The following is a 72,089-nucleotide window of genomic DNA, read 5'->3' as shown; positions in this document are numbered from 1 at the left end:
ACAATACTGACTGCTCTATACAATATTGGTCTCTCCAATCGAATTTCCTGACGTATTGACATGTAGTATTCTTGTAAGTTGTAAGATTTTGGTAGGATGAGGGGGGGGGTGACGGGACACCAGCATAATGACGATAAGTGCTAGATCTATAAATAGACCACTCACCTTCCTCTTCCCTTTCCCTTTTCTATTTTGCTCTACTTAAATTTAATGAAATTATACCAAAATTTACTTGATACGGGAATCTTATCAAGGTGTGGAAAGTCTCCCTATCTAATTTTAGCCGCTGACCTGGGCACATCATTCAAATTACCATGGGTAGCTATTTTTGGCATCATAAAAGTTCAAAACTGACCCTTTTTATAAAATTTGGTAGGCCTACTTTGCTTCACGTGAGGCAGTGTTTCCATAAGGACTGATCAGTGTATGCCCATTTTGTGGTAATTGCAGATTAAGTGGTAGTACAGAGATAAGATACGGGTTGACGTCAATAAGTATAGTTCCATCTAGAACCTTAATTAATGATAAGTTGACCGCGTGGTGTCGTTAAACAAGGAAATGTACTGACAATTGACGTTGATGGAACTACGTTTACGCACTACTTGTTATAATAAGTAAGCAAAGAGTGTTGTACTATGGGTAAACTAGCACTATCGTTAACTACATTATACACGTGGTGAGTTTACAATACATTGAAATATTTAGATTGTTAATTGACTCAATGCAGTTTGCTTACATACTGTTTGTTCAACATTAGCAAAGAGCATTGTAAGCTCTTATTACCGCTATCCTCAGTAGAAATGAAGTGAGTTTACAATACATCGAAAAAGATTGACGTTTCGAGGATACTTTGATTTTGCTTACAGATTACTTGCTCAAAGTTAGCAAAGAACATTGCATTGTGGGTAAATCATCACCACTGCTATCTGCAGTAGAAGTGCGATGAGTTCACAACAAATATTAAAATTGATTGATTGAAAATTGATTTGATGAAACTGTACTTTCAGACTACTTGGTCAAAGTTAGCACTATGGTTAAATTTCAAACCACTGATATGACTTTGTGGAGGAGTGGTGGGCGAGCTTACAATACAATGGTATGGAATTGGAGGCTGATATGGTGAAACTTTGCTTACAAACTGCCCGGTCAAAGTTAGAAGAGACCATTGCACTATTAGTAAACTATCGTTAGTTATAGTAGAAGTGCGATGAGCTGGCGGTGAGATAACAATGACGATGAACCTCCATGCAATGACCTTCATTGTGACAGGGATGTTTTATACAAGCAGCTGTAGATGGCTGCCCAGTGTGTATATGATGTCATGTTGATGTTCTTTTCCGTTTTAGAAATATTCGACAGAGTGAACATCACGTTTGCTAGCTCTCATCACCCCAGTAACAGTCAAAAACTGAGTTCATTATCCAGATAGTAATAAAGCAATAATGTTTCATCGTGTATTAATTCCCTTTATCGCTATTACACATGATAAAACAGACATCATCATTATTATCATCATTATCACCATCAATACTGGTTAAACTTCTTGTGCAGTTCAAAAGTGATAATTGAAATCACGTTAAAGAAGTAACGAGCTTGTCTTTTGTTTTTAATAAAAAATATCCCGATAGCACTTCAGGCATAAGTAATTTTCATCACATGGGTTGTATTAAGGGAACACCTATGTTAATCTAATTATGACCCAAACTGTCATTACATATTGTCATTTTATACCGAGCGCGGAAGTCGAAAAGGAATACGCAAGTAATGAAGTGAGATGCCCTCAGGAATTTCTGTACAAACTTAGAACATAGTTGCCCGGGGCTGCATGACAGGGTAATCTATGGATCCGTCTTACACCCCTACTAGCTAGGGTTCATTCATGCACCCACTCTAGAGTTCTTCTTTCTTAACTTCCAGGGTTCATTACTACACCCCTTTCATGGATCTCTTAAAACCCCTCTAGCGGTTCTACCTCTCACAAGACTGTGATGAATTTCGATCAGATTCGAAACACCCCAAGGCGGTTTACTCGAAACGAAACATACAGTTGCCCGTGGCCCGATGTGACAATGTAACAAGGGAACACATCTTACACCCCTTCTTGGATTCGCTCTTACGGAACTTCCAGGGATTATACCCTTTTTAGGGTCTATTCTTGTACCCATTCCAGGTCTATTTCTTATACCCTTTGTTGTGGTTTCATACCTCTACCAAGGAACGGATAGATTAGATAAGTGTTGAGAAACCCCTATAGCGAATCAGTATAGAGTTGCCCGAGGCCCGATGAAAAGATATCCAGGGGACTCGTCTTGCACCCTTCTAAGGTTCGCTCTTACACCCCTTCCAAGGTACGTTCTATCACCCTTTCTATTGTTTTCATATCCCTCACAAGACTGTGATGTATCATATCAGTCACCCTGGCGCAGTCCAGTCACGGTCATTATGCGAGACAAGGGATCCAGGGGGTAACACCTGTTCCTCCAAGGCTTTGACATCTTGGTAAGATCATTGTGATTCGTAAGATCAGCGGATGAGTCGCTGTGCGAAGGGGTGTGAGGAGTGCATCATGGGGGTGCAATCAAGGTATAGGGGTGCATCATCACAGTGTAAGGGGTGTAGCATTGCATAATAATGGCAGATTTAAAATTAAATCTCGATCAATACTATCAATACACATAGGACTGTCGTGGTCGAGTGGTTTAAGGCGCTTGACTTGGAGATGCGAAGGTCGAGGGTTCGAATCCCGACACGGCACTAATATCCTTTGACAAGATATTAACCTGCACTTGCTACTCTTCACCCAGGTGTTAAATGGGTACCCGGTAGGATGCGACCGTCATTGTTGGTCAAACAGTTTTTGAGCGTCATGTAACGCCTGGCTGGAATGCGCTATATACAAATTAAAATATTATTAATACCAAGTTCGAGAAAATTGGATCGCAAAATAGCTGCGAAAATTGAAATCTAGAAATGAAATTCATAAAGGTATAAGAAGAAAATTGTTGTTGACATGGGGAAAATAGTCGGTGGTAGCAATGGTCTTTGAACCAGAAGGTCCCAAGTTAATAAAAAAAAACACTCTAGAGCAAGTACGACATATCTTTCTCATGTGTACCGAGTTAAGTCAAAATATTCTCGTCCACCTAATCTTTGTATAACATTGATAGCTCTTGTAGAGCATGAGTAAACCAAAATATTAAAATAAGAATGCACTTTCGACATACATTTTGCCTTATTATCACTTAAACTTGTGTGGCTTAAAATCATCCTTGGACTTGCCTGCGAATGATGTTGTTGTTTTTTTGGATAAAAGCTGAAGTGAAATGATTTTTGACCTAGCAATCATGAATAGTACAAATTATTGTTATAATACAAGATAATGATTCTTTTTGCGGTATAATCTTAATTCAACAAAAAGGAATAAATCGACAGAAATGAACAATAAAGATCCGGACATGATAGCGAGGCCTACATGTGTTATTACATTGAAACATTGACCTTTCACCCAACCCTACGCATTTTTTACAAAAAGGGATGCGATTAATTTTGGCTTCTGTGGGGCACAGCTGTGAGGTTGATATCAAACTAGTTCCACGCTGTTCTTTCATCTCGAAGGGTATGTTGGGATAGGCACCGGAAGTCGCGTATATCATATTTGCGTATATGACTCTACTCGGGGGCACGTATCTAAATTTGGACTCGTGTATATAAGCTGTGGTGTAATACTGTCATTGTGTTAGAATATCGTTACAGACTTTCAAATTATACCAAAATCATTTGTTTATGCTGGCTGTAGTACTAGCCTATATGAATTACAAATTTAGTTCTATCATGAATTCAAATAGTATACGTGTATGCAAGTTTCATCACCAATTGCAATTGCGTATTTAATTGACAAATGACTGGTTATTGAATAACGAATTAAAACAAGCAATATCTTCACAACATGTATGATGAATGTTAGCAGTAGTTTACCACGTACCTTTCATACATTTTCGTTTGTATTGCCCTTCATTTTTAGTATTAAATCTATGTAAATTGACATGGCAGTGTAACATTTAAAAATACTCAATGTCTAATGCCTTTCATTCTAGTAATAACTCTCTAATACATTTCTTAAAATTGAAACTAAAAAGACGTAACTAAAGCTCAAGTGAAGCGCATGAATAAATCTGTCATGCTTCTATACCATATATAATATAAAAACACAATTAATATCACAATCACATTATGATACCTACCCTCAAGAATGAGTTTCCACTTTGTATCAGTCAAAGCATTTGTCATAGTTTTCTTAACAATTTTCAATTCTTTGGCACTTGTATTTATAAAGCATCACAATGCGAGAAGGCACTTTTTCGAGGCACTTTTTTCGAGAAGACACAGCCTGCGTGACATTGCATGTATCGGGTTCCCGCCGTGTCTTCACACATAATTATCCTCAGCATTGTTTTAATTTTTTCTTACAAAATTTATCATGCATCGGATGAATTATCACTTCGTGGATATCCAAAGGTCTTGAATTCCACAGTGCTGGCATCGCTTCCCTGTTCATCCTTAACCGATCCCGACACCGTAGAAACATCGCTTCTGTCGCTCCTCGAATCTTTCACGACGTCATTCGACTTCTGCTTCATTTCAAACGACAGAGTAATGTCGACAGTTGGAATCTCTTTGTTCGTAGGTTTGACTTCATCACCCGATAATGAAATCACCGAAGACGATTTCACTATGTCGTTCGTGGGTCTTGCTATCTTGGAGGATGTTATAGTCGATGGTGCGATTATGACTGGGAACGGCGTGGCTGATTTCTCAATGTCGGTGTCGTTCGTGTGCTCCATATCCTTGTTTCGTTTCGAGGCGAAACATACGGGACCGGTGACGAGGAGGAGCACGACGAGGAGAATGGTGAGGAGAACCTCGGCAATCATCACGAAGATGAAGATGAAGTCTGATGATGTGAGATCGCTTGGTGGAATGATTGTCCGATTGATGTTTTGACTGACAGGATCGGGATCGTAGGTGTAGTCCAGGTTAGGATGGTCTAGGAAAGGATCACCGCCATCCATTATCGTCGTGTCGCCTTCGTCAGCCAAACCAGACGATGATGAAGATGATGATGAGGACGATGATGATGATGATGATGATGACGTCATTTCAGCCATAATGTTTGCTGCGTCCGCCATGGATGATGGTGGTATCAGCTGAAATGCAATAGTCAGGTTTCCAACTGATAAACCATTTTGTGTCACCATCGTTTCATTTCCATTAGCATTGTTACCTTGTTCTAGACCCGTCCCATTTGTAGCGTCAGAATACCCTGTATCATATGCTCCATTTGAAAAGTTCTGGTTGTTACCCGAATCCATTGTAAGACTATTGTTAAACTCTGCAATGGGCGTCACCGTGGCAGGTGAGTCTGTTGTTGCGTTACCACTATCAAATTTTGTCACAGGTGAATTTGTTGAATTAATTGAATCGCTAGAATTCGTCATTGATTCCGGTCCAAACGGGATGACTATAGCTGGTTGACGTGGTTCCCAGAGAATAGAAGAATCGACGGATCTTACTTTGAGGTACAGTTCTCGTTTGGGAGTGGCCAGCGAGAGAGGTGGAATAAAACACGATACCTTGAGACCGTTGTCTTCGGAGATGACACGGTGGATGATTAGTTCATCTCCATGGTGTGAGAGACGGAATCGAGATGGGGCAATGGTGGGGACAATATTCCAAGTAAAAGCCTGAAGTCGTGGCTCTGCTGTCTTGGGCCCTTTGGCAGGACAATGGAACCGTACCTCCTGTCCTTCATCCACTGTAGACATTGATCGCTTGCGGAGGATGAGATTAGAGTACGGTTTGACGTGGAGCGGGTCAATGGTGCAGGAATCGCGAAAGGTTCCCCAGTCCGTACCGTTATGATGATCATACTCCACTGAGCATTCAAACACTGCCCCTTTATCATGGATGGACACCTGGAACAGGTGCATCAGCTCCGGGAAATACTTCCCAGTCCCGAATTGGATACCTTCGAATCTTGTCCTGGACACCACCATGTTTCCATTCTTTGTCCAGTTCATGCTGATCTTGGAATTGGAATGTCCTGCACCATCGAGCTTACATCCCAGCCGAAAGTGGACCCCGGCGTGTAGGTGTCCAGGATTCGGGTCTCCAATACACCTTAAAGCCGGCCGCGGCATCGGCGTGATGACAGTCACTGTAGCCACCTGAGATCGACGCCAGCGTCGATAGTTCAGCTCCCCGAATTCGACCACCGTGCAGATGTAATCGCCGGCATCAGCCTCCGTTATGTTTGTGACGAGGAGGTCGTACTGGAGATTGCCTTCGGTCTGTTCGCCGACGACCACCAGCTTGCCTTCCTCCGATGAGAACGACTGCGTCCCACTTGTCAGGAAAGACGACGTTGGATTTAGCTTCATCCATGCTACGGCTTGGTTGCCGCCGAGATGGGACACCGAACAGGTCAGAAGAGCCGACTCCCCGAGAAAAGCAGTAACATTTAAAGGTTCCTTTGTGAAAAGGGGTAGTTCCTGGTTATAACCATAATGCTGAGTCAAAACACCACTCACCAAAGTACAAAGGACTACAATCAAACCGCACTTTTGAGACATGTTTGCAAAATATTTATATTTCCCGTTCAGGAACACTTCAATAAGGCACAACAGATTGAAAGTGAAGTACAAAAGCACGAGTCCACGTTTCTGATCAGTGAAAACAGGTATGTGTCATGTTCTCTTGCCTCTAGCTTGCACACGTCTGCCCCGAGTGATGTCCTTGTGCTCGAATGACGAGCGCTACGGTGTGTGCCGGGTTACAAACGGGGTAGACGGCTTCACGCTGATGAAGAAAAAAATGAGTGTGCGTGCGAACACGCAAGGCATATCCTTGGGCTGTGCCAGAGAATATTGAGCGCTTCATGGCAAAATGTTAGTGGTACTTAATATAAATAATATAAGTTCTCGAGACGAAATTGGGACTAATCACTAATCTCTTTTCTCTTGTCTCACTACTGCTCTCTCTCTCTCTCTCTCTCTCTCTCATTCAATTGCTCTGTATCTTGCTATTTATTACTCAATCATAGTCATACATTAATATAGAATTATATCATTACACGAACTGAAAAGACATCCATAAGATATGAATCGGTTTGAAATATGATAGAGAGGCCAATCATTTCTTTAAAAATTGTTATAATTACGTGTCGCATGAACCTTAGGGTTAATAGCCTATAACTTTACAATATCTTTGATGAATATGTCTTTTAAAATTGTAGAAATGTGCTCATATGTTTAGCCTCATACATGGAATGACTTGTATTACCAAAGGGCAGTGTGTGCTAGATCATGAGCGGGAAAATTAAAATATGTAATAATAAGAATTATAATAATAATGCATTTGTTATAAGTGCCTTTTCGTAAGATACAAGCACATAAACAAATAAATCATTAAAAATCAATTAAAGAGAGAGAGAACATGATCATAAAAAGATTACATTAATTACAACACAAAGAGGAATATTAAAACAAATTCAAAAAGATGTGTTTTCTGACACTTTTTAAAAGCTTTTGGAGTATGGCAATTCTTTGGTTTTTTCAAGGTGAATCCTTTCCTTTCTTTTCTCCATCATTGAAAAAACGTACAACATTTGTTATTGTTTATCCCGATGGCTTTTTTGTTCCGTTTTCTATCAATTAAATATTTCATGGTCGAGGTGACTTACTGTTAAAAATGGGAAATGATGCACTATATAGAACGTGTTCCAATGTGTGTATTAATATGTTCTCCAGGATATGACTTGGTGTTGCTCTCTTCAGATTCAATATTTGGCCTAGGAAGAAATTAGGCACTATAAATCGAATTCATTCCCATATATACATATTGCAGATGCATAAACATCGATCATTTGATTTTACTCAAGTACCGGTATTTGACAAAACATATCTTCATTTCCGGCCTTTTATATTGACATATCTTTGAGTCATTTTTTAGACAAACTCAAGTTACTTTAAACCAGCATCCAGTTTATTTAAGTATCCTAGATTAATTATGGAAGAGTTTTTTTTTATTGCAAGTATTCACATCTTATTCTCACTAATAATGAACTAAATGATTATCACTCCCATAACATCACTAACCCATTGCATACTAGAACCTGGTGACCCCTGTATAAATCCTATGGTAATAAGATAATTCAGAAGTCAATGGATTAACACGATTGAAGATAAAGTTTTTAGAAACATTGTACATAACTTGTAACGGCCAGTTACTATAATTAGCACAAATGAAGCCGTTTCCTACGATGTCGATCGGGGTACGTCCAGGCGGTGTATCTGGTCACAACTGTTTTCTTGCGCCTCAGTAATTACAAACTTCCCTTTCACATCAGCTCTAATTGAAGACTGTGCCTAATGGGGGTTTAATAACCCGTAATCGAATACTTTCTACAAATCGTTTAGGGAAGGGCTAGAGAATGTCCTTAAAAAACTTGCATAGGGTTTCTTGAAATGTTAGAGTTTTGGGAACAGCCCTTCTTGTGTTATTATTTAGGATGTTATGTTTAACATGAATGGGTGAGAGTGCATGTGATTTTACGGATGTATCGAATGTTGCAATAGGATTTACCCAGTATGAGGGCTGAATAACTGTCAAAGTAAAAACAAATAGTATATTTAAAGAGTATAGTATAGATACAGAAGGTCATAATTATTACATAATTGTCCAACTGAGAGAGAGAGAAAGAAAATGGAAAAAATAAAGACATAAATCCTACAGATTGTAGATACAAGGGGTATACATGGATATTGGTTTAGATACACAGAAAGAGGGAGCGTGATATATATAGGAGTAAAGGAGAATTTTTGCTGAACACTTCACACAAATTTTTAAGTAAAACCAATGTTGTGAAATTCTGTATAACACGGTCAAAGAAAGTTTAAAAAAAAACATTATTACAAAGATATTGCCCTTATTCTCAATAAATAAAAAAAAGCATATGTTGGTCGAAGTTTATCAAAGCTTTCCCAATCCTCTCTCTCTCTCTCTCTCTCTCTCTCTCTCTCTCTCTGTGTCTCTCTCTCTGTCCCTTTCTGTCACTCTCTCTCTCTCTCTCTCTCTCTAGATGAATAGATGACAAATAACAAATATACAAATAAATAAATGAATTGACAAAGAGTAGTATATCGTTTTGCAGATTAAAATGTTACACAAATAATTGCAGCTCATGAGGGTGCAAAATAAGGTGTATCCCTGAAAGGTGCATATTAAATTGAACCTCTAGGGCTTCATTTGCTCCCTATTTCAGAGGATGCCCCTCTTGAACGATTTAAGGTGCAAATTCGAAACTTTATTTCTGTATTGTTTGTACTGTATACAATTCCCACTGGTTACAAATAAATTATCTCGTACAGTTTGGCAACGTCATGTTCCCGTTTTCTGTATATGTCTTTAGCCCTGATAAACAGATTTGAAGGGTTAAAATAGATGTGAAATTTCGTAAACATGGTGTCCTACCGTCGATAGACCGAAAAGAAAACGTCCGCGTCTATCAGGTTTCTGTTATGATGACATTATAGCGGGAAGGATATTGATAAGATGGTGCTTCTTTTAAGCAAACCTAGCTCTTGCAAACTCATCTATCAATTTGTAGTAAATTATATTGTGAAACTATGCGATATTTGTTATACTTTCCCTGATTGTCTTTCTGTATACACTATATTATAGGTCTGTCTTTCTGCGCTATCAACCCCCCTCCCTATCTCTTTCATCACTTCCCTTTTCTCCAAGTTTCCTTACCCCCCCCCCCCCTCCTCCCTCTTTCTCTCTCTCTCTCTCTCTCTCTCTCTCTCTCTTCTTCTTCTTCTTCTTCTTCTTCTTCTTCTTCTTCTTCCAACTCCTCCTCCTCCTTCTTTTTCTCCTTTTCCTTCTTCTTCATCGCCATCTCTTTTTTTCTCTGTCTGTTTGTCTGACATTCTATGTGAGTGTGTGGGCATAGAGACGGTACAGGATTGCTCAATTTTCAAGTTGGCGCCACTATTTCGCCTGGTTTTAATCCACTAGCTTACACCACGTAATGGATGGGACATGCATGACTATACTATACACCTGTTAGACTTAAGCGTCACTTTAGTGCATACATGACGTGTGTTAGACACATGGTATAACACCCCAACATTATTTTGTGACTCTGTTGGTGAAGCTCCACTTTCCGACGTAACACTTTTTTTTAATTACAACTGCTTGAAACAATGAATTGGAGGTGTTGAACGGGCCCCATTACATAAGACTTTAATTAAGATATCCTTTTTCGAGGTCAAATACACATTTGACTCTAGTGACCTAATTGTAGAAATGAATCTTTGTTTGTGATTTTATTTTCTTCTCTTGTTTTTTTTTATATGTATTGATATCCGCATGTTTGTATTACTTTGGTCTTCAGGTTATCATGAATGTATCATCATCTTCACATACTTATGATCGCTTATACGACCAACCTCCTTACCTACACGACTTGTGTTTTTGTTTCTAAATTAACGCACATGATATTGCTTAAATTCGTGCGAATTTCCATCATCATATAATTTTCTATTGGCGTCGTATATCGTTCGCTTTCACTAGCCCAGTCTTATAATTAAGGTTTTACTGGGCATCGTATTATTAACTATCTTGATAACAAAGCGAACCCTATCATAGACAAGATAAAAATAAAGGATAATCGCTTTTGTCCATGATGCCACATTAACGTCATTCGTTGTCTCATGTAAGGATTAATTAAGCACGCGAACAACGCACCTGCTTGCATCTGACACATAATGACTGAAGATTTGGCCTCTTAATGATGAAGGGTTATTAGGATATTGACATCAAAGGTCTTCCCAACACGTATATCAGCATGTTAAGTGCCCACACTTCTAGGGAAGATGATGTTTCTTGCCCAAATATTTACTTCCCAGTTTTAAAACTTAGCGAGCGACAAAAAAGATGAGCGTTTCTAAAAACTGAAGGAGTGACCACTTTTTTTAAAATGGTAAATTAACACTTTGAACATGCTGGATCCAACATTATAAAGGTTGAATCTAGCACGTCGAAAGTGTTAATCTGATATTTTGAAAAAGTGGTCACTCCTCGGCCTTTTAAATGGTGATTTAACATTTCAGTTTTTAAAGTTTTCTTATGGCAGTGTTATCCCTGGTAATGTTGAAAATCACTGGAGGTGAACCCACCAATTTCACCGCAGAAGACAACGGGCAAACTAGTTACAAAGCGATACCGTCACTGACGGGGTTTGATGAGGTGACTGTTTCCCGTCATTGTAGTTTCAAAGTTTTCGGAGGGGGGAGGCTGCAACTCATTTGCCCCCTACCAAGACATCGTTTAATATAGGTTCACGTCTATAAATTGGATGTTTTAGGCATTTACAAAAATGTGTTCGATAGTTTGCTGTAAACTGCTTATTGACACATTTAAAGGTGACGATTTGGGAGGAAGGCATTAATTGTTGTCCTTTGTTTGTTCCAGTAATCACATTACCCTCCATGTACACTTTAATTAGTTGTCCAAATGTACACTATATAAAATGTAGGCCTAAAAATAAAAAATAAAAAATAAGCGTATAATACACTTTAGAAACTAAACTGTAAATTCACCATTTAAAATGGCCGAGGAGTGACAAAGAAATATTTATTTCCCCATGAAGATGTTCGATCAAACACTATAATGGTGATAAGAAATGAATCCAACATGTCAGAAGTGTTAATCCTCCGCTTTGAACACGCTTTTAAATGTTGATTTAATATTTGAGATTTTAAGTATAACATCACCATTAAAAAAGGAGCATGCTCTCAAAGTGGAAATGTTCTTACATTTTTTTACAGAATAAATATGTCACATCATACAGAAGTTTGTATCTGTCACAGTCGTCATTATACCATTTGCAGAATGGTGACTCTATTCAGTGGGTAATAATACTAATTTAAAAATCGAGTTGTCTTTTCGTTTACTACTAATTCATGACGTCATCAGAATACTGAATCTCTTGAGATGCGCATAAAGAGACCTGTCCTTTGTCAACTATTTCCGATCTCTTGTCGGATATCCGGCGAGTGTCACACTTTAATGGATACAGCTTGGACCGATTCAATTGGGAGGATTGGTACCGAGGGGGGGGGGGGGGGGTAGGTAACTGTTGATACATAGAAAGAAGGAATGACAAGTGTTCAAGGCAAAGATTGTTCGCTTTTTGTATTACACGTCTTTCCCCCCCCCCCCCTCTCTCTCTCTCTCTCTCTCTCTATCTCTCCCTGTGTCCCCCTCTCACCCCTCCCCTAACCCCATCCCCATTCTCTCCCTCCCGAATCACTATCTCTATCAACATTTCTCTATCTAATAAGTGAATACATGTAGAAAGGTTTCCGAAGGGAAAAATATATTTTTTAAAGGATCCGTTTACGAGGAGTAACATGTATCAAAATGCTTGAATTGTGAAAACGGTCATAAGATAAGCCTTTTACAATTTTGCAATATAAAAATTCAAGAAATTATGATCGCAACGGAAAAATATGGTCAAGAGCTATCCCCACAATCTCTTAGAATTGTAACCGTAATCGCAATGTTTTTTTTAAATCTCTCATTTGTAATGTTAATAACACAATTGTGGTAATAAATAAGTTCCCTTTTCCAATTCATCTATATTAGGCTTATTCACTTTACAAGCACATTCATATCGAAGTAGGCCTAACGCTCGGTCATGATGCTATTTCAAGACAGCGATTATTTCATTTTGTCACATTATAATGGATTCAATTATGTTTCCTTAGAGCCTTGAACACGAGCCAAAGAGCTCTTCTTTCAAATCCTTCCAACCCATTGTCGACGTCATCAAAGTTGTCGTCCTCATCGCTTACACTTCTCTGCGAGACTATCGATTATTTTTTCCTCTTCGTTTACATTTTGTTAATTCATGTTGGGTTGTTGTTTTTTGGTATAAAATCTTGTTTTACTCAAAGACACACTGACGGTTTTTTTCACCCTATACTCACAGCAAGATTCACAAAACAAAGCTTTTTTTGGGGGGGGGGGGGTATTCTGATGAGTGCAGAAGCAAAGAAATTGTCAGTATGTCTCAGTCAAAGTTTTTCTTAGAATTCTGTGAGACTAATAATCTCTAAGAAAATTGTTGCTGAACGCATATATATGTACTATTAGATTTGTCTCGTTTTCCGTAAAATGTTATGGCATTATTTCCACGTCTGTCACTAGCATTGACTTTGACAATGATCCCGTACAGGAAGTAGATATCGCAATGACGTGACTCGTCGATGATCGTTAAGTTGCTCAATCATTTAAGGATTTGTTTTGGTGGTGGTGCAATTTAAGACAAAAGGAGTTACGAACCTAGCATGATTTAGATGATCGAATATATCAATCAAGATTACATAGCGTTGTATGGTCACGTGATCAATGTAAAGAGATCGTTCATACTTTTTTTAACATAATCGCAAAGACTTTCGATAAATCAACTCAAGGGCAATTCAATACCTATTATATATTCCTATGAAAATTGTATTTCCATTAAGTAATACTTCGTTGTAATGTACGCACATTTCAGGAGGTAATAAACGGTGCTGTTGGAAATGCTTTAGCATGATTTTTCGAAAGGTTTGGGACTTTTGCGATCGTGTATACGTACAGATGTAGCTTTCGGGTTTTTTTCTCCATCTATTCCGAGGTCAGAAATTGTACTACAGCATCAAAATGTATATCTGATATTCTTTTCAAATTAATGTATTTATTGTGATATCCCTAGAGAACAAAAAAAGCGATCATGGTGTCAAGACAGATGAAATTTATCCAAAATAATAGTTTTTCTTCCAATAAGTCCCACTCCCATTCAATCGTGTTAGCGATGTATCACCATTTTCTTCACGGTGCGTCAGAAATGTTTGTATTAGAGGGTTGGGTTTGTGCTGATTGAATGTGCAAGACCCAGACAGGTATTCTCTCTTCGAATCCTGCTCAGACAAAGAATCAAGACGTATGACTGTAATCTCTGAGATGTACTTGAGAAAGATTGAAACTGCGTCATAATCCATGCCAGATCTGTGTGATCTCAGATTAGGATTGAAGAAATGCGATGATATTACGTGAGCGATGATTAAGTAGATTTCATTTAAACAAAACGGATTTACATGATCTTTGTCTGAGCTGTAATCCTGCAAATACGAGCATTTCATTGATTCGTAATGTGGAATTAGTCAATTTTATGCGCAACTATGCAGCTCAAATGAAAATTCAGATTGATTTATCTTTATTCTCATACATTATGCGATGGGTACGATCCACTAAATATTTGATAATCGAAAATTTGCAAAAGTTCGTTAATGAATTCTGATCTGCTAGTTAGTGTTCAGAGGGCGATTTGAAAGGTGCAATGTACCTTATCATGTCTTTCATATTTACGTCTTACTGTTTAACGCTTCCCAGTTGCCCAAGTTTCATCATTTCTCATTACATGTATATACAACAACAACAAAATTCTTAGAGATCATGATCATCAGCCTCAAAATCGATCATCATCAATTATGTTATTATCATCATCACTACCATCACCAGATCATCATCAAGGTCAATTTCAAAATTAATATCTACTAAAATACTTTTGCAAGCTGGATTGCTACATGATTATGAAGATAGTAAGATTAAAAGTGTATTACATACATCAAGAGATTGTAAGAAAGATAAGAAAAGCTGCTAAATCAATTTTTTGCTTTACCATGTGATTATGATGACGTGGATAACGTAATATTATTGGTATTATTATTCTCTGAAACTTTATTATTAAATGGAAGTTAGAGGATACAAAGTTGTGGTTCGAAAATTATTTGTTCCTGGATCAATTTAATCACTACGTCCTACCACAAGCAACTCTCCCAGATTAGCTTCCTTACCAAATAGACCATGTAGACACCGTTGCCATAGAAACCAAGTTATTATTCTCAGAAGGACGTAATAATATAATGGAAAATAGAACACGTCGGAGAAGCGGTATACAGACTTGGAACTATTAATCTGATATGACATGCCCCTCTTTTGCCCGCCGCCCCTCCTCTTTTAAGATAAGTTTTGAAAATTTATTATAGTGTTAAAATGTAGGCCTATTGCAAATCTGTACTACAGCCATTACAGGGATAGTTGAGTTCTCTTTTCAGACGGCAAATGCCTTCAAAGTGCATGGTTATTGCTCTTATTCTTATCTATGACATTTCTAGTGCCCTTTTAGAACCTAAAAATTGTTATATTTCAGCCGTCTCTGAACCAATTTTGATCAAACAAAGATGATTTTGTCATTTAAATATTATGTTCTTTCAAATTTAAAACTCAGTTTTTCATTATATCACAAAAAAAATTATTTTGTGTAGCGCCCTCTGCAACAGAACTCAACTATCCCTTTAAACTGAATCTACAATGTCTCTTCTTCTTTTCTTCTGTTCCCGCTTTCTGCCCAGACCCCTTCCCTATTTCTCTCTATTCCTCTTTCTCTCCTTCCTTTTATTGCACCCTCTGTCTCTTTATCTTTTTCTCTGTCTTTCTCTATAATGCTCCTGACTCATTCATGTCTTAGCTTACAATATGACCCTATAAGCACCATATATATACAGGGTATATAGATATTAATAGGTACGTTTTTTTGTGTTTCAGTGTACATTCTTTGAGCTGACACTCAGGTCATAGCTGCCAAAGGTAGAACCTTCAGATCACAAACCGCGGTAAGCTGAAAGGGATTAGCACATTAACGGCTGGTTTAGGGCAGGCGACACTCGCTTCCTCCGCGGAAACTTTCCCGTAACACTGCTTTCCAAGTCTTGTCTTCACGTTGGGCCAGAGCGCTTCTGTTTCAGGCTTGACTTCCTGCGTGTCCCGGTAGTACATGATCATCATCACCCATGACAATGCATTCTCAAAAGTTATCTCGTTATTAGGAACTGTTTTAAAGTGATGAAACTATCTCCAACAGCTGACCAAATATAAGCGGTTTTGAAGAAAGAATCACGAAATGAAGCAAACATTTTACGTGCAATCGTATATTGTGCAAGGGGCGATCCGACATTGCTCCTGGTTTTATTTTGTCTAAGGTATGGGTTTAGGGTTGGGTTTGGAATCGGATTTAAGATTAGGATTATTTCCATAGGTTTATTATCAGTGTCGGGTTTAGCGTTAGGTCCAGGTGTGAAATAAGGTGTTCTGAAACTGACCGCTGAGCTATTGTCACGGGAGGATGTGTTGAACATAGAAGGTTAGAATAAGGCCTGTCGAAGGTGAGAAAGGCTTCACCGTAACAAAATGTGTCCCTCCACTGTAACCATGGCTGTTGCGGTTGTCTTACTGTGACAATATTCGCTGCATCACTTGCATTAATCACGGTCATCCTCATGCCGATTTAGAATCAGGACAAAAGTTCATGGTTAAAGGTATATTCTAGCTCAAGGGCGAGATCACTATACTTCCACGTATCAGGTCATGTTTGTCCGTGCAGTATTATAATCATCGGGTCCCTCTAATTAAATCCCCACTGTACTACGTATAGCTATTTACGCCCTCTATATATCAAACAATGCCTAATCGGTGACCATTAGTCCCCCATGATCCTCTTTATCTTATGTTAATTGAGAGCTGATTTGAAGAGATAACTACCTGTCAGTGACCTTGCAGGGAGGTCTAATCCCCCTGGCCAAACTAGTACAGATGAGCTTTAAGAGTGTAAGAACTCGAGGAACAGAGAGCACCAATATGACATTCCTTGATTGTTGTTAATGATCATAATTGATTTGTAATGTTTTGCTGGAAAACAGAAATATTATACAACAAATGAAAAAATGAAATTGAAAGGGTCACAATGAGGTCTTAGCCTGCAGCTTTTTCATTTTTCACTTAGAGAATGTTGCAATATATAAACTTGATTGTACTAAGGGGTAAATATACATAAAATCTTTCCATGGACACCAGGATCGAGGAAATGTAAGCCGTGGTGATAAGGGTGCTGTAGCAATTCCCCTAGAAAGAGTCAAAGCTATAGGGCTACTGGGTGCTGGGTGATAGGGAGAGGCTGTCACCCAAAAGACGTTAGGACCATATCTCTCTCCTTTTAGTTTCCTTTTCTTTTTCTTTTTCTTTCGCCGGAGTAATTTGGTCAGCTAATTTTGTTTTGGAAAATACTCAAAAGGGAGTGGGTGTGTGTATGTGTGAGGGTATCTCAAATAGTACTTAATCATTGACACACATCGTCCGACAAAGAGTCGAGAGAATTCCAAGCCATCGTCATAAAGGTAAACCTGCTATAGTGACCACCTGTTTACAAAGACCACCTGTTTTCAAAGACCACTTTTTGTGTTTCCTTTGGGCGGTCGCTATAGACAGGTTTGACTGTACTTGATAGGTTCCACCCTTTAAAAGCCCAGCAACCATGCGTCTACTCCCTCGACCTCCCATTCATCCTCCCCAACGGTCCCTCGGATCCGAGAGGAGGCTGAGCAGACGGTTATTCTTGAATTCCCAAGTGAATAACATTTTGAAACATATAAGAGGGATCCAGCCTCACGTTTCCAGACATTGTGACGTCACATGGCTTGGTGACACGAGGTAAATGTTTAGTTTTATTCAGCTATTTTGGGCTGGAGAGGCGTCCTGTATAAAATGGAAGGCACCGGGGACATGTTGTGTTTCGTTTCTTGACCTAGGACAGTCTCGTCGCTACGGTGACTTCTCACTTTTGTGATGATAATCATCGAGAATGGTACAATGACTTTTATTTGAACTCTGTCTGGCAAAAATAAAAATGTTAAAGTATACAATAGTTTTTCAATACTAATGCTGTCACTAGTATTCATGGTAATTATGACGTGACTGTGTTTGGTGAATATTGTTGATGGTTTGTGCTATGTCTTGATTACGTCCTATGTATGATTTGAATATGAATATGAATATGAATTCATTATAACTGAATAATCCTATGGTGACAGGGCATTTGCATGTGGTGGACCAAAACTTTGGAACGCTCTCCCAGTGTCGCTACGCTCCATGACTGATGTTGAAGTTTTCAAAAGAGCGCTGAAAACTCACCTTTTTGATGAATGCTTTGAGTAATTATCTAAACGTACATTGTACATTGTAAAGCGTTTTGGTAGGGCATTCGGTCCTGAAATGCGCTATAAAAGAACGAAATATTATTATTATTATTATTATTATTATTATTATTATTATTATTATTATTATTATTATTATTATTATTATTAATCAAAAATCAAACCATACTTCAAATATGTAAATCTGAAATTCAAGATAATTGTATTTAATACCTCACTTCATCCAAGAAACAGACACACTATACCAAATAGTAATGTACCCAAAACCTCGTCATATGCACGTTATTGTAACTATAACATACATCTTGGGAAGTTTTGCGGATAAAAGTACATTAATAGCAACTCTATGACGATCAAAAACTATGATATTATTATGTTTTATTGTGATCACTCGAAGCTTGTAACGATATTTGACCCAAATGACAACAGCAGATAATACAATCCATGAATATGGAGTTCTGGACATACTGTAACACAAAGATGCTACAAGAATTGTCCACTTTGCAATTTTAGTTATTATTATAATCATGTTAAAATGACAGACACCATACTTTTGTCTAGTCATTCGGATAACTTTAAGACTATCAAAATGGATGAATCATCCTTTATAACCCTAATTTCATTTCGATTCCTGAACAGTAACTTTGACAATCCATCCTAGGAAAACTGTGTCTCTGAAGTGTCTTTGAAGAAGTCAACTTTTATTCGTAAAAACTGTCACCATCATCAAACCGGAAATTTGTTTAATCCTGATGATGCATCTCGCTGCGGTGAAACAGAATATGAGATGAGATGAGAGTGAAGGGTTTGACAGTGATCTGCAAGACATTTGTTCATGGTATGTATACAGAAGAGGGTGAATGAACAACCTTGAAACGAGTGAATTCTTTATTAGCCCGGGAAGTTCGGCTAATTGGGCGGGAAAGCGAGCACGCAATTCCGGGATACAGTGTGTACAGCGGCGTAGCTACGGGGAAAGGGTACACATACCTCTCACCCCCCCCCCCCCCCCCCACACCCCCCCAAAAGATTTTTATTTTAAATAATAATAAAAGAAGAAATCATTTCGAAAACAGAGAGAGGGAAGGGAACGTAAGGGAAAAAACTCAACTCTCTCCACCCCTGTTAATTTTCGGCGTTTTTCTTGCATTTACTCACATAAGACCAGTCCCCCTCCCCACCCTTTATGATAGTGTGCCCTCAATACCTGGACCTGGCACGCTACGCCACTGAGTGAGTATATTACATGTTTCAGGAGGCTGTGTTTCCAATGAAAGATTGTCTTAGACAGTGGTGGATTGAGGTGTCAACGGGATAAAACTAATTGAAACAAAATTGGGTCGGCCCTATCGGGAATATAGCAAGTTTTAGTGTATGAGTGTCTTCAGAATATTCGAATAATTTGAAATATTGAACAGGGGTTTAAAATATTCGTACCACTGAATAGGTTGTATGGTATAATGCTACCGTGTATATTATGCCGCGCGGAATAACGTCCAGCACTTACTGAGATCATAACATTAATCCGGGAGGCCTAGACCCAAAGCTTCACTTAACCTGAACTTTAGGGAGATGTAAGTTGGAATAACAAAATGGTTGATTTTCTCTTCATCACTTTTATCAAGACACTAGATGGTAAAATAGTACAAATGACAGGCATGTTGATAACAGTGATTTAAATAATAGACAAAATTGGATTATTGTAATTTCTTCAATCACATTAAAAAAATTCTATATACCAATACGTGAGGTAGTCATAGTAGTCCCTCCTCCACTAAGATATCTCAGTCAAAGCTTGCTTTAAATGTTCGTCCATTCTATTCAAACGCAATGGGAACGATCTGTAGACTTATTCTCGCCTTCTGTCGATACCAGGGTTACCAATCTTCTAGAGGAGGATCCGTCAAGTAAGAAAATATCATTACGGATTAGAAAGGATATTCACAAACTATACCACGTGGTTACGAGTCATACTGCCAAGGGAAGGAAGGACAGAACATGACTCGGGGAAAATGAGGTACAATGCGATGACAAATGAAGCTTAGCTGGTTAGAGATAATCTCTCCTAAGAACTTATCAGTATTTTCTCTGAGTCTTACTACCGGTTTAGGATATGAAATGTAATTTACTATCATGCAGGTGTATAACCTTATGAGCTACTTTGATTTGATTGAACCATTAACATTCAGTTCACAGTCATTTCTTCAGAGATTCGTTTCCAGGCTTAAAGTAAGCATAAGTCGATCTTGGGAGGAAACAATAAAAGCGACTGTTCCGTTTATTAATATTGCTGAAAACTTGTCCATCTTGAACAAACTAATAGATGCCAAATACATAGTCATTCAACTGATTCAAACCAATTACACATTTTCTTAAACTGCATAATAAATTCATGAAATTTGTAAACGATTTGTATCAACGATTTCGTCATCAATATTATCAATAGTATGGTATAGTAGGACCAGCGGTAGCAGTACTGGTAGTGGTTATAAGTAGGTCAGTACTAGCTAGTTGCTCATTATCGGCAATAGGTTGCGAAAGAAGTCTAGTCGCGGGTGTAGAAATAATGGAAGTAGTATATAGCTGTAATCATAATAGAAACATGTAGAATAGACCGTATATAATGTGATGGCGATATAGTCAAAGTGCGTCATATGCATCGACATTTTAATGACATTTTTTTCATTTCTGCTGTCCTACACTAAAAAGACGATTGGACAACCACGATAATATATCAACTGTGTATATAAACAGAATGATGAACTTTGGTTGCATGCAGTTTGCTCAATTCAACATTTAAGTTATTTTTTATCATTTATTATTTTTGATCACTAGGTTTGGGGGATTTGTATTTCCATTATGCGTGACCAATAGTTCGAAACATAATCACAAATATTGGGATCGGAATATTTAACAACCTTTTAGAGGTGATATTGAAATCAAGACACTAAAAAACAGTTTCTTATAATGAAATATAACGTAAACATTTCTGCCTGCCAAGTGGCACTCACTCCCGCCAAAGTAATAAACCCAAATCCCCGACCGGGTCTTGTTCCAAACCACTCCCTAAAGATATAGGATTGAAGTACATCATACAGGAAAGACGGTTTAAACGTTATTAATCGAACATTTAATAAGGTCTAATTACTGCCTAATGAAGTGATACGTTCACTCAACATAAACAGGAAATATCATATAAATATTAAGTTCCTTTAGAAGGGAACATTCATTAACAGAGTGGCAATTAATACGTCGTTAATTATACTGGAAATGGAGGATATAAATGAATCTGTGTATGCAGTATAAGGTCTAAAAATAAAAAATACATCATTAAAACGGCAATATCGTTAATGTGGGTGTCTTAATTAACTTCAGAGCGACTTGAAGGCAATTGATATTTCCTTCCAGCTTCTTTTCCTTCACTTGTTGAAGAAAGTACCCATTCTAAATCTAAACAGATCGTTGAATAACATGACGGTTACACCACAATTAATTAAATTAAAAGACAATCAATGCAACAAGCGGTTTTATTGTGCGTTGCCATTCGTACCATAAATTATTACAAGCTTCTTTACCAAAATATTTTGTACATTTTATAGAATAAAGATGTAATAACGTAATAACATTTAACGTTTCTAAGCTGATTTAATAAATATAACCTGCATGTATTAAATCAATATAACACGATTTATGAATAAAATAATTCTCTCTCTCCCTCTCTCTCTCTCTCTCCCTCTCTCTCTCTCTCTCTCTCTCTCTCTTTCTCTCTCTCTATCTCTCTCTCTCTCTCTCTCTCTTCTCCCTCTTTCCCTCCCCCACCAATCCCACTATTATCTTTCTCTCTTTTTTCATGACCTTTGATTTTGATATTCCTTTCATGAAAATCCATGACATTAGGATGCCCAAAGCGTTTGGAAAAGTTTCAAATAGTCATACTTCTCCTGGAGGTGATTTAGGTTGTAATATAATATTTGCATATTGTATTCCAGAGGTACAACCATATTGCTGGAGGTGGAAAAATAGGAACAAGCTATATATGAAATAAAGACGTGGGTTTATATGTTGTCAGACAAAACCACCCGAAGAAGGAGGAATGAGCGTTATTGGAATATTCCCCAGCAGATTATCTTGTCGGGTTTCAGTGATGAAAACCGTAATCCTCACCACGAATAGATATCCGGAGAAGATGTTTGGGGATTTGAAGGAACCGAATTTCTATGATATTTGATGTAATCAATTAGCTACATCTACGTCAATGTTACATTACCCGGATATTGACCTTTCTTTTGGCCACTGTTGGCTGTCTAATGTTTTTTTGTTTTGTCTTGTTTGCCAAAGAATGATTCTGTGACGCAATAATGCTCTCGAATCGGATCCGGAAGTCAACTCGGTTATCTTAGCTGCTATCAAATGACAAATGATTAGAAACATGCGACTGATTTATATATCGCGTGTGAACTAAAGGCAGTTTTTTTAAAGAAAATTAAGAATTAGTTTTTCTAAATGGCTACATTTTAATGAGAGTAAAGATATACAATGATTTTAACGGCCACATTAAAGGGACGGACAGGCATACTTTGGAAGAGGGTGGGGGGGGGGCAGAGACAGAGGAAGTTGAAACATACCTAGACGTATAGAGAAAGAAAGGGAGGGGTACAATACATGGAATATACATGCATAGACAAGATACATAAATCATATACGAAGATAGATAGATGGAAAAATATATGGATAGATCGATAGGTAGACAACATAAGATAAGATAAGATCAGATCAGATCAGATAAGATAAGATCAGATCAGATAAGATAAGATCAGATCAGATAAGATAAAAATGAAATAAAGTAGATCGAAAGAGGGAGAGAGATAGATAGAGAGAGAGGGGGAAGGAGCGGGTGAGATAGAAAGAGAAGACACATACTTCTTCTCTCATTCTTCCTGATCTTACAAGACCATGAAGACAATTTATGCAGACACTCTTTAAGGTAATACAAAGTTTTGGTATGGGGTTATGAATTTGGTTCAAATGAACATATTGGACGCATATGCGGTCATACAATATTCAGTGATCGTTGTCGCGGTTGAAAACGAGTCTAAAGTTATGAAATTGTAAATAATAAACTCTTTATGATGTATAGCTCCCTCTCAAGGTCAAGACATAAATTAAGCTATAAAACAATGTTTCTTGACTAAAATCTACCGATTAGTTGTTTCCGTTCGGAAATTATCTATCACAACTACATATTCTGAGATTTTCATGGTCGCAGCTACCATTGTACGGCCGTAGGCGCTATTTGAAATTTATCAAAATTTACCGGGAGCACCGGTAAATTGTTATATTCAATTTTTCTCGAAAGCAGAAGTAGTTTAGGGGCTAAGTTTTCAAGTGCTTATAATACATCCACAGGGGAATCCAAATATATCCAAATTGTGAAGAATCACTATCCACCCAATTTTCAAAATTTCCCAAAACTGTGTATTACCTTTAACTCCTCAACTTGGTATTGTTACATTTGCAGCAAGCTGCAGTCCCTTGCCCCCTCCCCGAGGCCCCCGAAATCGAGAGATACCTGCGGTGGCCTCATGGTCACCCTAAGGCGTATCCCTATCTTTACAGGCCGTACGGGTCGCCGTGGGATTATAGCGACGAGTTATAACTTTTTTCATTCCTAGGTTCGCCGTAGCAATTACACAACTAGACACACCATAGCCCTGCCGTAGAGCGGTTCCACGACGACCATACGTTGACCGTACGGTGGCCTTGCGGCTACCTTGCGTCTGCCTTAGTATATGTCGAAAACCTACGGCCGCCGCAGGGACGCCCTAAGGCGCCGTGCGTCATCACTTCAAAGGCCGTACGGCAGCCGCAGGTTTTCTGTCTCAACAAATTAAAAATAAGCATTTCGGCAACTCTTAATCGTTGGTCACAACCCACCGTGCGTGTTTTTAGTCTGTACGGTTTTTGGGGAGGCCACGGCCGTCATGTTGTTCTGAAAACGAAGGGAGGAAGTGGCAAAGGCAGGGAGGGATTACCGGCAACGCACGTCACACGCACGCCACGCCTGGCCGTGAGCGATTGCGTGCATCGTACGTTGCGCGTTGTACGTGCTTACAATGTGCTTACAACGTAAGGTCACCGTGCAGTTGCCACGTTATCGTACGAAGGCCGTACTTACACATGCTGCTCACGTACGGTGCCCTTACACACTCGCACGTTGTAAGTGTGTGCACGTGCGATGAACTCGGTGAGTTCTTCCGCCCGATGTCGGGGTATATATAGGATGACATTCTGATGTCCTCCAGAAGTGAGCTGCTGCTGCCTTAAGATGTCGCCAATTCCACCGCAGAGACTATTATACTGCATAAATCAGTGCGCACAACGTGCTTACTCGGTACGGCCCACGTGAGTTCTGCGTGCTCATTGGACAGTTGAACTGGGGGAAGTGGCGAGTAAGCACGGACCACGCACTTATCACGTGCGCAGCAAGCACGTGCTAAGTGCGCCTCCCGTAGAGCAAGTGACCGTGGGAAACAAATTTAAAAGACACACGGAGTCAGTGCGTTGTGCGCTCGTTGGCAGAACCGGGCACGCACGTCACACGCACTGGGGTAAATCAGTAGCCCGACCGCAGCCCTAACGCAGCGAAAGTTCCTCATGCACTAAAAGTGCTACGGTACTTACCACGTACGGATATCCAAAGTTTGCCCACGTTTTTGCACGTAGACAGCACGCACTTGCAAGTACAGCGGGTTGGGTCCACCGCATAACAAGTGACTGCTACCGTATGTGACCGTAGGAATGTTGAGGCGGCCCTATAATTGCTATTGGTCGTAGATATTTTAGAACCCTCTGCCGCTGCGGCAAATGTGACCTATACATTAGACATTAACCTCGGTGCCAGATTAGCCACGTGATCATAAGACAGTAGCCAATCAGAGCATGTCCCTCGCCGTCTGTAGCTTTACATAGAGAGGACGCTTGACGGAGCACTAGACACTTCTACAAGCTGAGAGCGCAAGTGTTAGCTACCAAGCACGCTCTTGTTGGGCAGAGTAATCCTTTTTAAATTCTAATTTTCAAGATGACGTTCATTTCGGCCTTGGCATCAGAAACGTTATGATTGGGCCTCAGCCCTGTCATTATGTTGTCTCACATTGATTGTGCATACATTTTTGCATACATTTAAATGCTTACAAATTAAACTAACCAAACAACTGAGAAAATATAAACATAAATAAGTTTAATAAAATCTACTGACTACTAAATAATGGCTTTAAACAAGAGAAACGGGAAAATACTACGAGCAACAGGACTGAAACACAGACAAAAACTAAACAAGACAGACAGGTGAATAGATGTGAGAAACGGGAGTAGAATTATGCTGACCTATATAGCAATTTTTAAAAAAAAATATTGATCACAACTATAAATCTGGACGATATCGACTCAGATAAAGTAACTTCAGTTTGCGCTTAAATACTGACCGATTGCGCTATTCTTGGTTCAAGGGAATTCCAAAACCTAGGTCCAGTGGACCCCAAAGTAATAAGGGCAAATTCTGTTCGAACAAGAGGTAAGTGATATGCTTGCGCCTGTTGTGCGGAATAATTATAAATTTGTTTTTTTTTCTTAAATATTCTAGCCAAGGCTACTAGCAGTAGACCTGCATTCAATTCATACATTAGAGCTCCTAGTTGTAAATGATAAATATCTTCAACTTTCAAAACACTACTATTATTAAAAAAAAATTAAAAAAATTATAAAAAACACGTCTGTATGCGCAAGATAGTCAGTATTACAAACAATTCGCATTACTCTTTTCTGTACCAGTAGTAATTTATCCACTTGAGATTTGAACGAGTTGCCCCAAGCTAGCACACCAGTATTTCTTGACAATAATTTACAAAGTTTACTTATATGGTTCTTCCAATTTAAATGTTCATCAATATGCAAGCCAAGAAATTTAAATGTAGATACCCTTTCAATCTCAACACCATTGAACATTACATTTCCAGGCAATATACTCAGGGAATTACTAAAGAGCATATAATTAGTTTTTTAAAGATTTAAAAAAAAACTTGCTTGCATGAATCCACGAAGTCGCAAAAGTAAACTCAGAATTGACAGTCTGCAAAAGAGTTTGTGGGTTTCTGTGAGAGAAAAATACACTCGATTCATCTGCAAATAAAATGAATGATAACATCTTTGCGGAAAGTTGATAAAATGGTTTCCTGTTAATTATTTTATTGTCGCTTTAATTATGTGCCATAAAGTCTTAGTTCTTTTGTTTGTGTGTTTTATAAAAACATAACCGTTAGAATATCTCATCCATTTTTGCGGGTGATCATATTACTTTTAAGTGTTTAAATGTTTATCTAAAAAATGCAATATGACTTCTGGTTTCTACCGGAAACGTTCATAATTGTTTCCTGAACTGTATTTAAGTTTCGATTACTATAATTCAGAATAATATATGATAACCACAATTTTCTAAAGAAAACAAAATCCGAGTGCCTTTTCACAGCTCAAAATGAGGCTGACAGTCTGCAGCAAAGGATTACAATTTGTTTATGCTTCTACGAGCTTGTGTTAGCACGCTATATTCGAGAGCGACATATATATTATCATCCGACAAAGGTGCACGTATCTTTCCTTTTTCAGAGATGAGATATTGACGTCATGGCAAACGACTCAATCTTGTACCCATTGCTCGTCGCTTGTCTCCTTGTCAGCTCATCCTTTCAATCTTTACATCGACACGATGAAAATTCGGTGATGACATCCTTAAGACTGGACATTGACAAATCTTTCCATGGATGCGATCAGAACCTTGAACTGAAAAAAGCTTCTTGCCGCAATAAAGACCTGGACACGGTTCCTCAGAATCTTTCTGAGGATACGGAGGTGCTTGACTTGTCTCAGAACAATATCACCAAACTCTTGAACTCATCGTTTGAAGTATACCCTCTAATCTACTTCTTGGACATTTCTTCTAACGATGTAAGAGCGATAGAATCCGCCGCTTTTTACCCCTTCAAGGGCTTAAAGGACCTGCTTCTAGCCTTTAACCCGCGTCTTGTGCTTCCAGCAACAGGCGTCTTTATGATGTCTACACAGCTTTCCATTCTCGATTTAACGTCATCAAACTTGAAGTCGCTCCCCAATGACACTCTAAATTGGAGTCCACACCTGGATACTGCATATCTGTGGTTCAACCAGCTCTCCTTCATCAATGTAAGTTCTTGTGGCATGGCCGACACTGTAGACATGACTGGTAATCGACTACAACACCTTACGGCGAGGGATTTCACCTTTGTGTGCCACACTGATACTCTAGATCTTTCAGAAAACCCTATCCAATCAGTAGACCCTCATGTGATCGCATCACTACATGTTCGCTCCTTGGTGCTAGGTGGCTACCCTTTGAGTTACGAGGTGTTGGCGAACATCATCCTCGGAATCTCAAAATCAAACATCGGAAAGCTTACAATCTCGAAAGGCTCCGTTGGAGCGTTTCCTGATGGTTTCTTTGATCTTCTGCGCGATTCTTCTCTCTCTGTTCTGAGCTTCATCTACAACGACCTGAATAGTTTCCATCCTTTAGTCTTCTCAAATTTGACAAAACTCAAACAATTCACTCTTAGTTATAACAATCTCCCAATAGACGAAATTCAACCAGACTTTTTCGAGGGCATGAAGGCATTAAAGGTACTGAGAATCGACGACAACAAAGTAAGACAAATAAATCCTCACAATCAGATTTGGACAGTAGACTTATTGGAGTTTTACTTATCCGGTAATCTGTTTAGAAATATATCTGCATCTGTATTTCGTGGTTTAGGAAATTTAACTTTCTTAGACATGAGCTTGAACAAATACCTTTCTGTCTTTAAGCTGACGGCCTTTTCGGGACTTGACAATATTCAAACCATTGATTTGAGCGGCAGTATTGTTCTTGAATTGAAGAGCCCAATATTAAAATCAATTTCCCTAAACTTTCTAGATCAAGTCTTTCTTCCTTTGCGACCAGGTAAATCGTTTCAACATTTACAATCCCTTGTTAATTTAGCCATGATAGACTCTTACCTTAGCCTGACTTACCTATGCGATGCAACTGCAAACGCGTCACTTTTCGATGGATTATTGGATCTTATTCATTTGGACTTGAGTAGTAACCCTTCCCTGAGTTTTGTAAGCGATTTACCGCCAGAGATATTCCGGTCACTCTCTGTTTTACAAGAGCTAAATATAGACTTCTGCGATATTACAAATCTACATCCTCTTGTCTTCTCGGGGTTGGAATCGCTTCAGAAGTTGAGTTTGAAAGGAAACAACATCCAGAATATTCATGATGATGTATTGTCGGGGTTGGGTCAAATAAAAAGTATCGACTTTGAAGAAAACCGCATCGCGTACTTGGAGGAGCTAATGTTCTCAAATAACTGGAAACTCACAAATCTTTCCTTGGCCAACAACAGATTAACGCGCCTTGTTCAAAGCACTTTCGAGCCGGTCTTTTCCTCCATTTCATCACTTGATCTATCAATGAACCCAATTGATTGTAACTGTGATCTAAAGTGGCTTATTGATTGGTTAAATGAACCTATACGCCTGAAAAACAAGGACGAAACTATCGAAGAGACTCCAGCATCTCTGGAGTCTCTTCGTAAGAAACCCCTGCTTGATTTTGAACCAAATGAACTCTGTATAATAAACAATGGTCTATTCTCTCTGATTCCCCTCGTCTCCATTAGCTTGGTTGTAATCAGCGTACTGTTGTATCACTACCGATGGCAGTTGAGGTACAAACTCTATCTCTTGAAACTGGCCGTTTTGGGATTTAAAGAGATGCGAGACGCTCGAGACCACAATGACTACGAGTTTGACGTGAACATCATTTTCTACGACGATGACGAAGATAACGAAGAATGGATTCGCGAACAGCTTCGACCGGCTCTCGAAGAACGGCTTCCACAGTTTCAGAGGAACGTCTTTGGTGACCAAGACCTTGTGGTGGGTATGCATTACTTAGATTCCGTCGATTACGTGGTGAGCCATAGTTACAAGACCATCATAGTGCTTAGCAGAGCTGCTGTGCACGACCACTGGTTCATACTCAAGTTCCGTACGGCCATGGACCACGTGAGTGACACTTTGACTGAATTCGTAGTTGTGGTTTTCCTCGAAAACATCCCAGATGATGAAATGCCATTCTTGGCGAGGTTGTATCTCAGTGATGGCAGACCCTATATCCACTGGACTGAGGACGTGAGAGGGCAAGATTATTTCTGGGATGAATTGACCAAAAATCTGACCATTAATCTAAGAACGAATGACTTGATCCCAAACGAGTAGCAGTTATGTAGGAAAATAGAGATACATGTGATGGTTATCAGTAATGAAAGTGATAGTAGTAGAAGTAGTAGTAGTAGTAGTAGTAGTAGTATTAGTAGTAGTAGCAGTATTAGTAGTAGTAGTAGCAGCAGTAATAAAAGTTGTAGTAGTAGTAGTAATCACCATAACTTCAACTGTATTATTTCATATTTGCTGAATAAGAGAATTTTTTTAGCGTTTAAAGGTTTCTATTACTCTAAGACTTAGCGCACACTACACGATCTGACTGTGATTCGATTTTGGATGAATTAACAACAGCATTTATATGAACATTCCAACATGTAAAATCTTAATGATTTGGGATATGTTTATTCATGTTATTAATAAAATTTAACTTTTAGGGGATTTTAAGCCTCTTAGACGGAGGAAAAGGTAAATCGGCTCAGCATCTTCGTGATCTCATACCAGTAATACGATTGTCTTCGATTTGGAGCCGAATCGTATTATTGTGACTAGAGGGCTTAAAGGCACTACATTGATTGTTTTTAGTATTCTTATCATTTATTTACAATTTAAATCAGCAACACGTTTTTTGTTTACATTTCCATAACTAAAATAATTTCCATTTCTTCAAAAATCGGATCGCAGTCGGATCCTGTAGTGTGCGCCGTTCAGTCTAAGTGTATAAGTGTAAATATTTATGAAGGAAGTGAATCTTTTCAAGGTAACCAAAAACCCATGTCCATGAAACCTCTATAACGACGACCTGTTCTGTAGACTATGGTTTGGAACATAACACGAGGAGTTATATTAATAATTTGAGGTCAAATTAAGGGTTTTCTCTTCGTCTCATTATGTCTTAAAGATACTATGTCCCATTTGCAGCCAACATCATATTCTTAGCAGGAATTATGAATATGTCATGTATGTCCTATCTGTGAAATTTAAACGTTAGCAGTGTCCTAATATTCAAATTATGCAAGGAAACCCGTTTACTTGCTAGACTTCACCGTCTGACACTTTTGTTAGTATTGAGTGACTTACTGGCTTTTTCTTCTTCTTTGGTAATAACATACATGTACATAAAAGGAGCTGTAAAGGATTTGTCTACATCAATAACCCACTTTTTGTAATGGCCAAAATTGAACTGATTGAATCTTTGCGCAGCATAAAACGTATGACCATTCGGTACAATAATTGTCTAAACATCAAGACTATTACTTATTGGCTCTTTAGCTCCTAAGTCGATTTGACAACTAATAGTCGTTATTTTCCCACTTAAAGATATTTTAAAGCCCTATTTTTTTTAAGGGGAGTTCTAAATTAGTATTACCTTTCAAATGCCATTGGAATTTAACCTTTTCATTTTTTGGGCCTGCAAAAGGGACATAGTACCTTTAAAGGGATCGTTTAACAATGTTAAATCTGAGATGAATGGCCCTACGTGTTATCAGTGTCTGTGATGGGGTGTTATATTGAAGCCCTACAAAAATTGCGCTTCAAAATGATCAAGGAAGGCCTCAAAAAAGTAAAAACCTTTGAGTGACCGGTTTTACAATACTCTTTTTCCCCAATAGACTGTATTGTTACGAAAACCGTTTGGCAAACGCAAAATTTGATTTCGATTTTCAATCATAAATATCTTGATAATCAGACAGGCGATCTGCTTGTAAAAGTCATGGGGTTCTTGACTGACCTAAAGGTTTATAATTATCATTGCAGCATGAGGTAAATCAAAGATTTTTAAAAAGGATCTAAAACAAAGTTACCGGATCCCTTTAAATCTCTCGGTGTCAGTGAAATTTACTCAAGAATACCGATCTCTGAAAATATAGGCATTCTCGCCATCGAACATGTCGAGCATGACTGTGGAATATATATATATATATATATATATATACATTTATGTACATTTTTGTAAATCATGCCAGTCAAAACAACATTTGCTTGTTTTCAATAGCATTTTTAATACTTCACACAAACTTTCACATTGTTGTATGGTAGTTCACCTTATCAATGTAAGACGCTGTGTCAAAGGAGTATAAAATCGTTTTACAGCGAAATTAATGTGTACATGTGTTTCTCATAGTTTAGACGAAAAGGATACAACTATGGATGTACGGAGCGAGAAAAGAGGAGGATGGGGGTGTCCCCGTCCAATTTGAGCATTTTTAAACGTGATAATCAGCGTTGCATTGTACTTTCGAAGTAACTGACCTGGGCTCTGTTTCATACACCTTGTTATCAATAACAAATGCTAAATGCCTATGACGAATTTGCTCTCAGCCAATCACATGCCACGATCTCAGTAGGTCATAGCAGTTATTGTAACTTGTCTTGATGACAAGTTTTATGAAACAGGCCCCTGGTTCCCTTGAGAAACTTGAGAACCTGATAATATGAGACAGAAAGTGATGAGAAATACGAAAACCTAAAAACTAGGATTACAGAAGATAGTTATGGAGTGAGAGAGACTTCCCTTTTCCAGCGAGGAAAATTTAGGACATTATTTTTACCCGGAAATATGAACATAAAAATTGAACGCAATGTTAGCATTCTTCGTTTGGCATTCATTCATTGTATGTCGCTCTCACACATGAGGCGCGTCAAACGCCGCGTTATTTGCTAACGCAGTTCTACGTCAACGAAATGACGCTTCGTGTCGGTGACGGGCCTTACTGACATGCAGGGTGATGCACGGCGCAATATCCAAATGGTTGATAGTCTCCATTGTGGGGGTATTGTGGTTTAGTGGTTTATTCACATCAGGGGCGTAAATCCGTACCGAGGAGTGGGGGGAGGGATGATCGACGATAGCCATCACATACTAGCACAAGCACATCACGCCCACACTAATTTACGCAAGCGCGCGCGATCGCGCACGTACAAACACACAACACACACACACACACACACGCACACACACACACGCACACACACGCGCACATACCACACGCACACACAAACGAACAAACAACAGGGGGATGTGGGTAATAGGCCAAATAAGCTGAGACGTTTCGTTAAATTATTAGGAAAGGAAGACGATTTATTGTACCGTTCTCGACTGTTAACCCTTGTCTGAATGAATCCCCCCCCCCCCCCTCCCGCGCGAAGCGCGAAAGCTTTGACGTTTCATTAAATTATTATAAAAAGAAGACGATTTGCTGTATCGTTCTCGACTGTTAATCCTTGTCTGTCTGAATTCAGTTTCTCCCCCCCCCGCCCCCCCCCCCTCCCGCGCGGAAGTTTTGGCGTTTCATCAAATTATTAGAGAAAGTAGACAATTCGTTGAACCGTGCTCGACTCTTAATCCTTGAATGAATTCAGTTTCTCCCTGTCTCTCCTGCACGAAGCGCGGAATCTTTGACATTTCATTAAATTATTAGAGAAAGTAGACGATTTGTTAAACCGTGCTCGACTCTTAATCTTTGTCTGAATTCGGTTAACCCCTCCCGCGCAAAGCGCGGAAGTTTTGACGTTTCATTAAATTATTAGAGAAAGCAGACGATTCGTTGTACCGTTTTCGACTCTTAATAAGCCCTATTTATCTGAATTCAGATTCCCCCTCTCGCGCGAAGCGCGGAAGCCTTGAAGTTTCTTTAAATTATTAGAGAAAGCAGACGATTGGTTGTACTTTTCTCGTCTGAATTCAGTTTCCCCTTCCCGCGCGAAGCGCGAAAAGCTTAGACGTTTGATATAATTATTATAGAAAGAAGACGATTCGTTGCACCGTTTTCGACTCTTATTAAGCCCTATTTATCTTAATTCAATTCATTCAATATAACCAACGAATTCATTCATTCATAGACCTACACAAACATCACATGCATTGCAGCCCTTAAATATCATACCCTCGTCTCTTAAGTTTTAGGTGTGAACAATTGACAACCACCGAGTAGGACTTGGGCAATGCAACAGTTACCGTATTATTTATCCCTCTCAATCATATGCGTTCACAGTTTTCACACCTCTTAACAAATGTTTCTGGAATTCATATAATGATACATGTACTGTGTTTATTAATTAAATCTCATGAATGCTTTTATTTCCTCAGCCAAATCCTTTCTCAAAGTATAAAAACAATAAGAATGCGTACAGGCTTACCTTGAAATAACTGAAGAGACAAACGGCCACTGTAAGTCTTGAACACGCCAGGTCTGGAACTTCAGTCTTCATCTACCCCCCCCCCCCCTCCACACTCCGGGGTCGGAGGGACCGCATGCGCGTTCCTAAAATCTCCAGGAAAGGGGTACTTTTTCGCGCGACAAAATCCGGCCCGAGTATATTGTAAAAAAAAGGGGGGTATTTGACTTTTCACCCGGAGATTTCTTTAAAAAGGGGGTGTTTTTTTTTTCTCTCTCTCTTTGGACTCCTGAGAAATGTAAAAAGGGGTTATAAAATATCTTGAATATCATAGAAAAATTGATCAAATCCTGGGATCAAATTCCTGACATTCCTGCTAGCTTTGAAAGCTCATTCAGGATTATTTCATTTTGAAAAGTAAAAAAATTGGCCCCCAGTCCCCCTCGATCGACTAGAGCTCACCTGAAATTGGGGGGGGGGGGGGGTGGTACATTTAGCAGTGTTCCGGATTTTTTTTTTTGTTTTTTGTTTTTGTTTGGGGGGGGGTCTCCAAGGCAGGAAAAGCCAGCGAAAAGCCGGCGAAAGGGGGATTCAGAAATGTTGGCAGCCCTGAGATAGGGGGTGCTTTCAAAGGGAGGGAACGAGCATACGCGTACCCTAAATAACACTGAGTGGGGGGAGCCGGGCATCTACTGTACAAGATTGCATTTTTTAAGCGCTCGCGCGCTGGCGCACTTTACGTCTGGGCTATAATACCTTGCAAAATAACGAAAAATTATTCTGAAGTTTATGAAGTGCTTGTTCGCGCACGTTGCGCAACTACTCTTATGCGGTGGTCACATCCCGCCGTACTTGCAAGTGCGTGCTGTCTACGTGCAAAAACGTGGGCAAAATTTGGGTATCCGTACGTGATGAGTACCGCCTCCGTACGGATTTGGGAGCACGCAGACACACCGTAGCACTTTTAGTGCACGAGGAACTTTCGCTGCGTTCGGGCTGCGTTCGGGCTACCGATTCACCCCGGTGCGTGTGACGTGCGTGCCCGGTACTGCCAACGAGCGCACAACGCACTGACTCCGTGCGTCTTTTAAAGGCGCACGTGATAAGTGCGTGGTCCGTGCTTATTCGCCACTTCCCCAGTTCAGCTATCCGATGAGCACGCAGAACTCACGTGGACCGTACCGAGTAAGCACTTACAACGCACGTTGTTCGCACTGATTTATGCAGTATATAGTCTCTTCGGTGGAATGGGCGGCATCTTGAGGCAGCAACAGCTGGGACTTCTGGAGAACATCGGAATGTCGTCCTATATAAACACCGAGTTCATCGCACGTGCACGCACTTACAACAAACGAGTGTGTAAGGACACCGTACGTGAGCAGCACTTGTAAGTACGGCCTCCGTACGATAACGTGGCAACCGCACGGAGACCGTACGTTGTAAGCACGTTGTAAGCACGTACAACGCACTTACCACGTGCGCAACGTACGATGCACGCAACCGTTCATGGCCAGGCGTGGCGTGCGGGTCACGTACTTACACAGTGCGTGTGACGCGCGTTGCCGGTACTCCCTCCCTGCCTTTGCCACTCCCTCCCTACGTTTTCAGAAAAACGTGGCGGCCGTGGCCTCCCCAAAAACCGTACGGACGTAAAACATGCACGGTGGGATGTGACCAACGCTTTAATGATCGTGACATACTGTATACGTGTAGGCTATACAGTTATACATACATAAACAAATAACTCATTTCTCATGCATTATGCTGAAATTGAATCAATCACCTTTTTTTTTCTTCTTCTTCTTCTTCCTTTTGTTCTCTCTTTTTTAAAGTAATATCAGGGGGGATGTTTGTACAGGCCATCCCCCCTACTTCAAGCCAGGGGGATGCAGCCCCCCCCCCCCCCCATCCCCCCCCGGAAGTCCTGTCCCTGACGCGATGTAGAACACATTTCTCCATACTAGAGGGTCAGACTACATCAATATAAATTTGAACAACATATCAAAGTGTCTCAGTGCAATACATAAAATACCATTTTAACTTAGTTCTTACAGCCTAGCAGCTTCGATAGACCGAGGGTTCTATGGCTTTTGTGTCTTGTTTTTCAAGTAGTATGGTATCCCAAACAAATTAATAATGACCGTTGTTTGTAATTGATAATTTTTCATCAAATGATAATCTGGAAGAGTCCAAAAAAGTCAACATCAACACACTCTTTGTATCAAACATTTCAGAGGAATTTTGTAAACATCGCACAAGCGTAAAAGAATTTACAGAAAGTAAAAAAATATTTATTTCCAGTCATTATGATTGTTCTCAACTTTGAAAACGGTGAACATTAGCTGGCGCTGTTTTTATAAAATTGTTACCAACAATTCAGTATACCCTGTAGATGTGCACTTTAATTGCCTTCCTTTAATAATCTTCTTGAATCGAAATCTTTTGAGGCTAAGAGCAAATTGTGGATTTCGTTTCTATATTTCGTTTCTACTTTACGAAGGAGAAAATCATTGTGATACATCGCATTATAAACTTAAATTGCAGGACTCGTAGTGATTATAGCCACCGCGACTCGAGTCGGTTTTGCTGTTTGCAAAACTGAGAAATGGATGAAATGACTAAATTTCCAAGCCCCATGATTGAGGAGTACCCGTTTCTAGGTGATGTGCATGAATTAGTCAGCAAGATTAAGACAATGTCTTTTACATTTCGATCACTCCAAAACCTCGCAGTATACGACACTTCTTATGTACTACGTAATCGACCTTTCCAATTACTTGAAGACAGTTTCTTTCACGCTGTAATCGCATCAACAGTTAAGAAAAAGTAAAGATTGAGCACACTAAACCTTTTTGTTTGATGATAATTGTGTGCTTTCTTTGGTCTCACATCTTGTCTCACCAGCGTTTGTCACTCCCTCCTTTCTTACCATTTTCAGTCTCTCTCCCTCTCTATCTCTTCTCTTTTCTCTCTTTCTTTCTCTCTCCCTCTCTCTCTCTCTCTCTCTTCTCTCTCTTTCGTTGTTCTCTTTCCCTCCCTCTCTCTCCAGTCTCTTCTCTCTCCGTCTCTCTCTCTCTTTCTATCGTCCCTTGCTCTCTTCTCTCCCTCTCGTCTCTTCTCTCTCTCCTACTCTATTTCTCCCACACATCCACGACCAGGGGCGGATCCAGCTGGCGACAAGAGGAGGGGGGGGGGGATTCGGGAGAAAATAGCGGCTACTCAGCCAGCCAGCAACCAAGCAGTGCGGGGGGGGGGGGGGTAAGAGCACTTTTTTGTTGGCCCCCGTGGATCCGCGTCTGTTCACGATCCCTCCATATAAAATGTCACAAATTTACAAATGTTTAAAGTTACGTTCGTTTGTTTTTTCGCATTTATTACATTTATTCATACAATGATATAAACCAATATGACAAATTTGCTAAAAACATGATTTATATAACGAAAGACTTTCATACATAGTATTAGTAATTTCTTGTTCTTTTATGTTACTATTCCTCTGCATGTAATCTATAATCAGCCTTGAAGTATCGTAGTTTATTGGTTCATTCACTTGACTCGAATCAAAAAGAACATCGTAAACAACATTCACTGGTTGAAGAAAAAAAAGGAAAACGCTAGAAGAAATAATGCCAGAGGCACTGACATGAAAAAGCCGGTAGATAAATGCCGGATTAAACCTTTAATCTTTATATTGCTGGGCCCAGCATTCAAAACTTGTACATTTACTATTTTGAAAATGAAGAAAGGATAGGATAAACTCCATCTTTCTTCGGCACTTTAAAATGTTGTTTTAAATATTTTTTAAAGCCCCTCTGTACTATTGTGACCAGGAGGGATTAGAGGGAATATCGTGGTCTCATCAACTCAGCTCTCAATTAACATAAATAAGAGAGGATCACGGGGGACCAACGGGTACCGCTTAGGCATTTTTCTCTATACATGTATAGAGGGAGCAAGTAGCTATAAGTAGTGCAGTGAACATTATTGATGGTTTACTGGACGGAATCTTGCGCATTGACGTAGCCAGGGTTGTAGATAGGATACACTTCATCTTTCTTCAAGCTCTCTTTGTCTTCTAGTTCTATCTCGACTTCTCTGGCCCATTCCTGTTCCTCTCCCGACCCGAAGATGTGGAAGAAGACGGCGGCAAATGCTGCGATCGCAGATGCGATGTAGAACACATTTCTCCAGCCTGCGGGGTCATACTGTAATGACAAAACCCACTCAATCACAATGGAATAATTATTTAAATGTCAATGAGCTATTATAGGGCTTACAGAAATCCTGTTCAGTTTGCGTAGTACACTGTCATGTTCGCATTTTCAATAAATAATCGGCTAGGAAAATGAAATTGCTTTGGGTTGATTTTTCGAAAGTCTTTGTGATCGTTTTGGTAGGCAAAGGAAACTGAATAACTCTAAACATCATGGTACCATCCTGGCCTCTGATGAATGATAATGATAATATGCAATATTTTTTCCAATATTACCCTCCAATATTGCCCCTGCTCTATCTCGGCTACATATTGTAGTGCTCAAAACATTCAAGAATCCCTTTTTACCAGGTACCAATTCAAAAACTGGGCGGAGAGTGGCAAATATAGAGTAATGTCTTGCCAATGGACTATAGTGCCTCGTCGGGGCTCAAACCTACACTCTTCTGAAAAGTGGGACCATCCTCTAATGTGAAACGGCTGACAAAATGATCAAAATGATCATAATGATCACATAGTGTCGTGATATAGTGGTCCATTCCCTTGACTCTCAATCCGAGGGTTGACGGTTCGAATCTCGGCCCGGCACTAAGGCCCTATTAATCCATATTTACCACTATCCATCCAGGTATACATGGGTACCTTGCAATCGCTGGGGTAATATTAATTGCAGGGCCCTCAGGAAGAACATCATTGATGCTGATGAGGCTTCCCTGTGTATTCAATAAAATTATTGGTAGTAGAGTAGAAAGCCTACCTGATCGACAATCAGCAGTCCGGTTATTATCGGCGATATAAAACTTGCCGACATCCCCAGAGTATTGGAGATTCCATAGAGAGTACCGGTTGACCGCGGCGCCAAATCAACCGTATTTGAGAAAACCGCTGGATAGGCTACACCCGTTCCTATGGTTGCGATTATCATCAGTGCCAAACCGACGTAACGGTTACAAACAAGAAAGGCAACGGGAATAAGTGACCCAGCTATTAATATAGCACCTGCAAATAAAAGACGAATAGAAAAAAATATATTAAGGATAACCCTAAACAAATGCTAGTGTATACTTTCTTTAAAACTAGCTTATCAACAGGTGTTTCCTTAATTAAACGATATTTTTCCATGCTCTCTGGGGCTTAGAACTTAACCAAAAAACTATTGCATATTATTAAATAACTCTTACATTTTTAGGGAGAAACAACATTCTCATTGCACATTGTTTTCGATGTACACAACAGTGTCCGGTTCAGAAATGGATTCATGGATTTTCTCAGTTATGTATCTATACTATATCATACTACATGTACTAAACTTAACGGCAAGGGATAAGTGTCAATAATTGATGCAAAAATATAAACAAAGTCAAAGAGATGGCATATTTACAATGATTAATTACCATTTTAGAACAGTTCAGGACAATCTTTTAGGACAGTTAATTACTTTTGGGCGGAGTCGGGAAAGATCAATATGATCACTGTGGTGGCTTACAGGAGCATATTTAATCCCTAGTCTAGATTTTCCAATAATTTGGGATTAGCATGATCATATTATCAACGTAATTTTCCCCGTCGCAAGGTGAATTTCGGGGAGGGGGAAGTGGATCACATGTTAAATATTCGGCGGGAAATAAAACATACCAATGTCTGCTGTTGCCTTCCGAACCAGTGTAACACTAGTCCCTCGACCAATGAGATAGTCAGATATCTGTGACGTCATTATAACCGTAAGCATTTGGCAGATGTAAGGAACAGAAGCTAGAAATCCGACCTTCGATGACAAAAAAAGAAAAGAAAACACTTTGATTTTGAACGAGAACTTACTTTTTACATTTTTTTTGTGGATTATATTTAAAGATTGTTTTCTTTTTAGGGTGGAATTAAGTATGATGTAAATATCGTAGAACAATAATTATGACAACATGATATAATGATGTGGTGATGAAAATGATGGTGAGAATGATCATGATGATGATTATAATGGTGGATGTGATGATGGTGATGGTGGTGATGGCGATGATGATAATGGTGATGATGGTGGTGATGATGATGATGATAATGATGGTGATTTCGGTGATGATGGTCATGATGATGATGATGATGATAATGGTGATGATTATGGTGGTGATGATGGTGATGGTGATGGTGGTGATGATAATGGTGATGATGATGATTATAATGGTGGATGTGATGATGGTGATGGTGGTGATGGCGATGATGATAATGGTGATGATGGTGGTGATGATGATGATGATAATGATGGTGATTTTGGTGATGATGGTCATGATGACGATGATGATAATGGTGATGATTATGGTGGTGATGATGGTGATGGTGATGTTGGTGATGATAATGGTGATAATGGTGGTGATGGTGATGATGATGATGGTAATGGTGATGGTGGTGATGAAAATGATGATGGTGGTGATAATGATGATGATAATGATGGTGATGATGATGATGATGATAATGATGATGGTGGTGATGATGATGATAATGATGGTGATGATGATGATGATGGGGGTTGTGATAATGATGGTGATGATGATGGTGTTGATGGTGGTGATGATGATGGTGATGGTGGTGATGATAATGATGATGAAGAATACATCTTCCAACCTCTTCGACCGAAAAGTTATCGCCTTACCTCTCTCACGGTGAACCCTAGGATGTATTTCATAAAAATAGGAAGATTGGTGAGAAGTGTTCCAACAACCCAGCCCTGGATGCAAAAACGGATGATGATTAATGCGTACACTGGAGGTGACGTCAGAACTTTGCAGATCGGGTATGGCTTCAGCGTGGGATATGATGAAAGACAAAGACAGACAGAAAAAAGGAAGGAAATCATAACAAAATGGTATTGTCTTAAAGAGGGATAATTATACTGTCAATTAGTATTTTTTTTAAAGCGAATATTATCCTATAACAAGAGACATACAGACAAACCTGTCTACAGCGACCGCCCAAGAAAAACACAAAAAGTGGTCTTTGTAGATAGGTTTCTTTAGTACATGTTTCAATGAGAAACCATTTTCAAGGGAATCAAGAAATGTGCTTGAGTGTTGGAGACAGGTGGACTTTGCAGACAGGTGGTCACTAAAGCAGATTTGACTGTATAACCTATCAAACTTGAGTTTCCAAACTTCTTTTCAGGGGTTTACTTCTCAGTTTTTAACATTCAGTATGCACATCCTTAGTGTCAACATTAAATTATGTTTTTCCACTCTAAGAACCTAATGCTGCATTTCTTAACAGGCCGACATCAGTGACTCATTTAAGAATCTGAAGTCTTTTGATTTTGATATGCCTATTCCACATTACGTACAACTAGTCACTATACATGCAGTTTTTCCCAGATGAATCATGGGACATATTCAGTAGTTTTTCAGTATCAGCGTTTTTTATTAGAAAACTACTTCAGTCACACCGCCCAACCGACTCCACATCGACCGACTATTGGTGGTAATGTAATTTTGTGTATACGGTCTATAGTCGGGCTGGGTCGGGCTGGGTCGGGCTGCGTCGGACTGGGTCGGGCTGGGTCGGGCTGCGTCGGGCTGCGTCGGGTTGGGGTCGGTCTCGTTGATGTGACTGAGGTATAACGCTCTACGAAATTGTATAACTAACCTTCTTTGAATTGTTATCCTTTTTAGTTTGCATGTCATCATTCTGAAGCTCTTCTTCAATCGAAGCCGTTGAAACTCTTGGTTGCTCCTCAATTAAGAGTCCCCAAGTCATAGCCCAAAAGAGAGCGATTGAACCTTCATTACACATTAAAAAAAACACAGGTTGGAATGACAATTTAAAAATGTTGCAGCAGATTTTTTCACATGTTGCACATGTCTTAGAAATGCACCTTCATTATCATCATCATCAACATCATCATCATCTCATCATCATCACCACCATCATTTTGATGACATTGGGAAGAAAAGGAGATTTACTCTCTTTGCACTATTGCACTCATTCCTATTAAGAGTCACATAATATAATGTCTCAGAGTGATTATGATTGATGTATATATACATGTACATTAAACAGAGGAGAAAAGTTCCCAGGAATGAGTGAAGTTGTGATAATGTATATAAATATTGCTTTTCTGTCAAGCATACGTAAGCTTTTGGGCCCAACTGTCACTATGAACATAACTGACAAAGAAAGCGGACAAAATATACAGTTCCTCAGGTACAAAAAGGAACATCCCTTCACTGCTATTATGTACAAATGTGTAGAACAGGTGTCACATGCATATTCACCTTTTTACATAATAGCAGTGAAGGGATGTTCCTTTGTCTACCTGAGGAACTGTATATTTTGTCCGCTTTCTTTGTCTGTCATTTTCATAGTGTGTATACATGGCATATTCCACAAGAACGAGCGTGGATCTTGTCATCCGAGATATCGTCCGGTAACAATCAATATGTATTTAAGTATAATATGGGGCTATCTACTTCCTTCAAATTCATCCCTATTCTCTTCAATAAATTTAACAAAATGCATATAGTCTGGCCCTGAAACTGCCCACCCCCCCCCCTCCCCTTCCCACAATGCAGCAGCGATGAATTAGGTCTCATGCTGATGTCATACTTTCTTTTGTATTGACTTCTGATTTCTATCCCCACCAGATTAGATAATAAAAACTGATGATAATAATGGCACCTTGTTGTATAGCGCTCTTATCCATCTCACCCTGACGCTCTTGGCGCTCCAACATTATTTCCCCGGTCATAGCCGACGACCAAATTTGTAGAGGTCCTGTATATCGCGTACCCATTACTACCTTGGTAGAGAGTGGCAAATATGGACTCACAGGGACTTTTCGATTTGCACGTCGACATAGTGGACTGCTACGTGTGAAGTCCTTTTAAAGCACTATGACGTCCGTTTAAGGCACTGTCATTGCCTTAAAAGGACGTCACACGTAGCAGTCCACTATGTCGACGTGCAAATCTAAAAGTACCTAATGTCTTGCCAAGGGAAATTAGTGCCGGCTGGGATTTGAACCCTCAACCCTTTGATTGAGAGTCGAGAGAATTGACCATCATACAGCGGATACTCCACTGGGAGGTTAAGTTCCTAGTCAGGAGGGGGTGAAAGGATACCCCTTTAATGAAAATAGAAGAATATCTTACCTAAGATGTAAAAGGAGAATGGCCAACCAAGCCAGGGTGTGGAGCATATCAGACCAGATAGCATCTGTCCTACCGCCAATCCGAATGGAGCCCCTATATTTTGAAGAGCAATTGGTCTATCACAAAATTCGATCATCAGTCAACATTTAATATCCTTATTATCCCTCATTGAAAATTATTTGTATATTGATTGAGTAATGATATAATAATACTTTACTATTACTACTAACACTACCACCACCACCACCACCAAAACCACCAAACCCACAACCACCACCACTAAAATTACTACTACTACAACTACTACTACTACTACAACGTCTACTTCTACTACTACATGTACCACTCTACTACTACTACTAGTACTAATACAGGGCCCGCGCTAGGGCTCCAGCCCCCCCCCCCCCAGCCCCACCACTTTTTTGAAGAAGTATGTTAAAGAAGCAAAAAAATCCCCCCAAAATCTGCTAAATGCGAGACCACATTTTTTACCTAATAGCGCTTTTAAGCGATTTAGCGAATCGAATTCAGCAAAAAAGCGCGAATAAATAGCAATGCGAGAAGTAAAAACACGGAGGCATCTTTAAGCATGTTGGCAAGGCTTCCTCATTCGGCAGTTTGTGGATTCATAAAGTCAGTTCCGTAAAAGCGATTGTAAAAGCCTAATTTGTTCAGAAAATTAGACACTTATTCGCTAGAATCTTGTCTATATTTTCTTCTTCTTTTTCAAACTGCGCTTTATAACGAACAAAATTAGTCTCATGCACATCGTTTATATCTATAAGTGTCATAGACTCACAGATGGGTCGTTACTGTTACACTATATGGACAAATTGGATAGATGTATTATCATTGAAATTTTAATCAGTATACGATGCAAAAATGATTCTTCTCCAGCTTCCGGAAACCAACCTGGGAATTTACTCACCGCTTTTGCCAAATTTGTGCGTGAGATTTGGTTTTTGGTGAGTTCGGGACGCAAAAACGCAACCAATGCTCTACAAAACATGCGCATGTACATAGGCAAATTGTTGAAAATGGCATTTAATTCGGCTGACTAAATTTCTCAAAACTCTTTGATATTTTTTACATGAACACTGACACCTACATTAATGTACATTAATACATGCAGTTTTTGTGAGTTAATTAAAAAAAGGTCCACATAATGAAAATATAACCAATACTCAGCAAAATAGCTGAATCAAAACCACTGCTCCTGCATAATAAACACGATCTTTGTCTCCGGCTATGAGAAAGTTCAGTGCCAGACCACTCGGATTGATCATTGTCATGACATATTTCATGACAACAAAATAGTTGAATCTGAATTTAATAGAAAGGAACATGCACAAAAGGTAGGATTGTTTGCATGGAAAGTATTTTGTTTGAATAGAAAATGCCATATCTGCATGTACACATGTATGAGTGAGATTTCCATGTATTGTCACTTGTAATAATAATAATAAAAATACTTCTACTTATACAGTGCGTCCCAGAAAAAAACGAAACAGAGAATTATCGATGTTTTATCATAAGTTAATCTCATATGATGCATATTTCACGCATGAATGATTAAAAACAATTTGAAGAGAGGAAACTAAAAAGTCATTTTTAGGGTGGTATCTGAATTGCAAAGAGAAATCACATTTCTAGATATTTCATTTTCTGCCCTTTCATATGACACCTCAACCGGGAAAAATGAGCAAGGAATAATAAAGTTCTGTTGGTTTAAAGTAATGCTTGCTTTTCCATAATTTGATTAAACAAATTCATTTTCAATTGCTGCCTGTCGTAGCAACAAACAGAGTTGACAAAAGACTTCAATCGTCAAGTGCCCTTTTTGTTCGCCCGCCCCCCCCCCCCCCCGACTTTGAATGACGCCCGCCGCCCCTGGACTGCTAAAACCCTTGAGCTTCCGGAGGCTCCGCCCCATGGACCCCACGCCGGTTTACGCTACGCTCTACCTGATCGTAAATACTTTAGCCCCCCCCCCCCCTCTTTGAGAAACGTTCCGCGAGGCCTGTACTACTTCCACCACCACCAATACCAACACTTCTATACGTCTACCACCTTCACTACTTCTATTACTACTACTACTACTACTAATACTAATTCTACTATTACTACTACAACTATCACTTGTTATCATACTATCGCTAATTAAAGTTTATTCAAAGAGAAAATTCATATATATCTACAGTGAAATTAGAGTTGGAATAGCAAGTAAGCATATAAAAATGTATATTAATGAAGGAAAATGTTAATCAATCTAAGAATCTAGGTCAAGGTAAAGAATATTTACCGGCAAGGGCAAATGATGATATCCTTGTATTTGTATCAACTGTTGACCATTTTCCAATCATTGTGAACATAGCAGGGATAACAGTACCCTGAACAGGGGGAAATTAAAAAAATACATTGAGACACGTAATTTTATAATAAATTACAAAGCCTCGTTCAGAATGATATGACGTGGTCGGCTTACCACGTCATTTGAACGTAGCCTTTTGTCGATGGCCCTAGCGTTGTTGGATTCCGTAAATTCTGGCTTCGCTCGCTAGAATTTACGGAATCCAACAGCGCTAGGGCCACCGACAAGAGGCTATCTGAACGAGGCTTACGAGTGGAATGAAGCAGCAGATCCTCACAGTCCAGTTTCTCTACAAAGATCCATAGTTTAACCTATGAGTCTTTGCGGATGAAGCAAATGAAGATGTGATAATGTTGAACATAACGCGTAATGACACTGTCTACATGGAGACATTAGAGGCTTGTTCAGACATGGCGCGATAATTTGACACTAAAATGAACCGCCGCGATTGTTATGTGTACAATGAATGGCAACTACGAGCAACACAGGACTTGTCCATATTTACTAAGCTCTGTGTCTTAACTCATAGCCTGCCATAAGGCTGCATGCACGCTACCGTTATAGTGCTTTGTACATGCGAGTGAGCCATTGCTTCGCTGCCTTGTGCATGCTTGCACGCATTCGTAATAGCAGTTACTGTTCATGGTCATTGTTCTGTGCTGTGTGTTTTGCACGCGCTATTCATAGAACCATCGTGTTAATCAGATTATCTCAAAATAAACCTGGCACGGGTGGATTTGGGGCTTGGGCTTGTGAAGCGTATCACACTTTACGTCATCATGAAAAAACGCCGCGGTTTTTCCGCGTCATCTCTGCATGAACGAACCTCAAGTGATCTGCATAATTTTGACTTTGTTTGTATTAAAATGGGCTTTCTTCTTTCAAGATATAGTTATGTTCAAACATTAATGATTAAAGACAAGGTCGTTTTCTAGTAAAGATGAAAAATGCGAGCTTTCTCGATCTTTTTCTATCATCTTGGAAGAATATCCAATTAGAAGGTTATAGTACGGCTTCCGGTGACGTAATTATCTGTTCTTGAATGCCTATGATCATTTATTGACCTTGACAAGTATTTTCTAACCTCAGCGAGTCCAGCCATCAACCGAACTACGAAGAAATAAGCAACTCCTGTCCTCGCCGCTACGGGTACTAGCATATTCATTGCGGCAGTCATCACAGCTCCGACCGTTACTACCCATTTCCCGCCTACTCTATCGGCGAGCCAGCCACCAAAGAGCTGGGTTATGGGAAGCCCGATGAAGAAAGCTGAAAGAAGAAGCTCCTGTGTTTGACTGTTCCATGTAAATTCAGCCTGCATTCAACAGATAATCAATTAGATTATTTCAATTGGGCATCATAATAGATCTCTTTTTATACTTCGAAATTCTTTGTGAAGAAATATAAAGTCTTATCACATATCCAGGTGCCTGTTAGGTGCAGACGGGGGCACAGTTAAATGGCGCCTTTTCCCTCAGTGCCGCCCCTCCTCTGGGCCGATCCACTCCCACTGATGAAGGAAAACCTGGACACGCCTAGATAACGAACGTACCAACAATCAAATAAACATAGCGTTTGAATATACAGCGATAAAAGGAAACTATTAAAATAAGGATAATTTTGTTATTTCATTGCTCTGTAAAATGTGAAAAATTGACAAATAGATGTTACTTATTGAATTAAATTGAAATGAAATGATTACCTTTACATCTGTATCATTTGTATCCTCCATGCTAGCTACATTGATACACGCGTGCGTGGAATAGTTTTGATCATGTGATAAGTTTCCTTGCTTGTGATTGGTTACAGCCATTGCGGTGATGGCGACGCTAGGATTGACACGCAAAGAATCCATGCTGGTCACGCCCACAAAACACATGGCAGCAAAGAACATTCTCGAGTTTGGACGCCATCTTCTTTTATCTTCCGAGGGTGCTAGAGATCAATAACAGGAAGCAAATCAAATAAATTAGATCGATCAGTTCTGTCTAACACTCTCCAATTTAGTTAAAGTAAATTGCTAATTTCTATAAAACAACGACGTGCAGGCTTATTCTCTTTCATTTTAAGATACATTTACAAAGAATGGAGAAATTATTTTACCTGATAATATTGCTTAGTACAGAAAAGCGTGGAAGTAAAAAATAATGCTTAAATCGTATTGAATTAAATAAACAAAACAAAATGTTATCTGAATTCCCTTAGAATGAGAAATTTTAGTTATAAAAAGAACATTAGTTGTTTTAACGAGATACACATTATTCTAATCCTTATGCTTTTATAGTTTCAGCAATTTCCCTTACAGTTAGCCAAGCAATGTCTTATCATCTTAATATTTGAATAAAGATTTTTTTAAAAAGATTTTTCTTAAGCATGTATATAGCCCGGGGGGGGGGTACTCACATATTAGGACATACGGGGGTGTGCCGCTCTAATGGGTCACCTTTTCACTAAAAATCCTAAACATGGGTCCCACTTTTAACAAAAATACCATTACAAATGGGTCCGTTTTTTCAACAAAAAAAAATTGAAACACCCGAAAATTTTGAAGAATGGGTCTTTTTTTTCGAGACAAATGACCCCTAATAATGGATATGGGTTTCGAGGCTTGAGCGGCACACCCCCGTCCACACCAAATCTGAGTATCCCCACCCCCTCCCCCCCCCCCCCCGGGGGGGGGGGTTATAGTCGGGACTGTAACCATTCTAAATAAAATGAAAATAAATTATTCGGCACCCAATTATCTGTGAAAGGAAATTTGAATGAAGAAAAAAAAATAAGTGAGCTATAGACATGATCAAACGAACACTCACCCATTCCTGTTTAAATTATTTAGCAAGGTTTTAATTGTTTGTAGGTCACTCAGGTCAAATCCACTTGTATAAAACCTGACATCTGCTGAGGGTGCCTACATGATTGAGAGTCAAATAGGGAAACTATTATACATCTACGATCTACATTTAAAAAAATGCACACACACACACAAACACATGCCTACTGCCACACATTTCCACCTATTTCCGCCATTTTCCACCATTAATATAATAGTGCAGATTGTGATTTTTAAAAACAGGTATTCATGCCCATTACAGCGACTTGTTTTTTGTTAAGTGCGATGTTCTAATGCACAAAATGAATAGGATATCGAGTATTTTATATTTTATAGGTTTACCAACGAATTTTGAATTTCTGTGTCATTGTGTCACGACTATCAAATTCTGTTGTCCTTTAAACGTTGAAAGGATTCTGCAGTAGAGCAATAATAATTTTCGATAGCGTGTCGATCCATACTTGTTAACAAGTATCAGGTGGTCTGTCTTCGAATTCTGTTATGAAAACGAGGATGACGATGAAGAGCATGATGATGATGATGATGATAAATAATGATGAATATAATGTAATTTTACCAAGTATGTTACTACGTTTCCACATGATTGGCGATGCCGTTTTCAAATTAAAGCCACGTTGGAAGGACTTTTTGACGATCTGTTGTCGTGACGCCATTGATATTCACAGAACTGATTAGGACTGTTTAGGACATGTAAAAAGTTTTAAGGCGTTTGACTGAGCAGATATAAACTTAATGCCGTAACCATGTTTTGACGATCTGTTGACGCAACGTTGGTGTGACGTCATTCATCTCAATATATTTTGCAGTTCTTAGGAACTGATGAAGATTGGCCCCTAGTAAAATAGTACAGTGATATTCAGTTTATGTATCCCCCTCCCCAGCGCTCAAAATACACGGGGGCGGTGGGCGATTCGCCCTCGTGAGCCACATAATCGCCCCCGTCAGGTTGCTCACGGGGGCGATTGCAAAATTAAAAATCGCCCCCATGGAATTATAGAATAAAGATTATCTTTTCTGTTATAAATTTAACACAATATTTAGTTTCAATTTTCAAACCTTAAACCAATGAAACGGAACTTAGATTAGCGTGCAAGATTTCCCGTTCTATGTGGCCTATTAATTATTACCGATTCAGCTTGCAGTGCAGTGCCGCCGTCAGCAGTGGTTATATAGGCCTACTGCGCCGTTAGTAACGGTACGTGTGCACGCTGCCGCGCCATGTCTGCTGGAGCTGGAGGCGATCGCGCAAGGGCAGAAACATGGTCATGGAGAAGTTTTTCGTTGTGAAAGCGTAAACCCGCTAAAATCTGGTAATTTTAAATGACCAGCAAATAATGAACCACGACCAGTAAATCAATATAAGGGACTTTTAGATTTGCACGATGAGAACGTGGACTGCAACGTGTGACCTCCTTTTAAGGCACTACCAGTGCTTAAAAGGACGTCACATGTGAGGGGGCTGGATAAAGACACATATATTTGTTTTGGGGGGGTCCAGTTTTTTGGGAACATTTTTGAGCCGACTCAGCCGGCCGGTGAATATTAAAGCGGGGGGATGCTGGAGAGGAGGACTACTAATCTATTTTATTTTTTTTCAAGGGGGGGGGGGAGTGAAGCGCCGTTTTAGCATGACATTCTTTTTAACTCTTACTTTCACCTATCTCAGATAACCCTAAGTTTTTGGTTGCTGCTTTATGTAGTTGATAATGCATGATTAAAATAAAAAGAGAGAGAGAGAGAGGGGGGGGGGGAACCACCATCATTTTGCAATGGTTCAGGGTTTGTGTAATGTACATTTGAAACCATTTCTTAGCGTCTCAACCCTAAAAAAATAGCAAAACTATTTTTGAGGAAAATCATTATACTGAACTGAATAAAGAATAATAGCTTTATATTGGCTCATACTAATACTGATACGAGCTAAAGTATTTGTATAGAGGTATTCCAAAATGACATTCTGATAATCAATATTTTGTTCTGGTATCATATACGCATAATACAACTGATCTCTATGATTTCTTAACGTGACATAGCTTCTTCTCCCCCTGCAAACAAAAAAGAAAACAAGGTTATTTAATAAAAGAATCATACGACAAATAATCATTGTGATTCAAATTTTTGCAAGAATTTTTTTGAATAAGCAATGCTTTTCACCAGAATCTTCTTTGAAAAAACGACTTTTACAAATCACAGCCATGCAAATCTGCCACTGTGTTGTAAGATCACTTTCAGATTAGGAGAAATGTATTCTTTAATGAGTATTTTACATTGAATGGAACGTCTCAACTCAGTAAGCATGGCAGAGATTTGTAAAAGTTGTTTTTACAAAGAAGATTTGGGTGAATAGCTGTACTTATTCAAACAAATATTGGCATCAATTTGAATCACAATCATTATTTGTCGCTTAATCCCTTTTAATGACCTTGTTTTCTTTCTCGTTTGAAAAGGGGAGAAGAAGATAGGCCACGTTAAAGACATCATAAAGATCAGTGTTGTATGCGTATATATTATATACACAGGCCCCGCGGAACGTTTATCAAAATGGGGGTCTAAAGTATTTACGATCAGGTAGAGGGTAGCGAGCGTAAATTGGTGGGGGGGGGGTTCAGAGATTTTAGGCATTTAATTACGGTCAGAGAAGCACAAATATTTTGATGCCGCATTTGTGTCACTGGCAGGTCAGGGGGGGGGAGGCGTTTTCTACTTTATTTCTTAAGGTAAAATGTACGTTACTATCCTATTTTTTACCGGTTTGTGAGGCTAGGGGGGGGGGGGGGCGGGCCGGTATAGAATCGGCCCGTCGATCCGCGCCTGTCCAAAATAGCACACACATAAAATCGCCTCGCCGCTACGCGGCTCAGTAAAGAAAGAATGTAAAGGTTGCTCCGAATAATGAGGAGGAAATAATGTGCAGAACGGGAATAAATCGAGAGAATGTCATCAGGGGATGAAAGTCAGTAACAGCTATGTAGCTTGTATGGATATTTGTATAAACAAGAGCCCCCGTCAGTACTAAAAGAGCCCATGTGAGAAGGCTCACGGGTGCTCTTTTTGGGGGGAAGAGCCCCCGTGGACAAAAAATTAATTTGAGCCCTGCCCCTCCCCCACCTCTGTTAAATTCAACTAAAAGACCATTGCAATTAAGGGAAATTATGGAGGTTGGAAATTATACAACGAAACAATCTTATTTACACTTTGAATATTTATATATTCAGTTATATGAAAAGCAGAAGTCAGGGTCAACGTATGCCGTTATAGGTAAACATAATCAAGAGTTTATAGACTAAATGGCATTTTCAAAATAACAACGTGAAAATCAATCTAACTTACCATGCAGTGGATCAGCGGGAAAACAGGCCGTATCGATGAAGAAGAAAACTACACTGTATCATTAGATTCAAATTGTCAAAGTCGACTAACTCACAATTCCACTACCAGTGCCATATAGCCCGCATAGAAAAGTAATTTCTATTATGTTAAAGCTATTTATTTGAATGTAGGTCATGGCATACACAATCGAGTGTGTACACAATCATAATCCAATACCTAACTTACTAAAAACGCTCGCGGGGTAAAAACCGGAAGTCTGAAAAATCGCTTGAACGCTCTCCCGCAGTAACCGTGTCTCGCCGTGATTCATGTTTTTAATTCTAGCTTCGAAAAATCTTTTGACCGCCCCGGGGGGAGGGGGGGGGGGGGTCAGTCACATACCAATGTGGTACGCGAGCTCGTCATAAAAAACGTCGAAAAAGGGTCGATTTTTGGCCTTGTGGCGTCGTCGACGTTTTTAGGTTAAGTTTCGACGTTTAGGGTATCTTTTTTCAACTTCAAGTTCGACGTTTAGGGTCACTTTTCGGCCATGCCAGCACCGACATATTTCTTTGCGTGTATACTACCCATGTCTCTTCAAAATTAGTTCCTCCGAAGAGATATATTTCCCTTGATTTTTCTAGTCTCTACGCGGGGCTCTATACGCCAAGACTTTGAATTACCTGGGTTTGCAGCGGGTTTGCAGCCTGGTAATTTGCAATACTTTCAATTTAAGGGGGTTGTTTTTAGAGTTTACGCCATTTAGGGGTCAATTTTAGAGTTTACGCCGTTTAGGGGTCCATTTTTTTTTTCTTACGCCATTTAGGGGTGAAATACGTACGTACGCCAATAAGGGGCGTAAGTTCTACACTGATTACGCCATTTAGAGTCCATTTTTGAGGTGCTGTGACGAGCACGCATACCACTTTCGTATGCGAGTTACCCCCCCCCCCCCCCCCCCCGGTATGAACGCGCCCTAGCACGACACGACACAACCTCCGGAGGCATCCGGGGTAAAAACCGGAAGTCTTCTCGTTATGAAGCGCGCGCCCGTGCTCTACGCGGCTGTAGCAAAAGGGCGCGCTTACGTGTTACCATGACAACGTAACTCGCGATTACCGCCGACGTGCATTATAATGTAAAGGTAATACAAAGTTTTGGGAAATTTTGAAGATTGGGTGGATAGTGATTCTTTACAACTATGATATATTTGGATGCCCCTGTGGATGTTTTATAAGCACTGGAAAATGTAGCCCCTAAATCACTTCTGCTTTCGAGAAAAATTGAAGACAAAACTTTAACGGTGCTCCCGGTAAATTTTGATGAATCTAAAATAGCGCCTACGGCCGTACAGTGGTAGCTGTGACCATGACAATCTCAGAGTATGTAGTTGTTTTATAGGCCTCATGTATTCCAAACGGGAATAGCTAATCGGTCAATTTTAGTCAAGAAAGATTGTTTTATAGGTAAATTAATATCTTGACCTTGAGAGGGAGCTATACAACATCAGAGTTTATCATTTACAATTTCATAACTTTAGACTCGATTTCAACCGCGACAACGATCACTGAATATTGTAGGATCGCATATGCTTCCAATGTGTTCATTTGAACCAAATTCATGACCCCATACCAAAACTTTGTATTACCTTTAAGCGCCATAGTGTCCAACTCGTACTGAGATGGCCAATCAGTGTGCACAGTTGACTCTCTCTGTGCTTATGGACAGTGGAAAATAATTATCACGGATTTGGGGTATTTTTACCATTTTCCACTCACTCTTGAATGTTACAATGTGCATTAATATGCATGATAAAAGCACAGTAGAAATATTTTCCTTTGCAATTCGTTGGAGGCATTTCCATATAACAACTATTGAATCATTTTCACACAGAACTTTCGCTCGACGAAGATGTGATGGTCTTACATCTTGGAGACACGGGGGTTAAAATTGACCAATCAAAACGATTCTTATATGGTTGGAAAGATAAAATTACATAGAAAATGAATGTTTCAAGCTAAACAAAATTAAAGAGGGCGGCATGCCAAATTGTGACATGGTAATGTGACATGTGTACTATATTATGTTGGATACTTATGGAAAATATTTTTCAAAATATGTCTGTTTTTATCTTGTATGAGACAATGTACTATGTTTTACCGTAAGAAAAATCATGTCCTTCTTTATAATGCAAAAATACTTTTAGCTAAAAAAGCTCTGTCGCCGGACCCGTTGATTTTACACAGAAAACGAGCTGAAAGTACCAGTAATTTGACTACTTTAAACAATAAAACACAATAGTAAATCATTATGAAATTGTCATTTGTTTGCTTTACTAGAAAAATATATAGTCTTTTTCGTATTATAATAGTCAAACTAGGCATATTTTGTACTTTTACCAGAATGGAGATGGATGTAAAAAAAAATTAAAAGTGTTTTTACGCCATTCTCCATAGAATTTTTTTTGCTAATACTAAAACAGGCACTGTTCATTGACCCAAACGTTTTGATATGGTCATGATAATTGGGGTCCTGTATCAGTTCGAAATTTTATTCAGAATCAATGGAAAGACGGGTATTGTCACCCAAATTATTTGTAAAAGCACAGCAGTTGCAAGTTCAAATCAGGGAGTCATGCAGGTAAAGGGGGGATATTTTTTAGTAGGGTGCAAGGCGCCAACGAACGATCGTAAGAAGGACGTGCGAATCGCAGGAGTTGGCTTATGATCCAACTGCAACTCCCGTTTGCAAAAAGGGGCTCGGCGGGTTGTGAACCAATAGCAGTAGGCATGTCCCATATATATTTGTACTTGTTCAAGTTTCCATGCTCTCAAGTATATTGATTATCCCGCTTCCTCAATATGCATGGTATCAGGATAATTGACAGAGGAGGGGTCGACGGACAGACGCTCAGGCCGACAGAGCTAACTCGCCTTCTCCATCTGTCATCTTTTCGTCATCGAGTGAAGATCATTGTCGGCGTCGAGACTAGCATAATGGAGCAATACTCGGGAAAGCGTTGATTTTGTAAGCCCGATATGACACCAAACGAGATATCGTATGATTCAGTAAGGTCATATAACCCACCTGTAAGACATGACACAGAGTCATATATAAATGTACGACAATACAGTTTACACAGTTTTCAAAAGTTATATTGTCCACTGTCTCTAATTTCGAACAAAAAAGGAATTATCAGTATCGTAGTCCTATGATAATATTGTGTCGTGTTTTAGACGAGTTGCCTATCTTGCAAATTGTTATAGCTTACAAGAATGACATGTCCTCGAGAGCCTTCTGAAAACTATTCGGAGTGTTTACAACACCAACATTTTGCTGGACATAACATCAGATTACCTTTAATTCTGACACAAAGAGAACATACTTCTAATATTATTTGTGCGTTTATATACTTCGACAATGTTTCTATGCTCTTTACAAATTATAGTATAACTCCGGTCAATCATGCTTGTCAGCACACAATGCATGTTCATTTCCACTCCTTCCACTATTCTGAGCAAACCACAATGACTTTCGCATGCTGCCTGGTGCCCATTTAACACCTGGATGGAGAGTGATTATGGGGTTTTCAGGCCGTATCGATGAAGAAAAAAACTACACTGTATCATTCGATTCAAATTTTCAAAGTCGACTAACTCACAACTCCACTACCAGTGCCATATAGCCCGCATATAAAAATAATTTCTATTTATTTTTAATATAGGTCATGGCATACACAATCATTATCCATAATAATAAGGCGCCAAATCCACTTGACAGTCAAATGCTCAAGGCGCAGCTTGTGCAATAGATGAAATACATACATGATACATTTTATACAAAGTGCGATAGGAAAGGTACAGACATGATAATGGTAATCAATTATAAGCTAAATTAAACAGATATTTCTTAAGATTGTTTTTTAACACTTCAGCAGAACTGCTATTCTTAACCCATTGAGGGAGAGTATTCCATAACGAAGGCCCAGCATGAGCGAAGGTTCGCTCCCCCACTTTGTTTTAACCCTAGGAGTAACAAGTAAGCCAGAGTTTTGAGAACGTAGCTGTCTAGACGGAAAGTAATGCTTAATCAAGCCGATGTTATACTGCGGAGCAGAGCCATGTATACAGTGAAATAATAGCAAAATAATCTTGAAAACAACACGTTTTTCTACGGGCAACCAATGGAGTGATTTGAAGACTGGTGTGATGTGACTGTACTTGTTGGACAGGGTCACGACACGAGCAGCAGCACTGGCGTACTGGTGGGGGGGCTAGGGGGGCGCCAGCCCCCCCCCCAAATAAAATTGAACCATGACTTATTTTCACAAGTAATGTATAAATGTTCGTGATATCACATGATTTTCAACAAAATGCTATAGTTTCTCCATTATTTCTTGCAAACTGACCCATTCCCAAATAGCCAGGAAGGCATATGTTTTTTTATAGTCACTAAGGGCCTTATAATGGCCACTAACAGTAACACTAATTCCTTTCCAGAAGCTACTGTGCAAAGCACTGTCGGGAGATAACATGCTACCCACCACTCGGGTTGAGCATGCACAGATTTGCGAACGAGCGTTCCATACTTATATCATGTAACACTGCACATATACCGTTAAGGGGCCCAGTGGGGGGAATTGAATTCAGACAAGATTAAGAGTAGAGAACGGTACAATGAATCGTCTTCTTTCTCTGATAATTAAATAAAACGTCATAGCTTCCGCGCAGGAGGGGAGACACAAGAATTAAGAATCGAGAACATTACAACGGATCGTCTTCTTTCTCTAATAGTTTAATGAAGTGTCAAGGCTCCCGCGCTTCGCGCGGGAGGGGGGAAACTGAATTCAGACAAGAACACGATACAACGAATCGTCTTCTTTCTCTAATAATTTAATAAAACGGGAAAGCTTCAGCGCTTCGCGCGGGACGAGCGAAAAATGAATTCAGACAAGGATTAAGAGTAATAATGAATTGAAACATCAAAGCTTCCGCGCTTAGCGCGGGAGGGGGGAACTGAATTCAGACAAGGATGAAGACTCGGGACCGGTACAATGAATCGTCTTCTTTCTCTAATAATTAAATTAAATGTCATAGCTTCCGCGCTTTGCGCGGGAGGGGCGAAACAAGCTTTAAGAGTCAAGAACAGTACAACGGATCGTCTTCTTTCTCTAATAATTTAATGAAGTGTCAAAGCTTCCGCGCTTTGCGCGGGAGGTGAAAACTAAAAAAATAACTTAGTTCCTGGCCCCGGATTTAAAGGCTTAAATTTGTAGACATTTGGACATTGGCATTTTTATATTTGTCGGTAATAATATTGGTGGCTCGTTTTGTCGTTAATCGGCGGCCTCTACACCCTCCCCCCCCCCCCCCCCACTGAAAAAGATCTAGCGACTCCCCTGATAACGACACAGTTTATACACTCGAGATAATTTTTGCAAGTACTACTGATGAAGTACCGGCCCACCGTCTTTGTGCATTGTGCGGCATCAAAGCATAATTTATACAACGTCTCACGACGTGACAGATCACTTTTTTCTAACTTCTAACTAATCAGAGGGCCTCTTTTTTTTCCATGAAGTGTCGGTGGACATTATTGCGCCAAATGTAGTTCTCAAATTGCAAAAGATTCCTACTCTTGGAAGGGGTAGGAGAAAGCAATTTTACGTCATATATGCCTGAAAAATGCATCTAATTTGATTCTAAAATTGCAAATGCTTCTTACACTGGGAGAGTGCCAGAACCCCCTCCCAGACCCACCCCCTGCTTGGTCACTCCGCTCCCTCGCCGTTAAAGCCTCGTTCTGTTGTTCATCGTTTTACATATATTTCACCCCATGCCATTTTGTGCCCCCCGTAAGAAATTCCTGGATCCGCCACTGATGCCCATTCCAGGCGCGGATCCAGGGGGGGGGGCGAGCGGGCCTTGCCCCCCCCCCCGCAAAAAAAAAAAAAAAGAGAAAAAAGGAAAAGAAGCGAAAGGGAAAGAGGAGAGAAAGGGAAAGAAAGAAGAGAAAGAAGAAAAGAAAAGGGGGAAGAAGGAGATCGGGGGCCGAAAGGGCTTTGCCTCCCAGGCTGTTGACCCCCCCCCCCCCCCCCCCCCCATAAAACAAATAAGAGAGAAGGAAGGAAAGGGAAAGGAAAAGAGGAGATACTGGCGTACTGATAGGGGGGGGGCTTAGTGGAAATCAAATTCAAACGTGGTTTATTTCTAATTCCACAACGGTGGATTACAAATAATGCTGAAATGAGATCATTTCCGAGATTTTTCCTCACTTTTTAGTAAATAATACGTTTGTATGTGTTTGTTGGAAAATGCAGATTCCTAAATTTGCAGCCAGGCAAGAAATATGATTCTTGAGATTCCTACATGTCAGGGCCCGAGGTACGGCGGGGATCGGGAGCCTCGAGCTTCCCCCCCCCCCCCCCCTCCCCCACACTTTTTTGAAAAAGTATATTAAAGAGAAATAAAATAGAATGAGAGCAATGAAACGTCAAAGCTTCCGCGCTTCGCGCAGTAAGGGGGAGCGGGTAAACTAAATTCAGACGAGGATTAAGAGTCGAGAACTGTACAAAAAATCGTCTTGTTTCTCTAATGATTTAATGAAACGTAAAAGCTTCCGCGCTTTGCGCGGGAGGGGGGAGAATCTAAATTCAGACGAGGATTATTTTCGAAAACGGTACAACGAATCGTCTTTTTTTTCTAATGATTTACGGAAAACTTAAAAGCTTCCGCGCTTCGCGTGGGAGGGGGGGGGAATCCTGAATTCAGACGAGGATTAAGAGTCGAGAACTGTTCAGCCAATCGTCTTTTTTCTCTCATAATCTTATGAAACTTAAAAGCTTCCGCGCTTCGCGCGAGAAGGGGGAGGGGGGACCTGAATTCAGACGAGGATTAAGAGTCGAGAACTGTACAGCGAATTGTCTTCTTTCTCTAATGATTTAATGAAACGTATAAGCTTCCGCGCTTCGCGCTGAGGGGGGGGGGAGGGGGGGAACTGAATTCAGAAGAGGATTAATATTCGAGAACGGTACAACGAATCGCCTTCTTTCTTTTATAGTTTAATGAAACGTCAAAGCTTCCGCGCTTCGCGCAGGAGGGGGAGAGGGGGGGGGAACTGAATCTAAACAAGGATTAAGAGTCGAGAACGGTACAACGAATCGTCTTCTTTCTCTGATGATTGAATGAAACGTAAAAGCTTCCGCGCTTCGCGCGGGAGGGGGGGGGGGAGGGGGAGAATCTAAATTCAGACGAGGATTATTTTCGAAAACGGTACAACGAATCGTCTTTTCTCTCTAATGATTTAAGGAAACTTAAAAGGGGGGAACCTGAATTCAGACGAAAATTTAGAGTCGAGAACTCTACATTGAATCGTCTTCTTTCTCTAATAATTTAATAAATCCTAAAAAATTTCGCGCTTCGCGCGAGAGGGGAAAAATTAAATTCAGACGAGAATTATTTTCGAGAACTGTACAACGAATCGTTTTGTTTCTCTAATGATTTAATGAAACGTAAAAGCTTCCGCCCGCGGGGGAGAATCTTAAAAGGGGGGGGGGGGACCTGAATTCAGACGAGATATATTTTCGAGAACAGTACAACGAACCGTCTTCTTTTTCTAATAATTAAATGAAACGTCAAAGCTTCCGAGTTTCGCGGAGGATGGAGGGGGAAATTCGCCCCTCCCTGCACCTGCACCTGCACCCCGCGCCTGGCCCGTACCCCTTGAGCTTCGGGGGGCTTCGCCCCTTGAACCCCACCGGGGCTTTGCCCCTAGACCCCACTTTGAGAAACGTAATTCAGCGGGGCCTGCATGTTAGAGTGGGGTGATTCTGATTTTTTTTTTTGTCAGCCCCCCCAAACGTTTTTGCTCATTACGCCACTGAGCAGCAGCATTCTGTAATCTTTGTAATTTTGCGAGTGGGTTGTGAGGCGAACTAAACAAAAGGCCATTACCAAAATCCAAGCGAGAAGAATTTAAAGCATGAGTAATTTTCTCAGTGGCACTACGGTTAAGATGTTTACGAATAAAACCCAAATTGCGTAACTGATAACGTACTGATTTTGAGACATATTGAATTTGAGTAGACATTTTCATGTTTGAGTCGAGAAACACACCAAGGTTGCGACATACATTAGATAGGGTAATTTCATGTCCAGCAAGAGTAATTGAAGTGATGGAAGAAATCTTCTCTAACTGAGTCTCAGAACCATACATTATAAATTCGCATTTGGCAGAATTTAATTTAAGTGAATGTGAGTTTAACCAATTATGAACATCTTGTACACAAGTCTCAATGTTATGGATAGCGCTGGCTGCATTGCTCTGATTGGGTTTGAAAGAAGTATATATTTGAATATCATCAGCATAAACATGATAAGAGAGAGAATGGTGATGAAAAATATTCTTCAAACCCGTTAAATATAACGAAAAAAGCGTGGGCCCGCCCACATAGCCTTGCGGAACTCCGCATGTAAGTGGTACAAAATCTGAAAGGCAGCCGTTTATCAAGACAGCTTGAGAATGGCATGACAGGTATGATTTAAACCATTCCAGGGCTTGACCTTTAATACCGAGTGACCAGAACAGTGTGGTTAACAGTGTCAAAGGCGGAAGACAAATCAAGGAGTACCATAGCAGTTACTTTTCCGCCATCCATCTCCTGGAGTATAAAGTTGGATACATTAACAAGGAGGGTTTCTACACTGTGGTGGGGACGGTATGCAGATGAAATGGGTCAAGGAGGTCATTATCGAGACAGTAATCATTTACTCTAGAGAACACCACCCTCTCAAGTATTTTAAACAAAAACGGGAGATTAGAAACTGGACGGTAATTACTTAGTAATTCAGAATCAAGATTGGGTTTCTTCAGTAAAGGAAGAATGTGTGCCGTTTTAAGGACAGAAGGTACGCATGCCTGAACGATACTTAAGTTGACAATCTGTGATATAACAGAGGCAAATGAAGAGGAGCAATCCTTAATGAGAACAGTATAGACAGGGTCTAGTTTACACGACTTAGCTGGCAATCTATGAAGCAGTGATTGTATCTCATCGGAGGTGGTAGGTTGAATCGTCTCGAGGGATGCTGACGTGACAGGATCAGGTGGAGTTAGGTCAGGAGTGAGACTGTCCTGAATCTTCTGAACCTTGGAGCGGAAGAACTGAATAAATCTTTGAGCCAGTTCTTTACTATCAGCATGTCTTGGAAGTGGAGAGTTCTGTTTCCGATTCAAGAGACGATTGGCCGTAGAGAAGAGTTTCTTAGAGTCATGTCCACATTTATCGATTAGCCCGACAAAGTACGAATGCATGCATGAACGAGTGTGTGCACATTCATGATCCAATACCTATTGGTAGAGTTGTCATATGGAAATGACCTCCAACGAATTGCAAAGGAAAATATTTCTACTGTACTTTTATCATGCATATTATTAATGCACTTTGTAACATACAAGAGTGAGTGGAAAATGATAAAAAATACCGCAAATCAGTGATGATTATTTTTCAATGTCCATAAGCACCACTGATTGGCCATCTCAGTATGAGTTGGGCACACTATGGCGCTCAATATTTTGTTGGTGCTCGTCCGACAAAGGACAGAAGCCCATTAGTGCCACCATGTGAATTAACATTTAAGAGGAATTATCTGGTGGCCACCGTGTGAATGAAAATTTAAGAGGAATTTTCTGGCGGCCGCAAGATAATTCGTCTTAAATTTTAATTCACATGGTGGCCAGGCACTCATACACCAATTATTAAATATGTGCTCACTTGCTTCGTGTGTTCTCTGGTTACCTATTAGCATATATATTTTGCCCTGCCCTCCGACGCAAAGGCCCCCAAACATTCCGTAATCAAAATTGAAAAATCTCGTCACACTGTTTCCTTTGCAAATTTGGCAGTGTTGCCCTCGTTCTTAGAGTCACTTCCCCCACCATTTATATTGGTGTTAACCCTAGTTCAAAGTATACCATAATTGTGATATGTCATTCACTGAGTTCGTGAAAGAGACATACCGGGTGTATCACCTTCCGATTTTCAATGATGGTGGTGGTAGTGATGGTGATGATGATGGCGAATTTGGTGGTAATGATGGTGGTGGTGATGACGATGATGATGATGATGATGACGATGATGATGACGATGTTAATGGTTTTGATGATGGTGATGATGGTATGAAAGATAATGGTAGTTGTACTTTTGCAAGTGCCTGATGCCTCTTGCCCCCTAATCTTTTAAAATAAGTAACAACTTTCCTTTCCGACTATATCGAAATGTAATTACTGAAGTTGCTCAATAGGTGAAAATGAGGCACCTGGAAAGAGGCACTCACCGGGGATGAAAAAGGGCACTTATGAGAATGGGAAATGGGCATTTGTTGACTGAAATGGGGCACCCATCAGATTTTGGTAGGGGCATTTATAAGAGGTGAAGAGGGAATATTAGAAAGGAAAAGGGCCGTATCATTGTTAAAATCGAAATTACCAGAGGTGAAAAGGGGCACTTATAATAAAGGAAAATTTGCATTTGTTGAAAGAAAAGGGGCATCGATCAGATTTTAATAAGGACATTTATCGCTTTTATGAGAAGGGGGAAGTAGCTCTTCAGTTAAAAAGAAAAATAGTCACATTTCAAAATAAACGGGGCACGTATCAGAGATGCAAAGGGGTAATTATGAAAAGGGGAAGGGGCACTTATAAAAAGAAAAAAGAGCGTTTATTAGACAGGAAGAGGGGCACGTGTCAAAATCAAAGGGGCACTTGCCAGATATTAGAGGTGAGAAGGGGCACTCATCAGAGATGAAAAGAGCAATTATCGGAGGTGAAGGGGGAACTTATCTGTAGTAACTTCTCGTACCTGAAAAGGGTCATTTACCACAGATGAAAAGGGACATTTTTTTTTTTTTAATGGGGGGCACTTTTCATAAGGAAAAGGGGCACTTATTAAAAGGAAATAGGGTACATGTTAAAATTAAAGGTGCGCTTATCTGAGTTAAAAAGGGGCAGTTATTAAAAGGGGAAGGGGCAATTCTTACAAAGTGAAAGGGGCACTATATAATCAAAAGTGAAAAGGGGCACTTCTCGTACCTGAAACGGGGCACTTACTAGAGATTTATAAAGGCACTTATGAGAATGGAAAATGGACACTGATTGCAAAAGATAAAGAAAAAATTGTCGAAGGAAAAGGGGCATGTGTCAAAAAGCATGTCTTCATAGTGCATGGTGTGATCCTTATACACATAAAATTGGCAATGACACTTAATCGTGAAATATCAATGGCTAGCTTCAGTTCCATTTTCATGTGAAAACTAAGACGAGTGAAATCTTGTTCGAACTTCGTTGTTGTCCGACTTTTAAAGTGGTACTAGATCTATAATAAAGTGTAAATACAGACAGTACACCATCGGAAATGGCTTCAAACATTATGAGGGCTTTGCCCAGAAAGCTGGTAAGAATAAAACACTTAAAGAGTTAAATTTGGCCACATTTACTAAGCCTGAGGGCCTGACGCAAATTGCACCATCTCTAATCACGTCTGCACTGCACTGCGATGCCGCCGCAGTGCCTGGAAGCTCCGCATCGATGCGCTGGGCCTGGCCTGGTTAATTGAGCTGAGGTCTGTCTGTGGTATGGCCGGGTGGATCCGGGCTAGGGTTAGAGTTAGGGTAAAATGACAAAAAATGACCGTTTTTGCAGCTGGGCCGAGTTGTCCCCTGGTCCGAGTTAGCCCGACTTCGGCTGGGTGATGTGACCAAAGCTGGCTGCGCATGTCTGTGACTTTCACTCCGTGTCTGTGTGTGTGATGACTTAACTTTAAATAGTCTAGTAGATCTAGTCTACAGTCTAGGTCTAGTCTACGCAATAAAAACTGTCAATTTTGATTTGATATATTGTTATGTTAGTCTTTTTTTCATATAGATCTAAGTCAGAGACAGAGTCAGACTCAGAGATTCTGATTTTTTGATAGATCTAGATGATTCTAAGTCTTGACTTTGGTTTAGGCCCTAATAGATCTAGATCTAGACTAGTAATAGTTAGATCTAGATCTAGGGTCTAAATTGTTGTTCATTAATTAGGCCTACTTCTTCATTGTGTCTGTGAGTCTGAGCCGTGTGAGTGTGACTTTGGGTTGAAAATGAAGATTTTATCGTTTTCCTTCAATGTGGTAGTTCATTTTGGAGGTAAAAAGATTCAAGATTCAAGATTCAAATTAGTCTAGATCTAGATCTAGGTCTATCAAATTAGTCTAGATCTAGGTCTAGACTTCTAGGTCTAGGTTTTATTCACGACTTGTCAAAAAGTCCAAAGACTAAAGTAAAAATGCAAGTTCACATCAAAATACAATATTTATATAGGTTCTAGACCCTATAAAGAAAACGTAGCAAATGGGAGAAGAAAAAGAAAATTATATATAGTCTAGAGTCTATATATATATAGACCCTATATAAAAATGAATAAATGTTTACATCAAAACATCAAAGCGGTATTAAAGAAGAAAAAAATTAGGATCTAGATCTACATGATATAAAATATTGCTAGCAAAATTGAGTAAACACAAACCTAAGGTTTGTTGAAGGAAAACGGGATAGAGGACGTCCACCAATATCTTGGACTGATGATATCAAGAAAGTGTCTAGACAAGGAATGAAAGGTGCAACACAAATAGCAGGTGATAGAGTTGCATAGCGTGCTCTCGTGAAGACCACAGCAGCGCTTTACAGCTCTACCTGAAGTTGATGATGATGATGTTGTGCTTCAAAATATATTTAAATTGAATTACTATTTGTCATACATGTAGGTAACACGGAGTTGCAGCTGTCGTCAGTTTTCAACGGTGAAGGGACTTAATGTAAGTATTCCAAGAGTAAAATAGCAGGCATAAAAAGCAAGAAACCATAATATTAAAGAGGCATGTTCCCCGTATTCCAGAGGGCGTTCAAAATACGTACCCGCTGGCGGACGGTGCTAGCTGCCTATTGACACCAACAGAATTCGGCTCTTACGCAGATGGCATGTTCCGAATGCCCGGACAATACCGATTATCGCATACATGTGCCGAAGTAATGCCAATCGCAGTTCGGCTCTAAGATTCGGCTGCTGTTTCCGCCCACTTTCGTGACGTCGCGATCGTCAGCGATCAGCTGGCTTGGCGAAGGCAGGCCAGGCCGCGCGTACTTTGATTGACAGCTGTATGCAAATTAGAAGTCGATCTTCGGAACCAAGATGGCGATGACTAGAGCAGCGATAACTACACTGGCGGGAACGTGCCACTTTAATAGTTACTCTGAATGAAATTGTATAACTATAAATCAGAGAAACAGATAAGTTGAAGCATGAGAAGTAGGATAAATAGTAGACCGAAAGCTTCAGTCTCTGATATCGACGGTTATTCCGCTGAGATTACATTTTGCTCCTCTGACAGCCTCTATAATAGACTGAAGTACGTCCTATGAGGTACTGTGTGGAATGAATTGTTCGGTTTGGCCGGACCGAGATGAATGAGATATGCAACAAGTTAGAACAAGTAGAACTTTACAAGAACACTTGATAGTTGAGAATGAAGAAAAGAAACCGTAAGCAAAATCATGAAAAAAGTCCTATTGTTAAGGTACAGGGTTTGGATCTTAAATGGTATGATAAATCTGTCTTCCTATTGTAAGCTCCATCTTATTCAGCTTTTTAAAAAATTCAATGATAATCAAAATGAAATTTAGTTAGTTGCATTGAGAACCGTGAGAGTTTGTGATGTTGATAGTGAATTACATTCTCTGTTAACTCCTACCTTTTTTTTCTTTGCTGTTTATTTTTGCTTTTGACAGGATGTAGTAATTGTGAGTTCAGTGAGGACTCCTATTGGTTCGTTTAGGGGTTCCTTAGCCTCTCTACCGGCCCATAGAATGGGTAGCATGGTCATCCAGGCAGCTATCGAAAAAGCAGGTGAAATAGTGCTCTACTTTCATTTTTTTTTTCAATTTTAATTTCTTTCAGCATTTATTGTTATTAAACAATTAAATACTGCATGACCTGGATGTTATTTGTTTGCTGTACATACCTTTGTTGACTTTATATTGAATAAAGTGTTGATTAAAAAATAAAAGTATAATAAAAGGGCCCTGTGCAGTTCAATAGTTCATAATTCAATTCTTAAATTATATGAAGAATTTATTGGATGCATTAGTTTATGTAGTTAATATGTGCATCACACTAAATGGTCTTTTTTCATATGTGATACATTCTCTATATTTTGTTTTACATGAAATATGTTTTGCATTTGTTTATGATTTTTAATGTGTCCAATATGAACTGAATCCACTTCAATTATTTCCACTCCTGGTCAGGTATAACTCCTGAAGATGTGAATGAGGTGTACATGGGCAACGTCCTTCAGGCAGGTCAAGGTCAAGCCCCAACAAGACAAGCAGCTTTAGGAGCAGGTAAATTATAACAATAAAAAATTAGTGAAAATTGTTTGTTTTATCAATCAAGAGTAGCTAGGTTAGTATTAATACTGTTCATTTATGAGGCCGTGTAATAATTTTAGCCCCCAGCATGGTCAGGTACGTGTTACATGCACCTCGGTTGAGAGGGACAATACGGACAAAACACCTTGTCCAAACCTGCCAACCAGTACGATTTAATCTTATTTTGTATGATTTTCCACAACAACAACAACAATTTTTTAAAATAATTTTGTTTGTGTGCGTGTGTGTGTGTCATTTTCAATGACAAAATGCCCATTCTGTCCTGTAAAGTATTGTACAAGCATCTCACATTGGTTCATCGAACACACCAGTCATGTCGAAATCACATATTTTAACCAATGATCCAAAACAAAATTCTTCCTGTATGTAGGGACTGTAAGAGGCATTGATCTGTGTTTAAAAAAAATTAAAAAATAAAAAAAAATAAAAAAAATTGTCAGTAAAATACAACTTTTGGGACTAAAGAATACAGTTTTTGAACTCCAGAGGTTGGCAGGCAGGTCTGCTCCTCCGGGGATGTAAACACCATGACCAAGCAAGGACCATACTCTGGAGGGTACCAGTCACCATAAATATTTTGCTCTTTCCAGGGGCTCCATAATGCTATATGATTTGAGCTTCAAATCTTTGTTCTTTAAAGGCCAGGAGAGATTAGACCACACAGCGTGGTCAATGACAGGTGGTTATCTCATCAACTCAGCTCTCAATTAACATAAGAAAAAGAGGATCATGGGGGACCAATGGTCACCGATTAGGCATTGTTTTCTATATAGAGGGAGCAAGTAGCTACAAGTAGGACAGCGGGCTTTAAAGAAGCATTGTATTTTGGAATACATTTTTAATAATCATAAAGCAACTTATGTGTAAACAGGTTGACGACTAGCTGTTACATAAAATGGAGCCTGCAAGTCCTACTTGAGATCCATGCACTTTTTGTTTTCTTCGTTATATGGGAGCACCTTTAGCACCTCTTGTGATGGATATGAGTGCTATACAAGTAGCAAGTTGTATTAGCAGTTGTAGTAATAATCAACATTGTGCATATTCATGTTTCAACAACTTCTTATACTAAGACTTTCAGTGTAGAGATGTGCCAGTATTACTTATATAAGTAGAGATAATCGCATGCTGAGTTAGGCATTGATTTTATTTGAGTGGATTGTAACGAGCCATGTTTTTTAAAGATAAAGTTGAGTTCTGGTCATGTGATTGCATTGTGAAAGAAACGGTGTGGAATCTATCAGAAAAGGTTGATCATCTAGTATATAAGTATTTGTGTGTATTGCAAGGTTCTGGAATCATCAAAATGATAAGAAATTTGGTCAAATCTTGGCAAAGTTACAAGCACTCTACACAGAATGACGTATATGGGACTACGCGAGCACATGGCGAAAAAAACCTACCCTGGATTTTTACGATGTTTCATGTCATATTTAGAATATGAAGGCATTTGAAGAGCCATGCTTTTCAGGGAACATGTTTTATCTGATGTCCTTCCATCCTTGCATATAATAACAATGATAATGCTCATAAATTATTTTTTACTTCTTCCCAGAACTCAACCTTCTCTTTAAAGATTTGAAGCATACATCATTAGTTATCATAAGATGATAACGTGGATCCTAATCAAATGATTGGTTCAAAGCGTACACATGACCAGGCATTTATTTTGCCTAACACCTAATTTTGATAATGACTGGTCATTAGTAAAATCATGTTATAAAACTTCATTTTATAAAACAAATAAAACATAATCCTATAAAACAAATATTGTTCGAGCATTAGTAAAATTACCCACACTCGGTACCTTCAAAACAGTCCAAACACCCTCGGCTATCGCCTTGGGCGTGTTAGACTGTTCCAAAGGCACCTTGATTTCTTACTAATGCCCTCACTGCTGTGTATTATTTGTATACTAGTTAGTATGATGGTCTGTAATTCATCTTGCTACAGGTCTTCCTCTTGGCACACCCTGTACCACAGTCAACAAGGTCTGTGCATCGGGCATGAAGAGTATTATGATGGCAGCACAAAGTCTTATGTGTGGACATCAGGTAAGCCTTCAATAATTTCCATTCTCTTTGTACACCCTGTACCACTGTCAACAAGGTCTGTGCATCAGGCATGAAGAGTATTATGATGGCAGCACAAAGTCTTATGTGTGGACATCAAGTAAGCCTTCAATGAATTTCTGTTCTCTTGGTACACCCTGTACTACTGTCAACAAGGTCTGTGCATCAGGCATGAAGAGTATTATGATGGCAGCACAAAGTCTTATGTGTGGACATCAAGTAAGCCTTCAATGAATTTCTGTTCTCTTGGCACACCCTGTACTATTGCTACAAGGTTTGTGCATCAGGAATTAAGAGTGTTATGATGGCAGCAAAAATTCTAATGTGTGGGTATCATGTAATCCTTCAATACATGTTTTCTCTTTTGGCCCACCCTGTAACTCTATCAGCAAAGTCTGTGCATCAGGAATGAAGAGCGTTTTAATGGCTGCACAAAGCCTTATGTGTGAATATCAACCAAAAAAAACCATCCCCACTTGCTTTTCGCTTACACATGAAAAAAGATCCCTAAAACTTGCAGGTGTCCCCTGGCATGTTTGAATGGCCCTTAACTGATTACGTAACAACCATGAATCTTTGTATTTGTTTGATTCTCAGGATGTAATGGTTGCTGGTGGGATGGAGAGCATGTCTAACGTTCCTCTGCTCATGGCTAGAGGTGATCCTGGCTATGGAGGGGCCAAACTAGAGGTAATACATGCAGTTATACCGTATTTGCTGGCGTAAACTGAGGCCGCAGTATTTTTGGAAGAGAAAATATCAAAAAGTTGGGGTGCGGCCTTTGCGGCGAAAGAGTAAAAAATAAAAAAAAACGAAAGTCAAAATCAGCACAAATTTGCACATATGGGACTACGAACGGTAAAATAACTATACCACTATGGTACAGGACATTTCCACACATCTTACCGACAATTTTATCTTGCATTGTTGACAGGAAGACAAAAATAAACGTTCTAAAACAACATTTGCCGACAGATCTTAATCTAAGTTCATGCCAATGCATTGCAAAAGTAAAGGAAGGGACCGTTTAACGGAGCTGCCTCAAAGCATCCATCCGAAGTCGCCATTTTGTTTTCCATTTCATGCAATTTCGCATTACACCGTACATTGTGGTAGGGGTATACATCAGACACCAAATCTGCCTGCGATCACTTTTTTAGCTAAACTTCAGGTAAATTATAAGAATATTGATGAATTTGGTATCAGTTTGTAAAAAAAATATAGTGTTTTACGAGAAAATTATGATTATTTTGTTTTGTCTGTTTGTTTTTTTTTCCTTTTTTTTTTTCCTCTCTTTTTGAAATGTCAAAGTTGCGATGCGGCCTTATCGCCGGCAAATACGGTATTCACCTTGATGATGAGATCATGATGTATGCACGGTAGAGGGGTGTGAACACAGAGTTTGATCATTCATTTGATGTCTTTAGTTTGACATGGTATAATGTAAGGGCATATAATATAGAAACAGAGGTGCCAGGCTTGAGGTAAAAAATTTAACTGTTATATCTTGATGAGGGACTAATCTGCTGGCATGGACACTTATTTTGACACAATTCCTTAAAGTCTTGAGCAGAGCCTAACTCTGTCAGTTTAGTGGATCCACTTGGTTTTAAAACCGGGGCCTACCACTGCTCTAACGCTAATCCATCCTGCCCATCTAACTGTATTTGTATTCTCATTCCCCAGGATGCCATTGTAGGTGATGGACTCACAGATGCATACAACAAGTTTCACATGGGGAACTGTGGAGAGGATACGGCAAGGAAACTTGGCTTTTCCAGAGAAGAACAAGATGACTTTGCTATCAGCTCCTACCAGAAGAGCCAAGCAGCAGGGGCAGTATGTACACACTAATTAACCCTCTGGTGAAGAGCACTGTTGATGTCACAGCTTGTTGATAGCATTTGTTGATGATTCTTTAAAGGCTGTCTGTACTAGTTTGGCCAGGGGGGGGGGATTAGACCACACAGTGTGGTCACTGACAGGTGGCTACAGTGTATCTCATCAACTTGGCTTAATAGTTTTGATTTTAGTGGCGACGGTGAAAGTGGAGGTGGTGGAGATTATGATACTGATGTTGATGATGATGATGATGATGATGATGATGATGAGGATGATGAGGATGATGATGATGAGGATGATGAGGATGATGATGATGATGATGATGATGATGATGATGATAATAATGATGAGGATGATGATGGTGATGATGATGACAGTGATTATGGTAGTAAAGTGATGATTGTGATGGTGGCGCTGGTAAAGGTAGTGATGGTTATGATGACGACACTAAATGAAAATGCTGTAGCGACAGTGTAGCTGGTAAGGGTATGGTAGTGTTGACAAAGAGAAATAAACTATCATGATACAAATGAATTAGTTTTAATCACAACTAAAGATTTTGCCAGTATATATATCTCAGTACAGCATATGAATTTGCTATGAATTTTGCTATACCTACGAAAAGTACCTTGAACAGTACCCTGTATATTACCTGAACTGAGAACAGTTTATATTTTCTTTTTTTAATGAATTGATAAACTTCTTTGTCTTATATTTCCAGAATAAAGTTTTTGACAAGGAAATTATCCCTGTTGGTGTCCCACAGAAAAGAGGTAGGTCCTTAAATCAATTTCTTCCTGATACTTAAAGTTTTTTAAGATACCCGGTACTTAATGGTTAAATATTTCAAAGCAGTGAAGAAACTAATGTTACAGATTCAGAAATTTTAGACTTTATTGCAACATTAAATTTCACAGAAGTGCAGGAAATTGTGTTGAACACTGACAACTTTAATCTCTTGTATGTACTAAAGTTTCATGACATACATGCAAATTGTTTAAAATATGTCACTTTCTATTGCATCTCATGTTTCCATGCCAACAGGAAAACCAGATGTTGTTGTATCAGAAGATGAAGAATACAGCAAGGTCAACTTTGACAAAGTCCGCAGTCTGAAGGCAGCCTTTGAGAAAGATGGTAAGCTGTTTTTTTTTCTTTGCCTCATCAGGATTTATCAGGTATACATGGTTTACATTCAAAGATACAATGATAAAAATCAAACTTACATAATCACAAAAGCATCATTATTGGCATAACAAAGAATTGAAATTAAGTTTTGTTTTGCTTTTGAGAATGATGGTAAGCTCTAATCCCTTTCACATTAGGGTTGGTGAGGGCTGAATTGATCAGCTATTCTTCAAATTGGCAACACCTTTGTTTGAATAAAGTATGAGTGTTGTAGATATATATATATTTTTAAAACAAATGTTTTTATTGTTATTTCTGAAAAATTAACAGAGTAAAAGCAACAATATAATATATAATATCATCTTAAAACTACAAAACAGGCACCGCTCATGCACCCATATACACGCACACACACACACACACACACACACACTCACATACTTTCCCAGGGGGCAAGTTTCATTACAAAGAGTCAATAATGATATTAAGGACAACAGAGGTATGCAAAACTACTACAAAATTTGTGTTGTAGATATATTGAACATGACTGAGACACTTGATCATGGAAATGCCACGCTGGTGCAGTGTTTTTATTTGCACGATTATTCAATAGAAGTACATAATCTAAATAATTGGGGGAGGTTAGCCGGTTAACCATGGCTAGTGCAAACAAGGCTTATTAACTCAATGTGAGCAAAAAGTGAAGAAATAGGATTGTTACCTGTAAAACTATTAATATTATATATTTATATAATTCATTAATAGACCATTTCGTAGTTAGCACATGGGTCAAATGACCCCAAATATCCGCAGATCTTTTACTCATGGAGAAGTCCCACTTTGTGTATTTTAGAATAATCAATGCCAAAGTCATGTATGTGCTTCATGAAAAGTTTTTGTTTGCCCTCTTGTATCATAGAATGTACTATAGGTGCACACATGAATAATGATTACATAACATGGGCACGTATTTGTCTCGGTGGGTTTTACAATTTTATCACAAATGACCTTTCCTCTGTTGTTGTTATTAACAGGTACTGTAACAGCAGCCAATGCAAGCACACTGAATGATGGAGCAGCTGCCATGGTTCTTATGACTGCTCAGGCAGCAGTGAAGCTAAA

At 39.4% G+C, this 72,089-nt stretch overlaps 4 protein-coding genes across 4 annotated transcripts in view; 2 read left to right on the top strand and 2 right to left on the bottom strand.

The window, feature by feature from the left end:
* Positions 1-4,469: 4,469 nt before the first annotated feature.
* Positions 4,470-6,822, bottom strand: LOC105439488. Its single transcript, XM_011668546.2, has one exon. It carries the CDS (start codon positions 6,627-6,629, stop codon positions 4,476-4,478), a length of 2,154 nt encoding a protein of 717 aa, XP_011666848.1. The 5' UTR covers positions 6,630-6,822; the 3' UTR covers positions 4,470-4,475.
* Positions 6,823-26,927: 20,105 nt separating this feature from the next.
* LOC752489 (toll-like receptor 13) lies at positions 26,928-29,507 on the top strand. The gene is made up of 2 exons (XM_030995121.1): positions 26,928-27,884; positions 28,731-29,507. The coding sequence occupies exons 1-2, from the start codon at positions 26,928-26,930 to the stop codon at positions 29,505-29,507; spliced, it is 1,734 nt and encodes a 577-aa protein (XP_030850981.1).
* Positions 29,508-37,474: 7,967 nt separating this feature from the next.
* Positions 37,475-51,745, bottom strand: LOC591427 (sialin). Its single transcript, XM_030995440.1, has 11 exons — positions 51,464-51,745; positions 48,096-48,190; positions 46,985-47,217; positions 46,367-46,597; positions 45,214-45,301; positions 42,912-43,004; positions 41,407-41,540; positions 40,424-40,570; positions 39,418-39,547; positions 38,540-38,781; positions 37,475-37,774 (listed from the first exon to the last, which is right to left on the bottom strand). Exons 2-11 carry the CDS (start codon positions 48,097-48,099, stop codon positions 37,562-37,564), a joined length of 1,515 nt encoding a protein of 504 aa, XP_030851300.1. The 5' UTR covers positions 48,100-48,190; positions 51,464-51,745; the 3' UTR covers positions 37,475-37,561.
* Positions 51,746-62,730: 10,985 nt separating this feature from the next.
* Positions 62,731-72,089, top strand: part of LOC584928 (acetyl-CoA acetyltransferase, mitochondrial) — a 14,658-nt gene continuing 5,299 nt past the window's right edge. Inside the window, exons 1-10 of the mRNA XM_030995049.1 lie at positions 62,731-62,891; positions 64,242-64,292; positions 65,263-65,380; positions 65,782-65,877; positions 67,879-67,979; positions 68,595-68,687; positions 69,684-69,836; positions 70,561-70,612; positions 70,884-70,976; positions 72,002-72,089. The exon at positions 72,002-72,089 is cut by the window's right edge and continues 26 nt beyond it. Coding sequence (XP_030850909.1) covers positions 62,853-62,891; positions 64,242-64,292; positions 65,263-65,380; positions 65,782-65,877; positions 67,879-67,979; positions 68,595-68,687; positions 69,684-69,836; positions 70,561-70,612; positions 70,884-70,976; positions 72,002-72,089 — 884 coding nt within the window. The 5' untranslated portion in view covers positions 62,731-62,852. The remainder of the gene's footprint in view (positions 62,892-64,241; positions 64,293-65,262; positions 65,381-65,781; positions 65,878-67,878; positions 67,980-68,594; positions 68,688-69,683; positions 69,837-70,560; positions 70,613-70,883; positions 70,977-72,001) is intronic.

The sequence above is a fragment of the Strongylocentrotus purpuratus genome, unplaced genomic scaffold (genome assembly GCF_000002235.5).
Source record: "Strongylocentrotus purpuratus isolate Spur 01 unplaced genomic scaffold, Spur_5.0 spur5_scaffold_21, whole genome shotgun sequence".
NCBI classification, from domain to species: Eukaryota; Metazoa; Echinodermata; class Echinoidea; order Camarodonta; family Strongylocentrotidae; genus Strongylocentrotus; species Strongylocentrotus purpuratus.
This window is presented reverse-complemented; position numbering and strand designations above follow the sequence as displayed.

Excerpts from the sequence above, each read along its gene's own strand:
- LOC591427 (XM_030995440.1), bottom strand. Across the intron at positions 46,598-46,984 it reads CAAATGATACAGATGTAAAG|GCTGAATTTACATGGAACAG; the intron begins GTAATCATTTCA and ends TGTTGAATGCAG. Across the intron at positions 40,571-41,406 it reads AGGATAACAATTCAAAGAAG|CCATACCCGATCTGCAAAGT; the intron begins GTTAGTTATACA and ends CCCACGCTGAAG.
- LOC752489 (XM_030995121.1), top strand. The coding sequence starts at position 26,928 with ATGACATCCTTAAGACTGGACATTGACAAATCTTTCCATGGATGCGAT. Across the intron at positions 27,885-28,730 it reads TGAGAATCGACGACAACAAA|TGGCTTATTGATTGGTTAAA; the intron begins GTAAGACAAATA and ends TGTGATCTAAAG.
- LOC105439488 (XM_011668546.2), bottom strand. The coding sequence starts at position 6,629 with ATGTCTCAAAAGTGCGGTTTGATTGTAGTCCTTTGTACTTTGGTGAGT.